The sequence below is a fragment of the Callorhinus ursinus genome, unplaced genomic scaffold (genome assembly GCF_003265705.2).
Source record: "Callorhinus ursinus isolate GAN/ISIS: 27379988/994484 unplaced genomic scaffold, GSC_fseal_2.0 scaffold17, whole genome shotgun sequence".
Lineage (NCBI taxonomy): Eukaryota > Metazoa > Chordata > Mammalia > Carnivora > Otariidae > Callorhinus > Callorhinus ursinus.
This window is the reverse complement of record NW_027397079.1, coordinates 27,834,350-27,896,858: the sequence shown is the minus strand read 5'-3', so window position 1 is coordinate 27,896,858 and position 62,509 is coordinate 27,834,350. Positions and strand designations below refer to the sequence as shown.

Genomic DNA, 62,509 nt, shown 5'->3' with positions numbered 1-62,509 from the left:
TTCAAAGGGGTGAACTATTTGAACCCTTTTTATAACCTTGCCTGGGACAAAAACAGTTGGTTATAATGACAATTATTTATAATTTTATAATTTCATTTGAAATGGCTTCATATGCAACATTAAAAGTAAATTGGCATAATTGCCTCAAGAAATTGCAAGTAGTACATATTTGCAACAATGCAAAGTTTAATTTTCTGAAAAAGGTGCACACATATCTTACTTATAAAAAACAATTAACTGTGATCACTTTTTAAGACTGCTTTTGTTGTGGTAAAATATAACGTAAAGGTTACTATTTTCACCATTTTTAAGTGTACACTTCAGTGGTATTAAGAACATTCACATAGTGGTGGAATCATCACCACCATCCACCTCCAGAATGTTTCCATCATTCTAAATGAAAACCCTGTACTCACTAGATAGCAACTCCCTATTTCCCAACCCCCCAGTTCCTTGTAACCACTGTTCTATCTTTTGTCTCTGTGGTACTTCATATAATATTTGCCATTTGTGTCTGGCTTATTTTGCTGAGCATAATGTCATCAAGGTTCATCCATGCTGTAGCATGCATTAGAAGTTCGTCCTTCTTTAAAGTTGAACACTTGGGTTGTTTCCACCTTTAGGCTACTGTGAACGGTGATACCATGAACGTTGGTGTAAAAAAAAAGTATCTGTTTTGAGTTCCTCCTTTCAGTTCTTTTGGTCATATACCTAGCAGTGAATTTCTGGATCACATGGTAATTCTACATTTAATGTTTTGAGGAACTACCATACCATTTTCCACAGTGGCTGTACCATTTCACATTCCCACCAACAGTGCACAAGCATTTCAATTTCTTCACATCCTTGTCAACACTTGTTTTTTTCTGGTGTTGTTTAAATATAATAGTCATTCTGGGGGGTGCCTGGCTGGCTCAGTGGGTAGAGCATGCAAATCTTAATCTCAGGGTCATGAGTTCAAGCCCCACGTTGGGCATGGAGCCTACTTAAAAAAAAAAGGATATATATATGTCATTCTACCAGGTGTGAGGTGGTATTTCATTGTGTTTTTTTCTAAAGAGTTTATTTTTAAGTAATCTCTACACTCAACGTGGGGCTCAAACCCACAACCCGGAGACAAGAGCTGCATGCTCCATCGACTGAGCCAGCCAGGTGCCCCTCCTTGTGGTTTTGATTTGCATTCCCTTCTGATTATTGATGTTGAGCATCTTTCAATATGCTTACGGAATTTTTATCTTCTTTGGGAAAAAGTCTGTTTAAGTCTTTTGCCCATTTTCAAATTGGGCTGTTTATAGTTCTTAAATCATTTATTTTAATCTTTATCCTGAGAGAAAAAAATAATGAAAGGTATGGTGAATACTAGGGGCTTTAGTCTCATATTGGGTGATTTGACAAAGATCTCTTCAACCAATCTTACCCTGGAATTATTAATATGCCAGGAAAATGAAAGATCTTTTTAAGACATTTAGGTAAAATTAGCAAGTCACTCTAAACCACCATGATTCATTCCCTGTAACTGCCCACATAGCCCCCCAAACAAAATGTGTTTTTGTGGCAATAATTAAGAGAAGTAGCCATGGGGTAAACAAACAACAGTGTCTGCCTCCTGTAGTTTGTCTTCATTGTTTGTTTTTTGTTTTTTTGTGAGAGAGAGAGAGAGAGAGAGAGAGCACAGGCATGAGCAGGGGGAGAGAAAGAGACAGAGGGAGAAGCAGGGTCCCTGCTGAGCAAGGAGCCCGATGCGGGACTTGATCCCACAACTCTGGGATCATGACCTGAGCTGAAGGCAGACACTTAAACTGACTGAGCCACCCAGGAGTCCCAAGGTTGTCTTCAGTGTTAAAAAAAAATTTTTTTTTAAGCTAAATTTAAATCTTGAGCATAACGACAGAATGACAAATATCTGGGGCTTATTTATCTGAACATCAGCTTCCATTCCACAGACTCTGGCAACTGCCTTAGTTCTCTTGAGGGAGGAAGAAGCAGTTTCTCTTCAGACCCTTGGAGGGAGGAAATGCCGAAGTGCTCCAATGATTCTCTTCAAAGGGTTACCTTCTCTACTCCTCCATCCTCCACATTTTACTTCTACAGGTAGGAAGTGGGTGCGTGCTCAATAGATATGACTTAGCACCACATTTAAGGACAAAGAGAAATTGGCACCTCTGTATTATTCTTGGTTTGGGGGACCTCAACTGAGATTGAAAGAGTCCTATTTATCATTAGTATAGTAAGGTCTCATTTTAATAAAAAAGCATTTTTAAAATTACTTAGACATATCTAGTTAATATTTTGATATGTCGGTATTATAGACAGAATTATGTTCCATCAAAAATCAGATGTTAAGCTTCTAACTCCCAGTACCTCAGAATGTAACTGTATTTGGAGAGGGGGCCCTTACAGAAGTAATTAAGGTTAAATGAAGTCATAGGATAGGTCCTAGCCCAATACGACTGGTGTCTGTATAAGAAGAGGTGGTTGGGACGCAGACAACACAGACTGAGGGATAACACAGTGAGGAAGAAGGTAGCCTTCTGCAGGTCAAAGAGAGGCCTCAGAAGAAACCAACCCTGCTGACACTGTGGTCTTGGACCAGCCTCCAGAACAATGAGAAAATAAATTTCTCTTGTTTTATTTTTTTTAAGTAAGCTCTATGCCCAATGGGGCTTGAACTCATGCATCCAAGTTCAAGAGCTGCATGCTCTGCCAACCGAGCCAGCCAGGTGCCCTGAAGTTTCTGTTGGTTAAGCCTCCCAGTTTGTGGTACTTTGTTATGGCAGCCTAAGCAGACTACTACCAAAATCTCCCAACTTTCTCTACATATACATTCCTATGTATTATATATGTGTACTTACATATTTTCAAAAATTAGATTATACTCATTTTTTTCTAGCCTGCTTATTAAACTTAACATTATAAAGTGTTCTTACGTCTGCATTTTTACAATGTGATTTTTAATAACTGCCTAAAACATTCATGACTTATTTAATCAAACTTCTGCTATGTGACTTTAACATTGTACATTGTTTTAATTTTTCACTGCTATAATTAATAAGGTGATGACTATCTTCTGATTAATTCCCTAGGATTACTATTCAGGTAGTTGATAGGTTAAATAGTATGCATACGTAGAGGCTTTTAATATTTATCACCAAATTACATTTAATAAATTTTTTTGTTTTTTTTTTAATGTAAGCTCTATGCCCAACATGGGGCTTGTTCTCATGACACCGAGATCAAGAGTCACACGCTCCACTGACTGAGCCAGCCAGGTGCCCCACATTTGAGGATGTTTATACCAATTTACACTCCTACCTAAAATCTGTGAGAGTGATCGTTTCATGTGCCCTACTTGAATATTATAATTTCAAAAAAGTCTCTGCCACATTTGTAAGTGGTATAAAGTGTCATATTGATGTTTACATTTCATTGGCGTGATTACTAACAAGAATAACGTCCCCTCCATACATTCCTTATTGACCATCTATTTATAAATTTTTATTCAGAAATTGTGTGCTCATATGTTTTGCTATTTCTTTTAAAATTTTTTCACTAATCTATTTGTAAGACTTCCCTGTAAGACATTCTTCTATCTTTAAAAGTAATTATCGAAAAGAGTTAAAGTATAGGGCGCCTGGGTGGCTCAGTTGGTTAAGGATCTGCCTTTGGCTCAGTTCATGATCCCAAGGTCCTGGGATCGAGTCCTGCATCAGGCTCCTTGCTAGGCCAGCAGCCTGCTTCTCCCTCTCCCTCTACTGCTCCCCCTGCTTGAGCACTCTCTCTCTGTCAAATAAATAAAATCTTAAAAAAAAAAAAGTAAAGTAAAATATATGTCTGTGTATGTACCATGAAGTTAAAAAATAAAACATTGAGAATACAACTGACGTCCTTTTTGAATCCTTCCTTGATTACTTATCCCCACTTTATCACCTCAGAAGAGACTGTATTTTATGTTTTAATGTCATAGTTCATTTATCCCAAAACAATATATAGTATTTTGGGCGTGTTTTAAAACTTTATATAAATGGTATTATTGTCTAATATCCTTTTGTGACTTGAATTTTCACTCACAATTCCTTGTTAGGTTCATCTATGCTGGTGCATATAGGCCCTAGTCCCTTCGTTTTCACTGCTGTATAGTGTTCCACTGTGTGAATGTACCACATTTTATTTATCCAGTCTCCTTTCCCCCCGAAAGTATTTGTTATTAAAATAATCAGTGACGGACACTCTTAAACATGTTTCCTTGAGTGCATGTACGATGGTTTCCACAGGATATGCTCCTACTCATGGAGTCACTTGGTTATAATGCTTACATATCTCCAATTTTGCTAAATGCTGTCAAATATTCCTATATACTCTCCAAAGTGGTTGTACCAATGGACACTTACACTAACAGTATTTGAGGGTTTAATTTGCTATATGTCCTTTCCAGTTATTATCAACACTTACAATTTTGCTGATCTGATGGGTGCTAACGGTACTTAAAAAAACTTTTTATTTTGAAATAGTTTTAGACTTACAGAAAGTTGCAAAAAATAGTACAGAGAATTCATTTATCTTTTACCCAACTTCCCTTAAAGTTATCAACTTACATAACCATAGCACAATTACAAAACCAAGAAATTATCAGTACAATATTATTAACTACTAAACTACTGACCTTACGCAAATTTCACCAATTCTCTCCCAGTGTCATTGTTCTGCTCCAGATCCGATGCAGGATCCCATTTCCATTTAATTGTTGTGTCTCCTTCCCATCTGTGACAGTTCCTCAGTTTTTTCTTGTCTTTCACGACCTCGATGACTCTTGTCTTTCACGACTTTTGATGAGTACCAGTTGTTTTGTAGCAATGTCTCTCAAAGTGGGTTTATCTGATGTTTTCTCATGATTCAATGGAGACTAAGATAAAAAAAACTTCCTTCTAGATGAAAATGACTGAAAGGATAACATGCTTCATTATGAAGAACCCTGTCTTCTGTGGGCAGAGACAAATTACTGAAGATCATGCTGTTTTGGAGCAGGGGGCCTGGACTCATGTAAGGGGACCTCATGAGTCCTCTCACAAGGGATTCGAGAATCCCTCCCTTCTAGGGGAAGTAAATGCTACCTGCAACCTGGCACAAGTCAGAGCTATGGACAGACTTGGGGCAGCCTTCAAGCAAGTACACAACCAATAGACTATAGAAGCCAGTGAGTACAATGATCAGTTTTTGGTGGGGGGTGGATTGAGGGTTGTGTAGTAATTCCTATCTCTTTTCCTCAGGCCTTTGGTAAAAGATTTGTTTGAAGTTATAGCCTGATTTTAGATGTGCTTTGCAGGGATCAAGAGAGAGGGTCTTATCCATGGTTGGGGTGCAGGATACAGGGAGAAAGGAAAAAGCAATTAGAAAGTGGTGAAAAGGTGGCTGCAGAGAATGGAAGCCAGTCCAGTGCGAGTCCGGCTGAGGGACAAGCAACAACCATGACCGGTTTGTGAAACATATGCAATCCTGGGATTCCCAGAAATACTTTGGAAGAGAAACATCAACATAAGAACATTAACTGTCACACAGGTTGGGAGCTTGAATGGTTCCTTATTACCATCCTAGACCAAGATCAACCACCATTTTTTTTTTTTAAGTAATCTCCAACATGGGGTTCAAATGCATGACCCTGAGATCAAGAGTCGCACGCTCAACTGAGTCAGCCAGGCACCCCAACAACCTTTTTCTTTGTGAAGCATCTCTCTATCCTCCCTTCGCTGTTGTTGCTACTTCCTCTACAGTCACACAGCTACTTGGTAGATATAATGTAGTAGGGATGTCTGAGATACTTTTGTTCTCATCTTACTTTCCATTTTATTTATTTCCATTTCCATAGCCCCGGTGTCTTATTCCAAAAATGTCTGTGGAATGAATAAATGCTTACAGTGGGCTATGCAATGTTTCAGGTGGGAATCCAAAACATCATTTAAGATGTGTAATAGCAGGTATAGCTTTTCCCTTCCTTCCCATCCAAGCAGATACTGGGTTCCATGTTCATGCTCACAGGACAGGATGTTATAGGGAGAATAAGGTTTATCCGTAGTAAGATTATACTATGTGTCTTTGAATTAAATCCATTATGATATGATAAAGAAGCTCTGAGGAAAAAGCAAAATAGTGGTCCTGGGTAATCTAATTGGATTTGGGTGCAAAATATGTAAAATGTTCTGTAACTTCATTAGCCTGATTTTGTACACAGTTTGGTCTTTTGGACGGCTTCAATTCTCAAAACTGTAAACATGGAGCTTCTTTTTGTTCTGTTTACTGTTTCTTCAGTGCTAAATTCTGTGAATTTATCTTCTTCCAATGGGCACTCCTGAACTGTTTGGTTATCCCTATCTGGGAACTCACTTTTGCTACTGAGAACCTTTGGCTAGACCATCTGTTGCTCCTGCTTGCACAGGCTGAGGAAAGGGAGGGCCGGTGTTTTCAGTGAGTTAGGGAGGAGAAAGATGTGCCACTGAGCAGGGTAACCCTGGTGGCTAGCCTTCTGGACTTGGGTGTTCCCATTTTTGCTCCTTCGGGAAACATGTTCTCCAACCTAAACTGGAAAGTGTGAGATGGGCATGCATAAAGATCTGATGGTTTTGCTGCTCCCAACGCAGCACCCTAAATAATCCCTCAGCAAATTGCCTCGGTATGTTGCCTCTCTGAGCCTCCTCCCGCCTCTGGATGCCACCACTTGTGGTGATAAAGGACCTCCTTGGCATGGCTCCCATATTTTATGGTTGTATCCTCCCATGTGCTTGCCACCAGCATTCTAGGCTACAATTTTGTTCTTTAATTTGATTATGTCGGTTTTCATTTTCTCAGGGATTTCTTAGTTTCTGATCTACCAAGACTTCCCCTTCTTGTTTTAAGTTTGGCAATATATTTCCCTATTCTTAAAAAAAAAAAAAGCGTATCATTTTTCAGGTTTGGTGCAGGAGTGGGGGGAGAGAGGATCCTGTAGACTTAACCCATCGGAACACCCTGGCAGTGTTTATTAGATAATCAATAGGTCTTCCTGATTACCTTGAAGTACTGCAATGAATGACTGAAGACCAGGGAGGTAGAGCACTTCCAAGAGATACTATGAGGCTGACGGGGTGACTCCTGTCAGCAATATAGTAAGACTGGATTGCTAGAATGTTTTATTTATTTTTTTTAGTTTGTCTACTTCCATGAGAAGAGGGAACTGCTTAGCAGTAGAGAGAACTGGTAAAAAAACAGTAATGATAGCTAACATTTAACCATCTCAATCACTGTGAGCCCTCTGCAAGTCATATTTAGACATCGCAGCCACCTTATGAAGCAGGTACTATTAGTATCCTCATTTTACAGATGTGGAATTGAGACACACAGAGGTTCAATAACTCACATAAGACTACACATCTAGTATAAGGAAGAGCTAGTGGTACAGGCAGGCTGACTCTAGAGTTCACTGTGTAACCACTATGCCAAGATGTGTGCCATAATGTCAACCCTCAGGAGTTTATAAAGTAGTTACAAGGTTGAAATGTCCATAGTATTGTTTTGTAGGGTAAAGGTTTGAAACAAGGCAAATGATGTCACTTCCATGTAACAGGTAGATATGATGAACCAGTAGTTTGGACATACGGTCTAGACCTTATTGTTTTCAAACTCTCCCTCACTACTACTTCTTCATCCCCCACCCCCTGACATGACAATCAAAAACTTGGTAGTCACCCTTGACTCTTCTCTTTTTCCCACACAGTCCTTCAGCAAATCTGCTTGCTCATTCCTTTAAAACACAACATAAGTCTCATCCACCTCTCACATCTCCACTGTATCTGGGATCCAGAGTAAGGGGGTCACAATCAAGAAGTGCCCACCACCATTTCTGCTGCCCCAACTTCCCCTTGAGTCCCAGGAAGCCTAAGAGCCAACACCACATACAATGCTGCTCCAGAGAAAGGCTCATGCTGCCAAGACCCTGCCTGGCAGCAAGAGACAGGCCAAAGCAGAACAGGAAATTACCCTCCACCTCCCTTGTGCTTCCCAAATCTTTTCCTCCTGCAAATCCCCACACTTCCTTTTGGCATGTATAGGAATCAGCTTCCTTTGATACCTTCTTGAATCTCTAGTTCAGAGAGGGACTGTGTTCCTATTTTTTTCCTATTCCCCATTAGTACCTAGAATGTTGTCATGTAGAATATAACTGCCATTGGGAACAAAGAACTTATCTAGATAAAAAGTTTGAACCAAACGTAGTGTTTCAGAGTAAGTATCTCAGTGACATAGTCAAGGTGAAATATAAACCATTTCTACCTAATTAGTTCATTACTTCTCAGTGTCTGGAAGGTGTTTTTTTAAGTATATATATATGTGTGTGTGTGTGTGTGTGTGTGTGTGTATATGTATGTATGTATTTTGTTTAAAGTAGGCTCTATGCCCAATATGGGACTCAAACTTGTGACCGTGAAATCAAGAGTCACATGCTCTACCAACTGAGCCAGCCAGGTGCTCTTGTAATAATATATTTTTTGAGGACACCTTTAAGCACTACATTAATTAAGCCATTTATGCTTGTAAATGACAAATGTCCCTTCTAGTATAGAGTATGGCTCAAAACCATTTTTTTTTTTTTAATCCTTGGGAGACTAATACCCTCTTCTCCACTGCTATATACTCATTACCTAGGTATTAGAGCTGATTCTATATTTTGGAAGTTGATGATTTAGACATGACAAAAAATGAATTAAAATCCATACATCTTAACTTAATCCTAGAAAGTTGTTCAATTGTGAACACTTTTAGAGACAGTCCCCAAATATTCTATGACGTATACCTAGCTTTCAGGAAAACATCTGTTCTGTTTTGGAGGTTCACATATATACACAAGTTCACTCACTTTTATGTCATAACTATATTTACATGTTACATAATACATTGATCAGCCAAAAGAGAAAAAGATACTTCTGATATTAAATGGCAACACAGTATAAGTCAAGATAACTAAATTATTAAACAGTAATGCTCTTATAAAGAGATATGAAAATACTCAATTTCATTCTATATTATTCTTTTTGATGGTTTCTATGGCCGTAAGCTGCCACAAAGTTTCTCTCTCACAGTATTAGCCAATCTACTGGCTTCTGAAACAACAGTTCCTGATTTCCCCCTATGAGTACTGCCTCTAAATACAAACAAGAAAACAACTGTAATTGAAAAAGGAATGTTCCATGGTCATAATTTCTCACTTGTGAAAACATTTTTGAGTTTGACTGTTTTATTCCCTCTGACAGGAATTTACAAGCTTAACAATTAATATCTGAATTGTTGTGACTACAGTGTATGGTCCTAAACCCAAAGATGGATTCAAATAATCTTCAAGAGACTGGAAGCAAAATATTCAGTACAGAGTGTCCAGTAAAAATGAACTGTAAAACTGTCTTCATATCTAGACTTTCTGCAACTGAAGACGAACAGTGAAGAGAGAGAGAAGCTCTCAGAAATCAGCTAGAGGCCTATGGGTATCTAAGCTCAGGGTAAGTCCTCAAGTTTAGCAAGAGGACCTTGGAGGCACCTCCTGCTGCAGTCACACCTCCCTGTCTGTGCTCCCTCTCACAACCCCTACTGGCTGAGCTACAGTTTTTTAAAAAGGCCTTTGCTGCAGGAAGAAGATTCATCACAAAGCATTTCATTTGTACAAGAGGTGGGAGCACCTGGTTAGGCCCACTGAGGTAACTGTGTATAGAAATGTTACATAATTGATTCAGTCCTCTTGGTTATCTCATTTTTTCCCCTGACAACTTTCTATTCCTCCTAATGTACTATAGTCTATTTATTTATTTTTTAAAAAGGTTTATCCACCCATTTAAGAGACAGCGAGCAAGCGAGAGAGAGCACATGCACACGCCCATGCACACCAGTGGGGGGAAGGACAAAAGGAGATGGAAAGGGAGAGAGAACCTCCAGCAGACTTCCCACTGAGTATGGAGCCGAAACCAAGAGCTGGACACCTAACCAACTGAGCCACCCAGACATCCCCTAATGTACTATAGTTTAGAAAATTGGAAACAAAAGAAGTTAAGGCATGCTAGGAACAAATTCAGTTGTAAGAAAAGCCAGCAAAAACACAATTCCAGAAAAATACAGGTCTGGGGCCATTTAAAAAGGGGGAAATAATTTATGATAATCCTAAATTACCAAGGAAAACGCAAAATGTCTTAATATATTTTAAGAAAGTACAAAAGTTTATCACTCATTTAATACTTCACCAAAATAAATAAAACAAATGTCAGTTCTCTTTGAGATAAACTTCAGTTATCTGGGATATTTATTTTATAGGATATGTTCTCTTCTCTGGGAACGCCAGAAAATTAGGAGACCTGTAATAAAATAAGAGCTCCCTAATCTTCACCCAGAGAAAGGATAACAGAGGCGTAATGGAAGAAACATGATTTAGAATTTCCCGCCAGTTTTACAAACCATAAAGCATCCCGAGATGTAAAACGTACACATCACTCGACAGTACTGTTGTTGCATGGCTGCTTGTTAAATCCGATGTGCTGATTTAAAGTTACCTGAAACTTAGGAATGAATCTTGTCACATTCAGTATACATATTCCAGGGTTTACTCTAGAAATCTGGATTATTTTGACAAAACCCCCCAAAAATTGTATTAGAGCAAACACTAAGAAACTATGATCTAAACTTTTTAAAGTATATAATGAGGTTATATAATTAGGACAATTTGGGACAAGATTCATGTTTGATAAAAGAGAACAGTATTTTTCTCCGTTCACACTGTACCACACAGATTTTTTACCATTAACTATTTGAAATGTTTGCAAAAAGCAAAATGCTCTAATAATGAATGGTGATAAATACACAATAAAACATACAGTCATAAAAAAGATCTGAAAATTTAAGAACAGGTACAACCTTGACTTTAGATTATCAACGATCTTTTTTATCAACAAAATCATCTATGGCTTTTTTATAAAGGGTTAGGTAAAAATTCTACTTCCCCAGGTTACCAATCCTTTCACCATAGCACAAAATCATAGGACTTCACTGTTAACATTTATTACTATGGTTTCAATTCTGTTTTGGGAGTGAAACTCCAGCAAGTCCAACATTAATGACTAATGCCATACTTGTTTTATATCACATTATTAAAACGAGTAATGCACTTCAGTTCCTGAGGTGCACAGTATATTTTCATTTCAAAAACACCCACAACTAAAATAGATATTTAAAATCTTTATTGTTTCATCATCAAAAGTTTTCTTTCCATAGAAGAATGGCAATGCAGGATCAGTGCATATTCTATGGAAAATTCATACCTCAAATAACTAGCCTAGAAATCAGAGACAGCACTAATGTCAAGCTAGTGTGCAAGACGAAAGACACAATGCTGCCAATGCAATCAGTATACAGAAAGAATATACAGCTGTTAGAAAAAGAGTCTATGGCCAAGTGAATAAAACAGTAGCAGTGCACTGCACTGATATTCTAGAACAGAAAATGGGGAGGGCCAGAGGATGTACTGCCTGCAAAAAAGAAAAAAAAAAATCAAGTAGATCACAGGCACTGAGTTGGCCTGTATGGCCAACTGTATGGCCAGCTACTTCATGCGTACCTGTACCCTCCTCTTTAGGTCTCTGTCATTGTAACACCGCAAGTCGTGTCCAGCCTACTGTCTAAGTGGGACGGCCACATGCAGATCTTTCGTTCTGCTGCCCATCTCACAGCTAAAGTCACAACATGGGTTCAGCAATAAAACTACCTGTGGCCTTTACGCATCTTCAGTAAAAAGCTGAACAAACCCAAAATCTGTTCCCATTTTCTTGAGAAATAAACTCTATAAAATAACAAAAGGTAGTTGTCATGATCACTCAGTTTTGTCTGAAGGCAAAATAATTTTCCTGTAACTATACTGACTAAACACACAAATATCCTCAACAACATACTGTCAGACCAACTCAAACACTTTCCTAACTGGCTCTAGAAAAAGGTATTGATAATTGTTGAGATGCAAATGATCACTACCATTTGATCATGCCTGGTTACCGGGAATTTTTTGGTCAGGTCTGTGTTTGAAGCTGCTATACAGCTGGATTTGGCTACTTTGCATTAATTCACACAATAAATGCCATTTAAAAGGAAACAGCGTATCTATCATGATGAAATAAAAATCAAGAAAGTTGAGAGGTATACAGGAAACTTGTCTTAAATATTTTTAAATTACATATGATATAACCTTAGAGAATAAGAACTACAATTACCATGGTCTAAATCTTAAATTGTTAATGCATCACTTCTCTGCAGACTAACAAGTCACTTGTTAATCATGTCAAGGCCTTGCGGGGCAGGGGGCGCTCGGCTTGTATGGCATAGCGATTACTTTCCAGGTGAGATAAACACCTCTAATTTAAAGTGTTATTAGACTATATTTGAAAAGTTATTCTACTTAATATATACAATGTATAAAATAAGTTAAAAGGAGGAAGGAGGGAAAGGTTTTCTGGTCTAGATGACGCAAACATACAACTTTCCCTTATCAGTAGTATAGTTCCACGTATGTCTGTTTCACCCATGGTAAAATATGGAAGGCTGATAGAAGATCAAACATTTCACTTAGAGATAGAAAGAGGATTCAAAAAGTGGAATTTCAACGTTGTTTCTTCCCACAATGCAACTCACTCTAACTATAATAAACATAAATAAAAACCATCTCAAAAATCTGGTTTTACACGCTTACCTTTAACAATAAATTCTTCTAACAACTGAGAAGAAAAGCACTCCTTTGCAGCAATCCCATAAAATAATTTTCAACTCACAAAACACCTGCTTCCTGGCAAAACCAGCAACTCTTAGGAGGGCACGGGCATTAATACTTGGCCCCTCTGAGGTATAAAGGCAGCTATATTTGCGCTGAGTATACAGTCTATAAGGTATGCCAACAGTCTGTATGTTTGCATAAAATTGGGAGTGATGTCATCCTGACTGATTGAAAACTTCTCTGAACTTTTGCAATGGAGGTTAAATAATTTTAAGACAAAAGATGTCCTTTAGCCCAGTAATAGCCAGCAGAAATCTAATTTCTAACCAATGCAAATGGTTATTACATTTTTAAAATGCTTAACATTGCATACTGATTTAAAAAAGTAACTAAACAGGGACACATAAATATTTAAATTCAGCAGGACACCACAAAAAGCATACTAGAGATAAGTGTGAAATCAGTCAAGCTTTTCCAAAAGAGAAAATCCTTTTAATCCTTCAGCAAGTCTCTGTGAAAATAGTATGCTTACAATAAAAGTGAGAAGGGAGCACCTAGAATACCCCCAAGAGGCTTGCTGTGACACTCAGCATCCCTGCCCCAGCTCCTGTGCGCGTGGATGGCCAACAAATGACAAGAAGTCCACTTGACAATAGTGCAGTAATTCCTCTCACCACTGCTGCCAGCTGAAGTCATCATTGCTTCCAAAGACCAAGAAAAAGCCCAGTATAGTTGCAAAGATGACTGTGTTTCCTGTGAGAACAAGTGCACAAGCTCCCCACTCAATCTAGGGAAATAAAATAAACACTTAGTTAATAGACACATGAAAAACAAAAGGAGAATGAAAAGCAAATCACATTCTAGTTGTAAGCCAATCACAATCTAAAACAAATACAATTTGTAATAATAACTTTCGCTCTACTGAACACTTAATGGTCTTTCTATATTGCTGTTTTTAATTTGCTTCCTTTAAAAAGACAGAAAGTCACAAAGATGGTAATTATTCAACAGCTAGACTTCTGGACTCTGAGGAGGCAGCACAGACTTCTACAACTTTCTGTTTATAAAGAAATTCGCTCCAACTCTTCTTCAGTGAATCTAAAATTGTGTCTAAAATCTAAAATCTAAAATTCAATCTAAAATTGAGAGCAGATTTAAGTACCAAAGATGAGAATACACTCATGTGCATTCTTTTAAAGGGGTAGAAGGAATAAGTGCCTTCCCCATATGGGAGGGTGGCTGGCCCCTGGCTTCTCCACCTCCTCAGAGACAGAGGAGTGAATCTGACTGGCGAGTCTGAGAGGAAGACAAGTATATGGAGCCCGGCGCCCCTTCTCCTCTTCCATCCTTTCCCACCTGCCAAGAACACAAGGTCTCCTCAGGCCTGTGGCCTGTGGTTGGTAAGCCCCGGGTAAGTTGATGTGCCCAGTTCTGAGAGTGAAGTACAGACCCCAGCCATGCTCCCCAATATCATTTTTATCAGTTAACAACAACAAAAGTAAGATTATCTCTTTTCTCTAGGATCTTATGTCCCTCATCTCTTTCATGTCATTTCACAAAATATTTTTCCTAAGACAATTTTAACACAGTCTAATGTGAAATCGTTAATAGAAGAACATTCACTTACCAGATGTGCTCTGGCAAACACAATAGGGAGCCCAAAAGCTGAGACAACAATGCCTGTTGTAAGAAATATGGCAAGTTCCTTACAAGCATTACTCATAGCATCTGTATCATCCACTAATCTTCTCGCTATGCAGTATGGAATAGGTGAAAGGATGTAAAAAAACAGAACAAAGAGAGGCCAGTATTGGCTAGAAAAAAAAAATAAGTTAATGTAGTTTTTGCTATCTATGTCATTTTCCTACACAACAATATATGCTTTTTAAAAATAAGGACCAAAGAAATATTGCAAGGTACAAAACATGATACAGTTTAAAAATAAACAATAACCTCAATGCTAAAAAGAGAAACATTTAGAGTCACAGTATTTCTATAGTCAATTATGACACAGTGATTAAATATTTCTTATACTAAAAAAAAATGCTTTATAAATTAAAGCAGTTGGAATCAAGGCCCAAAATTAAAATATTTTTTTTATTTTAGCTTATAAATAAAGAGGCATATGGAAAATAGAAATATTAACACAGTCATTTTTAAAATTCAAGACTCATGCCCTTGACTCCTAATGAATGACAGCCTTCTTAGGGTAAAGCTGGAATATCCCCAAACTCTTGTTAGGTCACTGTGAACTCCCCAAATACCAAAGTCAAAATGTAGAAAACAAACTGAAAGTAATACTGAAGACTTTCAGTCAGAATATAGAAAATAGATGGCTTTTAATGTACAGTCTAGCTATTGTATTGTGCCAATGTCATTTCCTGGTTGGATAATACAGCTACAGTTATGTAAGACAGGGCCACTGGGGGAAGCCTGTGTGAAGGGTACAGGGGACCTCTCTGTACTATCTTTGCAGCTTCTTGATAGTACGTAATCATTTCAACTTAAAAAAACACAAAAGCCACAAAAAGTGAAAACTCCAAGCTGCCCATATTTCTCCTGCTTTCTCCTTCCGCTCTCCTAATGACCTTCTTGTGGATCCTTCCATATTTCCATACAGATAAATTGTAACAACATGAATCATTGTACTTTTCCATTTAACAATGTATCTTGAACACCTTGACATGTTAGCACTTACAGATCCTCCTCATTCTTTTTAAGACTGACTACTACTTCCACTGATGGATAAACCAGAGTTTAACCATTTCTCCTTTGTCAGGCCTTCAGGATGCCTCCAGGTTTTTTGTTTTTTGGGTTTTTTTTTTTTCTGGTTGTTATTATAAACAAGGCTGCCATAAATATCCATACTCTCCCCTCACTACACATATCTTGGCAAACACCTGCCCGTAGATTTATATGAGAAATTCTAAGTGGAAGGACTAGTTCAAGGAATATATACATTTCGAGAGCTACAAGCAAACTGGCCTCCAAGACGACTGCCCGTAGCTATTCCTCCACCCCACTGCACAGGACAGTGCCTGTCTGCCCACAGCTTTTATCTCTGCCAAAGGATCTTATTTAATTTTGAGAGAGGCTGAGTATAATTTCATGTGCTTATTAGTAATTTGCAGTCTTTTTTCATATTTGTTGTGCAAATTTTTCTACTTAGTTGTCTGTATTTTTCTTACTAATCTATCCTCTTAATTTTTAAAAGTTCTTTCTATCCTACGGAAAGTAATTGTTTACATGACTTTTTGTCATAGTTAACTGTCTCTTGATTCTGCTTCTGGTATTTTTTGCTGAAAAGACATTTTATACTTTCTTGTGTTTAATTTTATCAATAGGCACTCAAAACTGAGCAGTAGTGCAATAACCAAAAGTGTTTTTCTCACTTTAAAAAAGGTTTGTCCTTGGTAAATGAACATTGAAGCTTTCATTCAAAAAATTTATAAAGCTTTAAAAGTAGAAAAATTTTACCCCTAAACACTCAAAAAGACAAAAATTTTACATACTTGTATATTGGAAGGGCACATCCAAGCATCAAAAACATCAGCCCAATTGCTCCTCCAAAGGACAAACTAATCAAAGCTGCAAAGTAAATAGAGTCAAATACAAATATTAATTAAACTAAGTATTATTTTTATTAATATTAGTATTAGCAGTCTGAATATTACCTGTGACCCCAGAAGCAAAAAGCAAAACACAACACAAAAAACGAATGCATTAAAAGTGAGTTATCTTCAAGAGTGTAAGTTATCTATAGTCTCAAAATAAGTTTTTTGTGTCATCTTCAAGGCAAAATAAAGCAACACTGATTTTCAAAGCCCTGACCCATCATGAGCACACCACCACATTCCCTCGTTACTGGCTCCATTTCTAATGAGTATCCTAGCCCTCCAGATCAATGCTCTTCCAGTCATTAGTGTTGTATTTACTCCACAGATCATTACAGTTTGAAAAGCAGGATGTGGAGAAACTGCATTCTCAGCTTTACTGGACTTTAGAACCTTATCCTATGGGAAAGTCTCTCATGATCAGCTCCTGCTTATTGCACATACACCCTCAATGTGCTCAAAACTGATAAGAGTGTCCAACAACATCTGGAGTTAATAATTTTAATCAACTAATTTTGATATAGATCTTTGAATAGTTTACAAAACTACAGTTGGGTTTCTTCTACACATTGGAAAATGTGCAGGATAATAGGTACAAATCCTTCTTTGGTATCACTATTTTATGATATTATCACAAGCAACAGATGCATTCTACAGGTGAAACATAGTTTCTAAAGTTATACACACACATATACAAAGCATTATACTTTATAAAGTGTTTTCACTTTATAGTGAGTAGTGAGTAGAAATAACTTTCTTCAATAGGCATAGTTAATCAATGGCCTAGAATTAAGCAAAGATATAATCGATCCATTTATTTATTTTGAGTTCTATATAACCTGTATTTCCGCAACTACATTGGCTAAGAGAATAACTTAGGTGTTTTTTGTCTTAAAGGATGTAGTCCATTAACCTTAAGAGAAATATTAAAATTCAAGAGTTGTAGAAGGTCTAAAAGTTATCGGGAGAAAAACTAACACATACAAACCAAAATTAACAGTAAACGGGTTAAATGCTGCCCAGTACTACTGATAGACTTCTCTGGGTTAAAATGGTGATAATCAAGGACACCCATTCACATGGTAGGCTGGCAAGTTTGGTTTTCACTTAGATCACGGATGTAGGTCATGTCAACCCTGAACACATTTATTTAATCCCTAATGCCATTACATTTTCAGTTACAGAAAAAAGAAAGAAAAAGAATTGTACTTTTTTTTTAATTTTATAGCAGATAACTTCAAGTTTACAATGGAATGCAATGTCAACTATGAGGAAAATACTGAGTTTACTATTTGTTTTGTTCATAGGCCCTCAAAATCTGGCCCTGCTTACTCTCCTGACACACTCACACCAGCCTATTAACCCTTGCTCTCTGCACTTCAGTTACACTGGCCTTTCCTCTCCTGGAAATCAGCAGGCTCCCTCACCCACATGGCCCTTGTACATGTTGTCCCTTCTACCTCAGTTTTTCATTCATTCATTTCATTCAAGAAATATTCAAGAAATACTTACTGAGAACCAAATACATAACAGGTGCTGGAGATATGTTAATAAACCAGACAAGGCCCTTCTACACGCATGACGCTTGCATTCTTGTTCCATTCCCTTCCTCTTTCTTCCAAGTGAACTCCTCCATGTCCTTCAGATCTCAGCTCAATCGTTTTTTCCTCACTGAAGTTTTTTCAAACCTCCTGCTAGACCAACTCCCTCAATTCATTCATTCAACAAATATCTATTGATCACCTAATACACGTCACACATTGTTCTTGATACTGGAGATAAAGCAATGAAAAAAAATCAAAGCTCTTGCTCTCATGAAGCGTATATTCTAGCAGGAGAACAAAATGATTAAAAAAAAAAGAAAACTAAGTTAGCAAATGAATGTTAAGTGTTATGAAAAAAATTAGGTAGAGTAAGAGGATGGGAGTGCTAGTCTAGACAGAGTGGCCTGGGAAGGCATCTCTGATGAGGTAACATCTGAACAGAGATTTATATGAAAAGCGGGAGTGAATCATATGGATATCTGAGGGGAGCATTCCAGCAGAGGGCCATGCATGTGCAGAGGACCCCCACCCCCCATACTGTATACATCCCCTTTGCTCAGTTATCACAGCTGTAATTTTATAATGATTTTTAACTGTTTTTCCTCTTTTAAATAAAGACTTTATTTATTTATTTTAGAGAGAGAGAGAGAGAGAAAGAGTACGCATGAAGGTGGGGTAAGGAGCAGAGGGAGAGGGACACGCAGACTCTGTGCTGAGCACAGAGCCCAACATGGGGCTCAATTCCATGACCCTGAGATCATGATCTGAAGCAAAATCAAGAGTCAGATGCTTAGCCAACTGAGCCACCCAGGCGCCCCTGTATCTGTTTTTCCTGATGAGCTGTCTGGTCCACTACAGCAGGGAAAAAGTTTTTCTGTTGTTGATACTCACGCCCCAGCTCTTAACACTGAATAATAAATATCTGTAGAATGAGTAAAAAGAACCCAAGGGAAAAAAGAAAGCTACAGAACTGAAGAGGAGGGGAAGATCATGCCAAAGCAGCCAAGTAAAAACAGCACATAAACGAAAAGTCAGGAGACAATGGGTCCCTAGCCCCTACTAGCCACTTAACTAGCTGTCTACATAATCATATCAGAGTGTCAGTTCTTTCTTCTATAAAATGAGACTTGGATTAGAACTAAAACGCAAATAATTCTCTGAACACTAAAGGTACTTGTTATAAGACATGCTGAAGAAATAAAAATCCATCTCCACTTAAAATTTTTTTTTATGTAACTGTGTAATTAACATACAGTGTTAAATTAGCTTCGGGGAACCATCTCCACTTTTTGAATGTAGTTGCAAACAGCTAAATTCACCACTATAAATACTATATAGTAACACCTTATTTATTCAGAAGCCATTTATCCAGAATATAGTTTAGAATCCTGGAGGAAACAAGGATCACTAAAGAGTAAAACAGATGTCACAGAGCCCATACATTAAAGCTACCATTCTTTATAAACAGACCCTTAGGCTCTTATTCAGTCGTTATTTATTCATTTTTTTTGATACAATTGTTGTATGTGAATTTCAGCAGAATAAAAAAAAGTCACCTATATTCATTTATACATTTTTTTCAATAGCAATTCATGTAGCCAGAATAAAATTAAGCGAGAAGTAACTTTCCCTACCCAGAAATGATCACTATTACCTGTAACTTGTAACATAAAATTTTGTAAGTCTGAAGATCTTGTTTCCCACATTGAAACAAATGAGAAATAGGAGGTAGAACTGCACATAAGCAAGATCTGCCCTCTGACAAGAGAGGCTGGAAAAAAAAAAAAACCTTAAATCAGACAGAAAAATTTCAAAAAGCATACCCGTTGTGGTAATCTTCGCCAAAAGGCAAGTAGCTTTAGGGCTTGATGGCCTCTGCAGTAAGTCTTTCACGACAGAGAACAGTTACTTATGTTCTTATCAAAAAAGAAAGTCTAAATTCTTTGAGTACACTCTTAGAAAGTTAATAAAAGAAGATCTATTTTTTGAAAATTTAAAAATGAAAACAAGGTAAGATTTAAGTATCAAAAAATAACTTTATGTGACATCTCACCTCTAATCACACTGGATTAACCCCAGTGGTGTTAAATACATTGCTCAAAAGTGCTCTCAAAACTTGTAAAGTTTCTCCAGGTTTATGAAATCAGCAACTAGGCTGATTTATACACAAATTTCATCATTTGTGTATAAATGGTTGTCCCAGATGACACATCAACAAGGCAAGAATTTATACCGTAATTGAGTGATGAAACATTTGGAGGGCAAAACTTAGATGAGTCTGCTTTGTAGTTCCAAAGCCTCTAGGCTAGGGATGGAACAGCCCAACTACCTAAACTCTCTAGAGACAGGGTGCTGATTCTGTGACTACAAAGAAATTAGCATAGCAGGGACCAGTTCCCTAACCTGGGAGTTACCAGAAAAATCTAATATATAGCCAAATAATAGGCAAATGGCTTAAGAATTAAGTAATGGTCTCCAATTACAGCAACACTCCTGCCTAATACAAAGATAGGCCAAAGAAAGAAAATGTCCTGATAAACAGTCATAACAATCAGAAAATCTTATTAAAACTAAAAGTGTAAGTACAATTCCATCTGAGATAATTTCACCTCGTTAATATTTTCCTAAATTTGGAGAAGGAAGTTACAAAGATATTTTTTTTAAGAGGGAGACTTCCATTGATGACACTTTAGAAACAAGAAAGGACTGGGAAACTGGCAACATCCTTAAAAACCACAGCATTCTACCCTGCCTTTCCACACAAGGATTTAAGAAGATCTATCACAGTTCAAAAAAATATTGAAAATGAACTTTGTTGCTTATCTACTGACAAAGTTTTACATCAGTAATGAAATGTTTTCAGACATTAAGCCAGAAACAGTAAAAATGTGACTCTGGGAAAGCAGCTCAATAAAAGTTGTCCTAAAGTAAATAAATTACACAGAAAAAAACAGTGCTATCAAAGTTCTTCACCTCCTGCTTGCCTGTCCCTTCTACAAAGCCGCAGGTCAGGAAATCAATGCAATTCGTGGTCAAAAAGTTGAAAACGCTGTCAAGGGTGTTTCCTTCTAATCACATTAACAAAACTACCAATCAATTTGAAAGAATGCAACCTTCCTTATTTCTAAAGAAAACAAATAAACGAGTAATTTTTCATTAAGTTTTAACACTATTTTATTTAACAAACCCAACTAAAAGCCTCACCGTGCAACTGTGGAGAACAGGGGCACTTCGGGGTCGCTTAGAGGGTCTAATCCTATCTGACAAACACCACAAATCAAAACGCATCAGTTTTTGAAGCCTGTAAAGCTTCGAGGACAGGTCCTGGGAGTGGATGTGATGGCCAAGGTTTCAGAAAGAACCGTCCCTAAGTCCTCCCAGGGCGTTCCGGAGGGACTCGGTTTGGCTCAGCACCCGAAGATCGCACTTGTGCCTTTAAGAGGGAAATGACACTGATTTCCCGTAACTGGCATCTCTAGGGGCCTCAAGCCCCTCAAAACATCCGCTCGCCTCTCTTCGGATGCAAACTCCTGCAAAACGTGTGTGATGGCCCGAGGTGCTGCGGGACTCTCGCAGACCAAAGACCACTTCATTCTTTGTACAGGGGCCGATGGGTGGGAGAGAGGCTGCCGAGATCAGCTGTAGGGGCTGACGGAGAAGCCGCCGACCCTGCTGGCCCTTCCCGGAGGGCGCCGGGCCCAGCTCGGCTCCAGGCTGCGAGGGCGGAGGCGGGGGTCGAGGGGCGGGAGGCGGCCGCCAGCGCAGGGACCTCCGCGGCGCGCGCCCGGGACGGGGAGGCGGCGTGCGGGGGCCGCGAGGCACCCCCTCCCGCTCTCTCGGGCGGCCACCCAGCCCTCCGGCGCCCTGCGCCCCAGGCCCACCTTTGATGCCGGCCATGGCGGTGACGTCGCTCCTGGCTCCGGGACCCGAGGCGGCAGCGGCGGCAGCGGCGGCCAGGAGACCGGAGACGCGCGGCGGCGGCAACCAGACAACACCCGGAAGTGCGCGACGCAGCACTTCCGCCGGCGACTCGCGCTCGCGCGGGGGCGCGGGGGGCGCGCCGGGTTGGGGGTGGCGGGGCCGACCCCTTTCTTCCCTGACGTGGTGCTGTGCGGATTACCGTCCTCGCAGGCTTGGCGTTCTCGCCTCGGTTCCATTCCTATTTTCCCCTCAGACTCGGGGAAGCTCCACTCCCCATCCCCCATCGCGGATCCTGCAACCTCCCACATTCTTGGAGGGTGTAAGGGAGCGCGTGTAGCCGCCGTCCTTTGGGAGGAATGCTGTGATGTCTTCGGAGGATGGTATTCTGGTCTTTAAAGCGCACCCTTTGCTCTCTCCTCCCCAGCCTTGTAATAGAAGTCAGTCCAGTTAGGTCGTTGGCACTTGGCTCCTTGGTTTCCGACCCAAATAGGGTTCTGGTGAGCCCCACCTCCACCCATAAGGAGCGCGGGACCAGTAAATACAAATACACATTTTAATGCAAATCCGATCTCTTGGGAGTCTGTGAGAATCGCTGTTTATTTGTTGTTTTTTTGTTTTTAGTAGTAGCAGGGCTAGGGGAATGAAAAGGAGAAAGCAGAGGGACAAATATATTTACTTAAGTCATCTTTCAAATGCATTCAACATTTACTATGTTTGGGGAACTGGGCTAGGTACTGGGGTGAGCAAAACTAGGTGCGGTTTCTGCCCTGAAGGAGCTTGCAGTTTGGTGACACACAGGCACACACACACAAAAATGTAAAATTGTAACAGTGATAATTGCTAGGAAGACGGGTAGATAGTCCTTGACAGTCTGTGATTTAGATCACAGAAATTTCCCCGAGGGAGGGACAACAGAAGGATGAACGGGTGTGTAACTAGAAGACAAAAGGGAAAAACCGTTATGGGGAAGAGAGATGGTGTTGGGAGCGGAGATGGGAGAAGAGGTTGGATGGTGAGCTTGGGAGGCAAACTGGGCCCCAGGAGCTTGGTCTGTTGGAGAGAGGAGAGAAGGCGAGTGGGATTGCTCCCGGCTAGGGTAGGACAGCAGAGTCCTATATTAGATTTCTTCCCCCTCCTGAGCAACGAGAATCTTTCCAAGGATTTTAAAAAGATACGGGTGGAGGTGCTTGACATAAGATTTGAACTTTTCAATCTTTTCAGTCACCAGACTAAGGTAAACGGGCATGTAAAACGTTGTTGAGTGAATGGTTAGAAGAGATGTTTCCAAAATGCTTTAAAATGGGAGGTACTGAGAGCTAAAGGTATTGTCTTACCCTGCTTCTCTCCACTACTTTTAGGGTTGAATTATAATTTTTTAAAAAACAGGTCACTTGAGGCTTAATGTCCCCAATAAATCTATAGATATGTTGTGGAGGAGTAGAATTTTTTTCTATTCAAGTTAGTGCAAAAAATGCTGGCATCTTCTGAATCATGAAGAATTTCCATTTAAGGACTATAGTAGTGAAAACACAAGGCAAACTCGAACATATGCTATAGAAATGTTGCTGTTTTAAGACAAGTCTATGAACCACCAGCTCCTTTCTCTAAACTGAAGCAAGTGTATGCGTCCTACTCTCCAACCACCTTGAAAGGAGTAGGTGAAATTCTTGGAGACATAAATGATTCTGTGACTCCAAATAGTCACCACTAACACCTTTCTTGTTTTGTTCTGCAGTATTCATCCTTGAAAGCAGGATGGTTGAGGGAACATAATAGAGATAGCTGATCAGTGGTGGTGGTATTGGTGGTGGTGAAAGTGATAGGTTCTTATCTCATAGACTCATAGCTTGGCTCCTGGGGGAAAGATCACATTTTAGGAAGCCTTTTGGGGCTTCCACAAGTCCCTGTAGCTGAGGTAAGTGCTAGTCCCCTAATTTCCTCTTGTGAATACAAATGGGTTGGGCATTGCAGATATTCATCCTTGATAACATTAACAGACAACTGGGATTGTTCTTCAGGTTAGAAGGATCTATGTTCCTTTGCTTCCATGGTCACAGAATCCAATGAGATTATGCTCCTTTGACTTTTTCATGAGATCCACAGTGTTACTAGCAAGAAAACACTCACCATCCTAAGTACTAATTTTCGCCTACAGATGTCTGGAGACATTTGAGACCTTAAAAACAGTGTTTCCAAACGTGTTTCAACTACCTACAATAGAATTCTTTAGGATGCTTCCTAAAAATACAACTTCCTGGGTCCCACTCCGGACCCAGAAGTTCTGAATCAGAACTTTTGAGGGCAGAGCCCAGGAATCTGAAATTTTACCAAGCACCCTGAAGACTTCCTATGCAAACGAAAGCTTGAAAATAATTGTCTGAAAAAGGTAGAATGTCAAGAATTTCCTTCGTTAGTTTGCCAAGTAAATCCTGATCATTAGTTAATGTTGTATCCTTTAAACGTTCTCTAAGTATTCTTACAAAATAGTTAATCAGTGTTACCCTACATAGTTTCAAAACTTATTCAGATGGCTTCTTATCCTCCAAAGTTAACTCACAAAGATGGGGATGGGGGTGAGAGGAAGAGAGCTATTGTTTATTGAGCAGCTGATATGTGTCTGGTGCTTTAAACATCTGATTTCATCCATTCCACAATTTGGTAAATTTGGAATTACTAACTCTTACAGATCAAGTCTGACAAACTTCAGGGAAGCTTTTAGTTTTAGTTTAAAAAAATGTTATTATGGAAAAATTAAATATATAAAAAGGAGTCAGGATAGTTTAATGAATTCCCATGTGCCATCAACTACCTTCAAAACTTAACACATGTTCAATGTTGTTTTGTCTATACTTCCCATCCTCTTTCCCCTACCTCCCATATTATTTTTCCCCAAATTATTTTGAAGAAAATTCCGGACATAATTTCCTCTCTAATATTTTAGTATATTTCTAAAAGAACCATTAGAAATAACATAAGCATAGTACATTTATGAAACCTAAAAAACAATTCTTTAACATCATATATCTAGTCAGTGTTCAAATTTCTAATTGTCTCATCAATGTCATTTATTTTCTAGTTTGTTTGAATCAGGACCCAAATCAGGTCCACACATTCCTATTGATGTGTCTCAGGGATGATTTAAGAAGCTGCCTCTTACTATTTAGATCTCAGCTCAAATGGTAGCTTCTCAGAACCCTTCCTGGACATCTCATGTATTACAGAACTTCACTTTATATTATGCTGTTTTCTTCTTCCTTTTTAAAAATTGAAGTATAAGGGGCACCTGGGTGGCTCAGTCAGTTAAGTGACCGACTCTTGGTTTTGGCTCAGGTTTTGGCTCATCTTGGGGTCATGGGACAGAGCCACTTTCATGGGCTCTCCCTCTGCTTCTCCCCACCCCCCACCACCATCCCGCCCTCTCTCTCATAAATAAATGAAATCTTTAAAAATTGAAACATAATTAACATACACTGTTGTATTAGTTTCAGACATACAACATATTGATTCAACAATTCTATACATTAGTCAGTGCCAGTGCTCACCATGATAAATGTAGTGACTCTCTGCCACCAAACAACTTTATTACAATATTGACTATATTCCCTATGCTGTACTTTTCATCTCTGTGGCTTATTTATTTTATAAATGGGAACCTCTTAATCCCCTTTATTTCACCCATCCCCCTAGTCTCCTCCCCTCTGGCAGCCATCAGTTTGTTCTCTGTATTTAAGAATCTGGTGTTGTGTGTGTGTGTATTACTCTGTTTTGTTCTTGAATGTGCTTATTATTTATCTGAACTATATTATCTGTTGGCTGTCTCTCCCACCAGAATGTAAGTTAGTATAACCTTTAGTGTTGTATTCACCACTATCCAGAACTATCCATGACAAATGATGTGATCTCAAATAACAGCAATTCTCTTGTTAAGGTAATTAATGCCCTCTACGTTGCAAAATCCAAAGGTGGCTTTTGGATTCAACCTTTCAACAACAGTGGACACTGTGGATCATTCTCTTTCTCTCAACTACCATATTGCTTCCTTCCTGGCTTTCCTCAAACCTCGTCAGAGGTTACTTTTCAGACTCTTTCTAGGATCCTCTTCTGCCCAGAATTCAAATAATAATTTTCTCTTAGCTTAGTCCTGGGCCTCCTTCTTTGCCATATCTAAGTTCTCTTCCAATGCATTGTACCTTTTTCTGTGGCATTAAATACCATCTTCATTTTCATAACATCAACTACCAAGTTTACCTTAGCTTTGAAATACAGACTTGCATATCCAAGTGTCCTTTTGACATGTCTATCTGGGATGCTTAATAGTCACTGTGAACTTAACATGTTGAGAACAGAATTTTCTACTATCTTTCTTACAGTCTCGATTGGTCCCACTCCAAGCCCCCACTGCTCAGCTTCTTCTTGTTCCACTCTTCCCCTAAATTACTTTGCTTCAGTTATATTGGACTTGTTTGCCTCTTCCACCCCCTGAATTTTGTTTTATTCACTACTGTATCCCCAGTGCCTAGAACAGTGCCTGGCAGGTACTGATAGGTACTGGTGGATGCTCGATATATAAAGTTATCGGCTGAATCGATGAATGATTGTTCCTCAAAACACATGGCAAGGGCTTGTGCACCCACTGTTCCCCAAGCTGTGGAGGATCTTCCCCTGACTTTTGTATGGCTGGTTCTTTCTCATTCAGGTCTCAAACTTCAAAATCACTTCCTCAGCAAGGAAATGCCTCCCTGAAGTTGCCTCCCAGTCTCTATTTGTAACACCGTGTTTTATTTTCATCAATGCATTTATCACTGCCTATTATCTTTGCTTACTAATTATTTAATGTTGTTTTTCCTATCCGGCTTTAGTGTAAGGTCCACGAGTACCGAGAATTTGTATCTTCCATGCCTAAAGCAGCGCCTGACATGTATTAGGCATTCAACCTGCATTTGTTGAATAAATGAATGAATGAGAGAAACCTAGGGCCATCAGGCCTCAAAGATAACGCTCCTCCCCTCTTAGAACTGTTTTCTCTGACTGGTTCTTTATGTAGTAGTTTCTTCTCCCGATATTTTGTAAGTTCTTACTGCCTCCACGTACAAGGAAATATATACAGGCTCTGAACTTCTGAAACCAGGCAACATATTCCCTTGGTCCCTTTCATCCGAATCTTAGCAAACAATAGTGTAACACGAATCATATGCCAGGCTCTATGTTAGGCGCTGAAGACAGAAAGTTTTATAATGCACAGTCACTTTCCTCAGAAAGGTTATGGAGGTTTCGGAAATACATAACCCAACTACATTTCTTAGATTTTACGTTGGTTTCCAATCTCTCTAACCATTGTCCCTACGCTTTCTGAACCGCAGACCAAACACAACAGGGTTGCGTCATTTCGGTCCCAGCCCCAGCACCCTGCGCCCCGCTCATGGATCCGCCCCCAGCGGAAGCGTCCTGCCCTTGGCCACGCCCCTAGCCCCCTCTAAGCCCCAGGGGCGGGGCCTGCAGTGTCCACTCGTGTGGTGCAGTGTTCTCCTGCGCGACGCAGTGGTAGTGACGTAACACTCGCGCACGGACCTTCGCTGCGCCGCTGCGGACAGACTTCCCTGCGCCGCCGCCGGAGCTCCTGGCGTTGCGGTGCCGCCGCGCGCGGACAGACTTCCGCAACAGAATTCCGGCCTGGCAGCGGCCTGGCAGCCGCCTGGCAAGCGCCCGCTCACCCAGAGCCATGGCCGTAGCCGGTGGGCCGGAAGCTGCTGGACGCTGCCCCCTTCTCAGCCTCCTTTTGCTTCTGCTGATCGCGGGCCCTGCCCTCGGCTGGAAAGACCCTGGTGAGTCCTGTCGTCACCCGTCCCTTTCTGTCGCGTACAGCTAGCGCTCAGAGGCCCAGCGGGCGACATTTCCGTTCGCCTCCGCTTGGGCCTTTCAGCCCTGATTTCTCATTTCCATCTTCTTCCCTATTCACCTGCGTCCTGCCTGTTCCTTTTGCTCTTCCCAGACGTTCTACGGGACAAGTGGGGACTGTTGGGGAAGTCGGCGGGGCGGGACAACTCTGTATTCTTACGGTCCCCTTTCTCCCTTCCCTGGACTCCCAGAATTTGTCTACCTTCTCCTTTCTCGGACTACAATCCTCATCCCTAAGAGTAACTGGAAAGCTCGACTCTCACCTGCTCCTCTTGCTTTGTTGTCATGACTGTCTGAAGTCATCTTCCCTGCCTGTTGTCATGGCTGCCTGTTGCTATAGCTGACAGTTGCACAGCACCGGCAGTCTGTGAGTCACACTTAGTGGGCAGCGATGTAAACCTTGCAGGTAGGTTAGCAGAGCCGTAGACTGTACTACTTACATGAGCAGAACCCATGCTTCTTATTCTGACCATTACAGTGAAGTTCATCTCGTTACGTCAGCTTTTCTTGTTGTTTTCACCGCACACTAGAATTTAGAAAACAATTTATTGTTATTTTTTGTGTGCGATGATACATGATAAGTGATTTCTGGAGAGGAGATTTTTTTTTTATTACTATGTTATTAGAATATTGTAAAGAATTTTTATGGGATAAATAATATTCTGTGTAATTAATATGTGTATATATACACAAACATATAGGTTTCCATTTAATGATGCATGTTGTTAAATTGGAGTGATGTAAGAAATGACTTTTAAATAGTTAATACATTTTTTGTTTGGAGAGTGAAGATGTTAAGGCATGAAAGGTATCAACGTTGCATTTGTGACTTGGGTGATAGGAAATGCCCATGTTTCTTAAGCAAGAGATTTACTTCTGTAATATCCTATTTTATTCCTAAATGCTGAAATGAGAGAGAAGGTGCTGTTTGCAAATACTTGACTTTGAGTAACTGATTTGATGTGGATGTTTTATTAGTAATAAAAGACAAGTTGGCTTTAAATGTCCATTTGTTTATGTATTCCTAGAAAGTTGTATATAAAGAGGACATTTTGATCAGAATTACAATTTAAAAACTGGACTGAGGGCGCCTGGGTGGCTCATTTGGTTAAGCAACTGCCTTCGGCTCAGTTCATGATCCCGGAGTCCCAGGATCGAGTCCCGCATCGGGCTCCCTTCTTAGCAAGGAGTCTGCTTCTCCCTCTGACCCTACCCCCTCTTGTGCTCTCTCTCTTTCATTCTCTCTCTCAAATAAATAAAATCTTTAAAAAAATTAAAAAAACCAGGACTGAAACAGTTGAACCATCAATTCTTTTTTTTTTTGAAGACTTATTTATTTTGAGAGAGAGAGTGTGCGTGTGTGCTCGGGTGAATGCATGTGCAGGGGGAGGAGCGGAAGGAGAGAATCTCAAGCTGACTCTGGCTGAGCTGGGAGCCCAGCCTGAGGCTTTATCCCACTACCATGAGGTCATGACCTGAGCTGCAATCAAGAATCCTACGCTTAACCAACTGAGCTACCCAGGCGCCCCGAACCCTCAATTCTTAATAAAAAAAAAAAAAAAAGGAAGTTTACAGATGAAGAGTCAGGGGAATTAAAAAAAAGGAACCAAATTTAAATGAATGGTGAACCACTTCTTGGTAGCTCTTAGTCTGTCTACTGTATAAACTATTGTTCTGGAACAAAAAGCACCAAAATATTTTGCAGAGTAAACACAATTGATTTTTATAAATTCTCCTTTACCTTAAATTTACTTTGAGGAACTCTTATATAAAAGTTTTATTGGGTCAAGTTTTATCAAGCCTTGTAATAAAACAATAATCACTCCCTAATTTTTTTTTTTTTTAACTTTGGATGCACTTACTTTGTCTTTAGCTAACATAGAGTGATACTTTGGAAAAAAATTGTACCAGTTTTAAAGAGATTACTGGACTTTTTAAAATTCTTTATGGAATTATTTTATATTTAAGTCACTTTTCTGGGTGTTGGGAATATAGCAGTGAACAAAAGTGAGCATTTTGCCCCCAGAGAGTTTACATCTATTGAGGAGAAATAAACAATACACAAATTGGTAAGTAGCACGTCATATCGTGAAAAGTGGTATGGGCAATGATAACACAGGGAAAGGAAGACAGGGTGTGCAGGTAGAAGTGGACCTTTCAAAATATACATTGGTCAGGGAAGAAGTCACTGTTAAGGTGACATTTGATCAGAAACCTGAGGGGACAGGAGGGGTAACTGTGACTTGCATTTTAAAGGCTCATTCTGCCCTCTCTTTGGAGAACAGACTGTAGGAGGTCTGGGGAAGCAGGGAGACCAGTGAAGAGGCTGCTGTACAGTGAGTTCCAAGAGTAGGGATGGTGTGGCCAGCGGAGAAGCAGTGGAGTTGGTGAGAGTGACTGGATTCTCACCTGTTTAGAAGGTGGAGCTGACATGCTATTCTGATGGATTAGATGTAGGGGTGAGAGGAAAGGACAAAGGTGATCCAAGGTTTTTGGCCTGAGTGACTAGAAGTGTGGAGTGACCATTACCAGAGAGATGTGGAAGATTGTGGGAGAAGCATGTTTGGTTTTGTTCATCTTAAGTTTGAGACCTGTAAGTGGATTTCCATTTGTGAGTCTGGACTTGCGGGAACTCCCTGTGATCCTTGACTGATAGAACTAGTGGTGGATGAGTATGAACACTTCGTTCTTAGACCTTGTCTCACTTTGGGCTGCAATAACAAAATACCATGATTTTTTTTTTTAAAGATTTTATTTATTTGAGAGAGAGAGAATGAGAGAGAGAGCCTGAGAGCGGGGAGGGTCAGAGGGAGAAGCAGACTCCCTGCTGAGCAGGGAGCCTGATGCAGGACTCAATCCTGGGACTCCAGGATCATGACCTGAGCCTAAGGCAGTCGCCTAACCAACTGAGTCACCCAGGTGCCCACAAAATACCATGATTGGTTGGCTTAAACAACAAGCATTTATTTCTCATATTCTGGAGGCTGGAAGTCCAAGATCAGGGTGCTAGCATGTTTGGTGCATCTTCCTCGTTTGCAGGTGAGGATCCTTTTCTTGGTTTGCAGATGATTGTCTTGTTATGTCCTCACATGACAGAGAAAGAGAAGGCTCTCGTCTCTTCCTCTTCTTATAAAGGTCTAATGCTATCATAGGGGCTTCATCCTCAAGCCCTCATCTAAAACTAATCACTTCCCAAAGTCCTTGCCTCCAGATATACTGACATTGGGATTAGGGCTTCAACATAGGAATTTTTAAGGCCACAAAACAGCAACCTTTAGGAGATCTAGGGAAAAAAAGTACTGTAGGGTTATGGTAATGAAACCCAGTGTGTATATAGCTCCTTCAACATTCTCAGTAATATATATTGTACTTGATCATTTATTATGTGTCAAGTACTCTGCAGGACAGTTCTAGTAAATCATATCTAAGCTTCACAACCTATTTTAAGGTTGATAAATCAAAGCTTCATGACCAGTTTTAAAGTTGATATTATCTTCTTAATTTTACAAGTGAGGAAACTTCTCTGCAGATAAATTAAGTGACTTGGCCAAAGTCATATAGCAAGTTGGTGATGGGAATTTAGTTCAGTGTTCTTTGCATTATCTCAACCCTGCTACAATAATTTCAAGTTATTATTATTCCTGTTACTTAGTTTAATAATACCTTATGACTTTAACCTTTGAATATTTTCATTGTTACAGTTTTTTATGTATGAGGTGGTAGTTTGGGCTTAATATACCATATTTTAGTTCTTGGAAATTTTAGGTCTTCAGCCCATGTGGAATTAAGTTTTTATATTGCTGTGGATTTTCTTCTAGCTGCATAGTCAATTATGTTGGTGTCATGTATTAAAGAAGGCACTCTTTTTTTTTCTAAATTAAAAAGTCCACTTTATCTTTTCTTTTTTAAGTTGTTTATTTTTATTTTTTAAAAATATTTTTATTTATTTATTTGACAGAGAGACACAGCGAGAGAGGGAACACAAGCAGGGGGAGTGGGAGAGGGAGAAGCAGGCTTCCCGCTGAGCAGGGAGCCTGATGCAGGGCTCGATCCCAGGACCCCGGGATCATGACCTAAGCCAAAGGCAGACACTTAATGACTGAGCCACCCAGGCGCCCCTTACATGTTTTTTTTTGTTTGTTTGTTTGTTTTTTTACTTATTTGAGAGACAGTGCGGTGTGCACACAAGCACGAGCAGGGGAAGGGGCAGAGGAAGAGGGAGAGAGAGAGAATCTTAAGCTGACTCCAGCTGAGCATGGAGCTCCACTCGGGAGCCCAGTGAGGGGCTTGATCCCACCACCCAGAGATCATGACCTGAGCTAAAATTAAGAGTCCGATACTCATCTGATTGAGTCACCCAGGTGCCCCAAAAAGTGCACTTTATCTTCTATTGGATTCCTACATATATCTGGATTTATTCTGGGCTTTCTCTTGTTTCATAGTTCCCTTGCCTATTTTTTTTTAATTAAAAAAGATTAAATTCAAGTTAGTTAACATATAGTATATTATTAGTTTCAGGGGTAGAATTTAGTGGTTCAGGAGTTGCATATAACCTCCAGTGCTCATTACATCAAATGACCTCCTTAATGCCCATCACCCAATTACTCCATCCCCCCCTTCCTTTGCCTATTTCTGTTCTAATTCCATACTATATTGATTATAGTTATTTTATGATAAGTTTTATTGTCTGGTAAAGCAATTATTTTTTCAAAAAATTTTTGGCTATTTATAGACATTAGTTTTTCTACAGGACCTTTAACATAATTTCTTCCTGGTCCCAAAAATCCCAATTTGGTTCCTGGTGGGAAGTGCATTTCATTTATTTAGATCTTATTATATATTATTTTTAAAATATAGATCACATATTGATCCTAAGTTTATTTCCAGATATTTTATGTATGTTTTTATGTTTTATGTAGTTTGGAACTAATTTGAGATAGGCTTCCTATTTTCATTTTTAATTGGATACAGTTATAGAAAAAACTGTTGACCTTTGGTAACTGATAAAATATCTAGCTGTTTTATCAAATTCTCTTATTATGCCATGGTTGTCTTTTGGGAAGTTCTCTTGGATTTTTAAATAAAATGTTATTTCTTCTGTTTGTACCACATGTGACAGATACTACTGGAGGATTACTCAGAAGCCATTGTCTACCTTCTCCTTGTCTACCTCCGTGTAGATACTGGGAAAGCCAAATACTCATTTTACTAGAATTACTGGATCCTAAGTCATTCTAGTCAGTCTACCAGAGGAATTCTGGGAAAGATATTTTAAATTTTGGTGGAAAGTTATCAATCTTTATATATTCCTGTTTTCTTTCAACTCTGTATTTAGGGTTGAAATATGTCAATGTAATTTTAGGCATTATGACAGGCCATCATTAAATCCTTCAATATGCCCCCCTTCCTTTTTTAAAAAGGAACTTTTCCCCATAGGGTAAAAATAACATTACCCCTGACAAAATTAATCTTAATTTCTTAATATCAACTAATTATCCATTCCATATTCAGATATCACAATTATGCCTGAAATGTCTAAACTAGTTGGTTCAAAACCCGACCCAATCCATGTCTGTGCATCCCATCTGATTGTATTCTCCCTTAAATCTTCTTAAATGTAGAACAAAGAGTCCTTTATGCTACTGCTTTGCTGAAGGGTTTGGGCCTGTTGTCCTTTAGAGTATCCTACCTTCTAGATTCTGTTTTCTCATGGTGTTTTAGCTTGCTTTTTTCCTTCCCTGTTTTTCCTCATAGACTGGATGTTAAGTCCAAAGGTTTGATAAAATTCATGTTAAATACTTTTGGGGATTACATCATAGTAGATGGTATAGTATCAATTTGTTCTACCATTATTGATGTTAAGATTAACTAGTAGATTAAAAGTGGCTTTATAATCCTTGTGAAGTTACATTTTTCCAGAAAGCACTCTGTGTAATGTTACTTGGCACCCTACCAATATCTGGTCTCTTAATGATTTTAAAACCAATAAATTCTTGTCTGAATCAGTTTCTTTGGGCATTATGAAATGATGATTTTTTTTTCTAATTCTGTCATTTCTTCTGCATTTATTAGCTGTCATTCTTCAGTAAAGTTGAGATTCCCATTATCACCTGAGGCTATTTCAGATTACAGTTCCTGGTGGAAAGTCAGAATATAAACTTAATTTTTAATCTTTAATTACCAATTTTTGGAGTAAGGTAGGTAGTAACTTTTAGTGACAAATGAGTTTTTGGCATTCTCTTTGAGTATCATTATAGACTCTGATTCATAGATTGAACATAATTTGATCAATTACAGTCTTTATCTTGCTGGTCAGTCTTTTTCTTTGGTGTCTTAAGAATTCTCCATACCAGGATTGTAAACATTCTTTTGTGCTTTCTTCCAGTATTTTTTATTTGTTGTATGTTTTATGATAAGTTTTTAGCCATCATGGATTAATTTTTGTACATGGTGTATGATGATCAATTTTTCTAATCCTCTGCCAATATTACACTGTTTATGCTACTATAGGTTTAATAATATATTTTGATATATGTAGTCCACATTTACTTTCTATGTTGTTACTGGTTTTCAGCTGTCTTTTCATTATTGATTTTATATATTATTATATGTTTGATGTTATATTTCTAGTTTTATTGCATTCTGGTGAGTGTGGCTGATAAATCTCAGCTTAGTCACATTTATTAAGTTCTTTTTTTGGTAAATAAGTATAAATATGATCTGTATCTGCTGATATGAGGGAATGTCTACTATGTATAATTAAGTGGAAGAACCATGTGAAGAATAATGTGGACTGTATATTTCAGTTTTTATAACCATAGATTAACAAAACCCAAAACAACTCCTGTATATGTGTCTGGGTAAGCAAGAAAAAGGTACTTACCAGGTCATTAATTTGGGTTATTACAGAAATGTGAAATTGGAGGAAGAGTGGGTTTCACTATTTTAAAAAATCATGAAATATATCATAAACATAAATGAATAGTTTAAAGAAGAATAAAACAGTGGGGTGACATGAGTGTCCTCAGCTGATCCCAGGTAGCAGGACGTGGGGGGAAGAGGAGGAACTTCCATCAGCTCAAGGTCAAGAGAGACCAAATACAGATAAAAACCAAAGCCAGGTTCACCTGGACATTCTTTCCTTAGGTTTAAAAAAGAAGGTAAGGTAACAGCAGGGAATTTTGCTGGTAGCCCTTTTGAGCAGTACGCTTGCAGTGTGGACTTGTTACCCTCTGCCTGACCCATGGTTATCATCCTGCTGTCTTCACTTATCATTCTCCTTGGGATTGACTTTGGCCCTCTCTATGCCACTACTCTTTCTTTAGACCTGGTTTTTATGTCTTTCTGTTTGCTTTGTTTTGTTTTTTTTTCTCTTGGTGGTGAATATCCTTCATTATCTTACTGAGAATTGATACTTGGGAGGTAAATATTTTGAAACCTTTCAGATGTCTGAAAAATCTACTCTCTTGCTTGAGTGACAATCTAGAATTCTACATCCACTTACTTTTGAAAGTATTTTCTGTGACAAGAGTTTTATTAGGATGACTCTATGTTTAACAATATATTTACTACCTGTTCATCTGTGTTCTTGTTTTAGACAGAATATTGTTGCGGGATGTAAAAGCTCTTACCCTCTACCATGACCGCTATACCACCTCTCGTAGGCTGGATCCGATCCCACAATTGAAATGTGTTGGAGGCACAGCTGGATGTGATTCTTACACCCCAAAAGTCATACAGTGTCAGAACAAAGGTTGGGATGGTTATGATGTACAGGTAATATTCATTATGTTGATGACAGTCTAACTGGAATTTTTATTCAATAAAGTGTTTATTGGGATATTATTCAGTATTTTTGGGAAAGACATATAGAAAATCTCAAGTTAAATATATAAACATAAATCAGTTATTCATTCTCTGGAAGAACATCCTCCAAAAGAAATGAACTGATTTTAAAGCCTGGAAATGGGGGTGCCTGGGTGGCTCAGTTGGTTAAGCATCTGCCTTCAGCTCAGGTCATGATCCCAGGGTCCTGGGATTGAGCCCCACGTCGGGCTCCCTGCTCAGCAGGGGGCCTGCTTCTCCCTCTCCCTCTGCCTTTCCCCCTGCCTGTGCTCTCCTGCTCTCTCTCTCTGTCAAATGAATAAATAAATAAAATCTTTAAAAGAAATAAAAATAAGGCCTGGAAATATTCATTGTTATTGTCTTCTAACACATTAGTAAATTTTTAAAACTTTATATACTTGAGGGTAGGGGTAGAGGTTCTCTTCTTGTTGTCATTTTACTGTCATTCCTCAAAGAATACCAACCTATCCTTGAGAAATAATGTTAATATGATCAAGGAATCGTAGGCTGTTAGGAAATGTAAAATGGTGCAGCTGCTTTGGAAAACTGCCTGGCTGTTCCTCAAAAGGTTAAACATAGAGTTACTATATGCCCCAGTCATTCCACTACTAGGTCTATACCCTGGAGAATTAAAAATATATGTCCACACAAAAATTTGTACATAAATGATTGTAGCAGCATTATTCATAATAGCCAAAAAGTAGAAACATCCTAAATGTCTATTATTGATGAATGAATAAACAAAATGTGGTATATCCATATGATGGAATATTATTTCGCCATAAAAAAGAATGAAGAACAGATACATGCTACAACATGTGTGAAAACATTATGCTAAGTCAAAGAAGTCAGTCACATGTTGTATGAAATGTCCAGGATAGGGAAATCCATAAAGGCAGATTGGTAGTTGCCCAGGGCTGGGAGATTTGGGAGGAAGTGAATGCCTGGCTGGCTCAGTCAGTGGAACATGTGATTCTTGATCCTGGGGTTGTGAGTTCAGGCCCCATGCTGAGTGTAGAGATTACTTTAAAAAATTTTTTAAGAGAATTACTTAGAGGATTGGACCCTGGAAAGTTAGTCCATAGTATTATAAAATTTGTGCAGAAAGTTTTTCTCAGAAGGTTATATACTATCTCTGATGCTATATGTAGTTACCAGATACTCCTATATGATGCTGATGTTTGAGCCTTAACTTAAAAAAAAAAAAACCTCTCTATTTTTATTATTTATTTTTAAAAGATTTATTTATTTTAGAGAAAGAGTGAGCACATGCTGTCATGGGGGATGGGTGGTAGGGCAGAGAGAGCGGGAGAGAGAGTCTTAGGCGGACTCTGGGCTGAGTGTGGAGCCTGTGGTGGGGCTCCATCTCACCACCCCGACATCACGACCCGAGCTGAAACCAAGAGTCGGTCGCTTAACTGACTCTGCCACCTCGGTGCCCCCCAAAACCTCTTATTTTTAAAACATCTTGAGCAACAGAGGCAAAAAGTTGACCTTTAAAAATTTTGCTTAACATTTACAATTGTGGAATATTTAATATGTACAAAAGAATTGCTTACATGTGTATGAAAGGAATAAGGAATAGTAATAAAACAAACACTCAGGTACCTAGTACCTAGCTTTGAAGTCCCTGGGTTACCTTCCCCCAACACAGAAGTACTCATTGTTGTGACTTTTATCATTCCCTGACTTCATTTTGCAGTTTTATGACTGCCCAAATAGTACATATTAGATGAAAAACAATTTTTGATTCTAATAGCCTATTTCTGTTTTTCTTCACAGTGGGAATGTAAGACTGATTTAGATATTGCATATAAATTTGGAAAAACTGTGGTAAGCTGTGAAGGCTATGAATCCTCTGAAGACCAGTATATACTAAGAGGTTCCTGTGGCTTGGAGTATAACTTAGATTATACAGAACTTGGCCTGAAGAAATTGAGAGAGTCTGGAAAAAACCATGGCTTTAACTCTTTCTCTGATTATTATAACAAGCTGTACTCCCCAGATTCTAGTGGCATCAGTGGATTGATTACCATTGTAGTACTACTTGCTATTGCTTTTGGAGTTTATAAATTGTTCCTTAGTGATGGTCAAGATTCTCCTCCACCGTATTCTGAGTATCCTCCAAATTCCCATCGTTATCAGAGATTCACCAACTCAGCAGGACCCCCTCCTGCAGGCTTTAAGTCTGACTTCACAGGTATGTTTCCCTAATGGCAATAAGTAAGGTAGATGCCAGGTAGTGAATCTTGTGCTGGTTTCTGAAATAGAATGTGATCAGATTGGGAAACCAAAGCAGATTTGTCTTCTCATCTTATATTTTACTTTTTCAACTTCTTTACCTCTTATTCTATGTAAGGGTAACTGATTATTATTTGAAGGTGGCATGATTACATTATAAATCATCTTAATCAGAAAAACTTGATCAGATTTGGTAATAAGCATTTACCTTGAACTCTCATACCATACACAAAAATTTATTCATGAAATATTATCGATCTCAGCATAAAAGGTAAAACAGATTTCCAGAAAACATAGGAAGATATTTGTCATGATCATGCGGTAGGTAAAAATTTCTTAGAATATAAAAAGTTCCAGCCATAAAGAACGGATGGATAAATTTGACTTTATTTAAATTAAGAATGGTTAGCTGTCGGGTGCCTGGGTGGCTCAGTTGGTTGAGCGACTGCCTTTGGCCCAGGTCATGATCCTGGAGTCCCTGGATCGAGTCCCGCATCAGGCTCCCTGCTCGACAGGGAGTCTGCTTCTCCCTTGACCCTCCCCCCTCTCATGTGCGCTCTCTTTCTCTCTCTCAAATAAATAAATAAAATCTTAAAAAAAAAAGTTTCCTTTAAAAAAAAAAAAAAAGAATTGTTAGCCGTCAAAAGACCACATTAACAGAGTGGAAAGGCAAGCCACAGACTGGGAGAAAATATTTGTAAAATGTTATTTCCAACACAAGGTGTGTATCTAGAATATATACATGTGCTGCCCAAGCGAGCCCTAAAATATATAAAGAACTCTCCCACAAATCTGAAGGAAGACACACAACCTGGTTTTTAAAATGGACAAAGACTTGAAAAGCCATTTTATAAGAGAAGATATCCAGATGTCCAGTAACAATATGAAAAGGTGCCTAGCATCATTAGTTTTTAGGAAAATGCAAATTAAAACCACACTGAGTTCATTATTAACCACTATATAACCACCATAATGGCTAACATTAAAAAGGGAGAGTACCAGGTAACTGTAAGGAGTAGTCAACTGCAACTTGATGGTAGGAGTTAAAATAGAAAACACTTTGAAAACTGTCGCTGCCTCCCCTATGACCCAGCAGTTCCATTCCTCAGTACATACCTAAGAGAAATGCATGCATTTCTACACAAAAAGACATGCACAGCGTATTTTCACAGTTTTATTCATAACAGTAAGAAACTGGAAATAGAATGTACATAAACATAAGAATGGGACAAATTGTGATTTTTTTTTCACACAGTGGAATACTATAGATTAGTTAAAAAAAAAACCCAAAAACTGATACAATGCAGTACTGGGGGTTGACTCTCATAGACACAATGATGTGCTGGACACGGAAGAGTACCTAGTGTGTGATTACGTTTATATAAAGTTCAGGAATGGGTAAAACTAAAGTACAGTGAGAGGAGTCAGAGTAATGCTTATCTCTGCTGTGGGTGGGTGTCTATTGGGAATTGTCATGAGGGAGCCTTCTGGGGTGCTAGAAATGTTTTATTGATGTGCGTAGTGGTTACATGCACGAGTACATATGTACAAATTTATTACGTTGTTTCATGTGAGATTAGCACACTTTCCTTTATGTGTGCTATACATCAATTAAAAAAAACAACAGCTTCCTCTGAGCTGAAGATACTTCTTTGGGCTCTTTAAGATCTGACTTCCCAGTTGATACAAATATTTGGCTGCTGCCTCCGCTTGGATTCCCCATTAGACACTCAAGTACAGTTATCACCTGAAGCTCTTACAGATGTTCATAATACAAAACAAGGAACTCCCAGGGGGTCATCTTCCAGTAGCTGATCCTGAGCAGGGCAGATGTGACTTTACGGGAGGGAACTAACCCCCCTTCTAAAATCTCTCTTTTTTTTTTCATGTCTGTGGGAAAGCTGCTCCTTAGTTATGAATCAGTATTTTATGAATACACTTTTTTAAAAAAGATTTATTTATTTCAGAGAGAGAGAGAGTGTGTGGTGGGGGTGGAGGAACAGAGGGAGAGGGAGAGAGAGCTTGAAGCAGACTCCCTGCTGAGCGGGGAGCCTGACGTGGGGCTCGATGCCACAGCCCTGAGATCACGACCTGGGCCGACATCAAGAGTAGGATGCTCAGCTGACTGAGCCGCCCAGGCCCCCCCACCCCCCCGCTTTTTTTAGTATACACTTTTTGAATACAACTTGTTTATGAGTCGAGGGCTGAGTATTAGTAATAAATAGGACCAACGAAGTAATTGAAATGCCATGTTATCTTTGGTTTTGTGGGCTATGTTTTAAGTGAGGACACGTAATAAAGCATTCTTATTTCTAGGACCACATGGTGCAGCCTCTGGTTTCGGCAGTGCTTTCGCAGGACAACAAGGATATGACAATTCGGGACCAGGGTTCTGGACTGGCTTGGGAACTGGGGGAATATTAGGATATTTGTTTGGCAGTAACAGGTAGGCTTTGCACTGATCTCCCTTGCCCTTTAATTCCACTTTTCTTTAGAGGCTTCTTTGTTTGCTTTGCAGTTTTGCTGGATGTGGTGTTGTTGGGAAAATAACTTATGGTGACATTACCCTATTAAATGAAGATTCTCTGCTATATGGGCTTTCATCAGTATTGTATATGTTGTTTTTTTTTCATTGTGTTTCTTCGTCCAGTGTCATCCTTATAGAGATCATGAGATAGGAAAAAGACTCTTTACTTAACATCTGAGAAAATGAGAAGACAGGAAAGAACACGGCATTTGAGGAACAGTTAGCACTCTGGTTTCGTAGGAGAATGATAGAGAAGCATGGCTGAAAAGGGCTTAGAGCCAGATTTTGGGATGTCTTCTTATTATTGGTGGTTTAATTTTAGATTTTATCTGAGTATGAATTCTGGAAGAAAGAGACTCTTCTTCCTGTCACTCTGCCCCCCATGGCAGTGACTATACAATATCAGAAATACAAAACAGTATTTATTTCATGTTATACCAGATCACTGAGGAAAAACACTTGATAAAGGTATTTTTTTCTGAGAGCATAGGAATAGGAGGATATTTAAAAGTCATAAGAAAAATATGATTTTTTTTTTAAAAGCCTGATATGCTTTTATGTCTTTAATAGAGCAGCAACACCCTTTTCAGACTCGTGGTACTACCCGTCTCCTTCATACTCTAGCACATGGAATAGTCGTGCTTACTCACCCCTTCGTGGAGCCTCAGGGAGCTCTTCGGCCTATTCAAGCTCAGAGACAAGAACCAGAACAGCATCAGGTAAGAATGAAAGCATAGAAGTTCCTATTATGTAGCAGTGAAGTACAGAAATAGTTTTGGAACTTAAGAAGATAGTTATTAACTATATATTAGCAATCATAATTTTATTTGGCATACCCATCAGAAATATTAATAGCATAATTAACTGAGATTAAAATATAGTTCAGACTCATTCTTTTCTCAGCATTCTTTAAAAATCAAACAGGGATGGTTGAAAGACCTAAACGTGAGACAGGAGTCCATCAAAATCCTAAAGGAGAACACAGGCAGCAACCTCTTCGACCTCAGCCGCAGCAACTTCTTCCTAGAAACATCGCCCAAGGCAAGGGAAGCCAAGGCAAAAATGAACTATTGGGATTTCATCAAGATAAAAAGCTTTTGCACAGCAAAAGAAACAGTCCACGAAACCAAAAGACAACCGACAAAATGGGAGAAAATATTTGCAAATGACATATCAGATAAAGGGCTAGTATCCAAAATCTATAAAGAACTTATCAAACTCAACACCCAAAGAACAAATAATCCAATCAAGAAATGGGCAGAAGCCATGAACAGACATTTTTCCAAAGAAGACATCCAAATGGCCAACAGGCACATGAAAAAGTGCTCAACATCGCTCGGCATCAGGGAAATCCAAATCAAAACCTCAATGAGATACCACCTCACACCCGTCAGAATGGCTAAAATTAACAAGTCAGGAAACGACAGATGTTGGCGGGGATGTGGAGAAAGGGGAACCCTCCTACACTGTTGGTGGGAATGCAAGCTCGTGCAACCATTCTGGAAAACAGTATGGAGGTTCCTCAAACAGTTGAAATTAGAGCTACCATTCGATCCAGCAATTGCACTACTGGGTATTTACCACAAAGATACAAATGTAGGGACCCGAAGGGGTACGTGCGCCCCAATGTTTATAGCAGCAATGTCCACAATAGCCAAACTGTGGAAAGAGCCAAGATGTCCTTCGACAGATGAATGGATAAAAAAGATGTGGTATATATACACAATGGAATATTATGCAGCCATCAAAAGGAATGAGATCTTGCCATTTGCAACGACGTGGATGGAACTGGAGGGTGTTTTGCTTAATGAAATAAGTCAATCAGAGAAAGACATGTATCATATGACCTCACTGATATGAGGAATTCTTAATCTCAGGAACAAACTGAGGGTTGCTGGAGTGGTCGGGGGTGGGAGGGATGGGGTGGCTGGGTGATAGACATTGGGGAGGGTATGTGCTACGGTGAGCGCTGTGAATCGTGTAAGACTGTTGAATCACAGATCTGTACTTCTGAAACAAATAACGCAACATATTTTAATAAAAAAGAAAAAGAAGAAGATAGCAGGAGGGGAAGAATGAAGGGGAATGAGTCAGAGGGGGAGACGAACCAGGAGAGATGATGGACTCTGAAAAACAAACTGAGGTTTCTAGAGGGGAGGAGGGTAGGGGGATGGGTTAGCCTGGTGACGGGTATTAAAGAGGGCACATTCTGCATGGAGCACTGGGTGTTAGGAACAAACAATGAATCATGGAACACTACACCAAAACAAATGATGTAATATATGGTGATTAACATAACAATAAAAAATTAAAAAAAAATCAAACAGGGATTTGGTTTGGACTCACTTCTACCACTAACCAGGGTTATACCTTAAACCTTCCTAAACACTGGTTTCACCATGTGTTTAATTCTGTGACCTCTAGGCTTCTTTTAAGCTTATCTAAGATGGAATTTTCTAGGTAGAAGTTTGAGATTTTAAAATTCAGTAAAGCTCCGTAAATAACTCAGTAAATCCGTACTTTAAATAATTGTCAAAAATATGGTGGTTATGTTTATTGCTATTGTTATGAGGAAATTTTGTAAAAAGCAAAGATATAATATAAAAAATTAAAAACCTATTTGTTTTAAAACATCCAGCTAATTAGCAGAGGATGGGAGGACATGGGTAATGAAGTAGTAATAGATTGCTGTGGATTGGATTCGTCTTCTTCAGCAGGGGGAAGTTATGGAACAGAGGTTAATTCTTGATATTGACAGAAGACTTGTTTAAATATGTTTTTAAGTGTAAGAGTGGATTTCTCATAGTACTATTGTGAATATAAATTGACATGATCACTTTGAAAGATTGGCATTACTGACTAAAATTAAGCATAAACATCCTCAAGAGCCAGCAATTTCACTCTCAAGATATATAGGAACAGAAATGCATATAGTTGTACATTGAAAGATAAGTATGAGAACGTTCATGGCATCTTTATTCCTAATAGCCTCCAACTGGAAAAAAACCCATGTATCCAGCAGTAGTAAACGAGATGAATAAATTGAGTTATGGCCATACAATGGAATGCTGTGCAACAGAGAGAGAGAATAAACAGCTGTATGCAATAATGTGGGTAGATCTACCAAGTATAAAAAGAAAAGAAAGAAGCCAAACACAAAGGAATATATATAAATACGATTACAACATTCGTATTTTATAAATATGCATATTTAAAAACAAGCAAAGCTAACCTATGGTGTTAGATGTAAGGTGGTGGTTACTTTTCGGGAGGAAAAGGGGAGGTAGTGATTGGGAGGATATGTAAAAATATAGCTACGTAGGACATAACACAACAGGAAAACTCATTCTCAGTGGAAACAGAAATTGTAAAAAAACCATAAATATCAACTAGAAATCTTTGGGATTTAAATGAAGAAAATCATTAAACATTACCGAATAACCCAAAGGAAAACCTGATGGAAACACTTGTCATCTTGTAAACTGTTAGTGCATTTTCATGTGTGTGTGTGTGGAGGGGGAGGTTGACTGAGTAACATTTACCATTGAAAGCCTGAAACTCGCTCCTACAGTAGTTTTGTGGCCTCTGGAGTTGTGACAGGTAGCAGGGCATGACTGGCTCCATTGGCCTCTCTGCTTTTTGGCTTAGACTTTGAGTATTGCCCGTACCACGTTGGCCCCACCATAGAACACATGTTCTTTGGTTTCCTGACTACAAGTGATTCCTAAGCAGCATGTCTGAGTCTAGTCAACTTGATGCCTGGGTGACGGGGAGGGCTGTTGTGGGTGGCGAAGCACTGTCTTCCTCCCTCCTTCCCTCGTGTCTCTTTATTCATTTGTTAACAATAAATGTGTTCCTGTTGTAGTTTTATAAGCAATGCCAGTGCATCTTTAAAAGCCAATATAAATTTTACTCTTCTCATTTTAGGATATGGTGGTACCAGAAGACGATAAGAGACTAAAAAGTTGAAGTCAAACACTGGATGCAAAATTTCTGATTTTAAAGTACTGGCGTGAATAAAAAAAAAAAAAAGTGCTACCTGCTAACAACTGGGGAATATGTAAAAGCTGTGTGGTTTTTTTTGGTCCTGTATTGCTTTTTGTGCTCTATTACTTGAGACTAACAGTTGATATGTGAGAAAATGCTTCTGTAGAGGATTGTATGTTAGTGTAATGTGCATTTGTTTTTTACAGTTGTGATGATTACTGTGGAAAGCTGAAAATGTGTTAATTTCTAAAACCTATGACATCATTAAGAATGAAGGCTTTATGACCATTAGACACTGGGTACGGAAAATGTCAATCTTACGTGGTTTTAGTTGATGAGTCATTACCCTATAAAAACAATAATAATCTATTTGTCATTTACTGTGATGTGTTTACTGTTCTTCAAACATTTAAACCAAGCTTTGGACTACCAATTATACTTATCTGTATGTTCTGATCACTTTTGAGCTCATGAGCTTTGAATCCTTCAGTGGCGGTGAGGTTCAATTAAGTGAGAATGACCTTTTTTTGGAAAAGGTAGAAAATATCTAGAAAGTTGTTGCGAATGATTTGTGTGCTGACAAAGATGGCTTGAAACCTCCATATTCATTTCTTAAGTAAGGTTTAAATACTTTGGCAAAGGTGTTTTACTAGCAAAAGCATGCAGTTCTCTGTGGGATCTCCAGTGTTGTTGTAGCAATCTGTTTCAATCTTACATTAAAATGACAGGAAAAATAAAAACAAACAAGGGGTTTCATTCTTATTCTTTCTACCAGCTTTGACACAAATTGGTGTTACTTTTTTGACCCTTTTTCCCCAGAGGAAAAGGGGTGCATGCAGAAGCTCTGTCTTCCTAATTTCTCATGGTAGTTGTCTTAGCTACCAGTCTCTTAGTAATTGTTTTCAAAAAAGTAATTCAGAAATGGTGTGGAAGGAAGCCTCTGCTAAAAAATGGCTTAAAAAAAAATATGAAATCTCCAAGCCTCCCAACTCTCAAAGATTGCACCATCTGTCTTAGTTAAGCTCTGCAACCTGAGAGTCTCATTTTTACCTTTTAGGAATCATTTAAAAACAAACCTTTGTTTATTCTTTAAAGTGTGATTTAGGGACTAGTTGAAGGAATATTGTGAATACAGCTCCCCTTTTCTCTCATCAGTAAAACTTGGTAGAAAATTTATATCACAGAGGAAAGAGTTTTTCTTTAATATGTTGCACTAAATCCTTACCCTATTTCTCCTTAGTAAAAGGAGATGGAATAGAAGAAAATCCAGTTTATTGCCTTTTCCCCCATTTGCTTAGTGTTTTGGGTTTTAATTTACTTTTTGATATAGGAGTTGATAATCTTTTTTTTTTTAAAGATTTTATTTATTTATTTGACAGAGAGAGACACAGCGAGAGAGGGAACACAAACAGGGGGAGTGGGAGAGGGAGAAGCAGGCTTCCCGCGGAGCGGGGAGCCCGATGCGGGGCTCGATCCCAGGACCCTGGGACCATGACCTGAGCCGAAGGCAGACGCTTAGCGACTGAGCCACCCAGGCGCCCCAGGAGTTGATAATCTTGAACTGAGTATGTTTTACTTGGAGAGCAAAGTAAAAAAAAATAGTTAATTTAAAACTGCTGTAGATCGTGCCAGTGATAGTGATCTGCATATAAAATTCACCGTTCTTTTTTTAATGAAGTGATTTTTTTAAATCAGATATTTGGGGGATTACTGGACACTGTCTCTGAGTTGACACTAATTCGAGGAGGTCCAAAATGCTACTGTGGTCACCCACCAGAGCAGGTGATTAATGGAGTTTTAGCTTAGATCTCTCAGTGAGTCCAGTGGGTCCCCAAGTGTATCCTGTGACCATTTCCCCAACTCTGGAATGCATAGATGGAACAGACATACACAGTAGCTACCAGAATCTCCACATCGATTCCCTGACCTGGAGAGTGAGGAATGTTATGGTGAGAAAGACCCACATGGAAGTTAATAGAACAGCCTCTACCTACAAAATGGAATGGATTAAAGGGCCCGAGGGGGGTGGTGGGACCCTAGTGGGAAGGAAAAACATCTAAGTGAGAAATGATAGTGGCTAGGAATAGAGCGGGAATGGGGAGATGAAATGGAGGGACACGGAAAGCTCCTAGAAAAATGCATTTAACGTGTTATGAGCGGAATTGTGTTTCCCCAAATTTCCTATGTTGAAACCCTAACCCCCAGTACCTCAGAACGTGACCTTAATTGAAAATAGTGTTGCAGATGTAGTTAGTTAAATTAAAATGAGTTTCTATTGGATTCCGTGAGCCCCTAATCTAATATGACCCGTGTCATCATAAAAAGATATGTGGACACAGAGTCGTGCACCCAGGGAGACTCCAGTGAAGACTGGAGTCGTGCTGCCATAAGCCAAGGAACACCAGAAATTGCCACCAAAACACCAGAAGCGAGGAGGGAAGCCAAAGAATGACTCTTCCCCGTGCTTGGGGAGGCGGCTCGGCCCTGCCAACCCCTTGATCTCAGGCCTGTAGCTTTGAGAACTGTGAAACAAATTCCTATTGTTCAAGAAAAACAAAAAACAAAGAACCAAAGAAATACGGCACTTCTGGAGGGACTGCAGAGACGAGTGCCACCAACAAGGACTCGAAGGATGGGGTCTGGTGATTCCTACCACATTCCCATTCAATGTGCATATTTGGCCTGTGCAGAAAACAGATGGCTCTTGGAGAATAATAGTGAATTTTCATACTTATCATTAGGTGGTGACGCCGGTTGCCACTGCTGTTCCAGATGTGGTTTCATTACTTGAGCACATTAGTACATTTCCTGGTACCTGATATGCAGCACTTGATCCTGCAAATACTTTTCCTTGATACCTCGACAGTGACCACCGGAAGCAGTTTGCAAAGCCAGTGATACACTTGTGCCGTCCTACCTCAGAGGTATATCAGTGCTCCAGCCCCATGTCATAATTTAGTCTGCAGGATCCCTGATCAGTTTTCCCTTCTGTAAGATATCACATTAGTCCATGACAATGATGATATTACGCTGATTGGACCTGGTATGTAAGAAGTAGAGACTTTTCTAGATGTTTTAGTAAGAGGTGTGTGTCAAGGGTGGGAAATAAATCTGACAGTGAAGGTTCTGGGGGTCCACTGGTGTGGAAAGCTTCTGGTTGGTCTCCTTCATTTGATTGTTGGCTCTATGAGGGCAGGACTTTTTTTGGAGGGTTTTTAAAAAAATTTTTTTATTATGTTAATCACCATACATCACATCATTAGTTTTTGATGTAGTGTTCCATGATTCATTGTTTGTGCATAACACCCAGTGCTCCACGCAGAACGTGCCCTCCTTAATACCCATCACCGGGCTAACCCATCCCCCCACCCACCTCCCCTCTAGAACCCTGTTTGTTTTTCAGAGGCAATCGTCTCTCATGGTTCGTCTCCCCCTCCGATTTCCCCCCCTTCATTCTTCCTGGAGGTTTTTTTTTTTTTTTCCCTATTTTGTTACGGCTGTATCTCCAGCAACAGAGGATTCTGCTCACCAAAATTCATCTGGCTACAGTCACTGCTGAAAAAATGGCTTGATGAAGGCTACTTCTTTTAATATTTTTTCATATGTAGAGATCAAAGGTTGCTTAAGAGGAAGTAATTTTCTTGGAGACCAAGGTGACTATTGGAAAAGAATGTAGCCATATTTTTCACCCCTCTCTTTTGGAGTTCCTCATGGATCATACCTCCTGGATGATTAGAGAGCGCTCTTACTGAGGTAGAGAAGAAAGAGTTTAGACTAGGGATTCTGGCTTATTATGAAATTCTAGGTGGTCTTGGGGGGAAGTTGGGTTCTGAATTAACTTGTGGCTATGCCTGGAACTAGAATTGCCCCAGATCTTACTTACACCAGGGTACAATGAGTGTGCTTTGGAAAGAACGGCTGAGGATGTAGGTCTAAACGAGAGCTGTAACCTGGGAAATCTAGGGGTAGGGCACCACTGTGGCCTCCACAGGAATAGGGACTGAAAAGAACAGTGGAAAAGAATACATTAGACTGGGTGGTTTTCAGAATGTGGCACTAATGATGGTAAAATCTGGTCGGCTGGTGGATGGATCAGATTCTCCAGATTGCTCTCCAGAAGGCATTTGAGAAATATGTTCAGCCACTCTGGGCAATGTCCTTGGGATTCTTGAATAAGCAGTGGGGGAGGAAGTGAGGTCCCTCAAAAGGTATTATGCCTCCTGCTAATCTAAAATATCGGAGGGGCTCCTGGCTGGCTCGGTAGAGCATGTGAGTCTTGATCTTGGAGTCGTGAGTTTGAGCCCCACATTGGGTTTAGAGATTACTTTAAAAATAATCTAAACTACTGGGGTTCCAGTCCAGTTTAGTTAGGAAAAATAAGAGATGCAACCATATTTGTTCTTCAAGTGGGTTAAATAAATCATGCTGGTTATACCAGTACAAAATTAAGTGGATATGCTACCTCTTTAATGTGAATGAACATTTTGTTTTTGCAGCCTTTTTGGTAGCTACAGCCCTCTACTATTTCCTATTCATCTTATGAGGAGGATAAGAAAAAAATGTCACTCTGTTTCACATGAACTGCCCGCAAGAAGTGTGTCACTATTTTACACTTAGGAGATTGACTAAAAAAACAAAAACCAAAAAAACTAAATTCAGGAATTTCCAGCCATACTCATTAAACCTCATAATCTTTCTTTATGGAAGACGAGAAAAGATTTGTATGGTTGTTAATCACTATGAATACTACTACTTTGTATCCCCACAGTAGTCCTGTACTTTAATGGGTTTCAGGATTCTTGCTTTCTTGAAAATTGTGGATAACTTTGCAAAGCAATGCCAGATTTTATCTTCCCCAATATAGAATTGCTCATGGTATTTCCTAACTAAAAGTTGTTATAAAGTAGCCTGTCATGGCACAAAGAGGGCCCATAATTTCAACTCAACAGCATTGGTTGTCACTGTCTGGCTTTTTCTTAAGTTCATTTTCTTGTTTCATCACTAGAGGGCAATAATGCTCCACTAATCAAAGTATAGTGGGTGGTGAAATCTCTCTTTTTTTAACTTTTAATATTTAGCGGGTTGTTTGTGCTGTTGCAGACCTGCTAGAGAGATTATTTATTTCCTCCCAGACTGTTACCAGAATATAAGGGTTGCTTACATTTAGAGTGGGTTTTTCACACACGATGTCTCTGACATACTATTAGAACCCATGTGGTCCGCTGTCACTGGTCTCGCATTTTCAGTCACAGAAGACTTCACTCTTTTCTCTGTATAAAAACATAACCAGATTCTGATGACTTCTCATCTTTTCCACTATTGCGACTCAGGTTCAAGCTACCAAGGACTGTTACCTCAGTGAGGTCTATGCTAACTCCTTGCATCTGTTAGGCTAGCATGTTCTGCAGTAACAAACAATCCCCACGTCTCATTTGCTTAATCAACACATAGCTCACCCTGAGCGTCTTACACAGGTTGGCAGGGCTTCTGCTCATCACAGTTCCTCAGGCATTCTGGCTGATGGGAGCTTCCATTTGTCATGTTCTTCTGCAGTTGCTGCAGCAGAGGGAAAGGCATGTGGGGGAATCATGCACTATTCTTTAAAGCTTCTGTCTAGGAATGACACACGCCATTTCGGCTCTTCATTGGCCAAAGCGAGTCACGTGGCTCTACCTAATGTGTAAATAGTAGGGAAGTACAATCCTAGCATGGGTCTGGAAATGGAAAACTAAATATATTTGGTGATCAATAATGAAGCCAAACTACTCTATTTAAAAAAAATTTTTTTTAAAGATTTTATTATTTATTTGACAGAGAGACAGCGAGAGAGGGAACACAAGTAGGGGGAGTGGGAGAGGGAGAAGCATATTTCCCGTGGAGCAGGGAGCCCGAGGTGGGGCTCGTTCCCAGGATCCCGGGATCATGATTTGAGCGGAAGGCAGACGCTTAACGACTGAGCCACCCAGGCGCCCCTCCATTTAAAATTTTTAAGTCCCTATTTTTGCCCTAGGACTTTGCATCTTCCTTACTCTGTTGCATTTTTGTTCCCCCAGAGCATGTATTATTTTTTAACTTATTAATTTACCTTATCATTTTTTCTATTATACATTTTCTATTTTTGTCTATATTGTTCTATACTGTATCCACATTACTTAGAAAAGTGGCATTCAGATTTTTCTTCTTAGCAAACTAGAAGTTATGCATTCAATATCTCTTAACATTTAACTTGCGCCTTGATTTCAGAAAATCTGAAGTTGGGGCCCCTGGCTGGCTCAGTCAGAAGAGCATATGACTCTTGATCTCAGGGTTGTGAATTTGAGCTGCATGCTGGGGGTAGAGTTACTTAAATAAATAAAACAAAAAAAAAAAAAGAAAGTTGGAAATTAATCAATAAAATCAACCTCCTCCAGAACTATGTATGTAAAAAACCTTTAATCTTAAAATTACTCCCAATAATATATTGTACTTAGTATTCTAGTTCTACGTTTCATTCCCCTGCAAATTTATCACTTTTTATTTTATTTTATTTTTATCACTGTTTATTTATATGGTAGATTACTTAGTCCAATTTCTCCAGAGAAACAGAACCAGTAGGAGATATATATGTAAATATATATAGGATATATATAAGTGTAAATATATAATATATATACACACATAAATATATGTATGTATGTGTGCCTGTATCTATCTATATCTATATATCTTTCACTATTACATATGTTTTGAGGACACAGATTTCTCAGTTTCCAGTTTTCGGGGCTTAAGCATTTTTTTTCCTGCTTGAAAAATTGAGTAATTGAGGAATTGGCTCCTTATGAAGAACTGGCTCACACAATTATGAGGAATTGGCCCACACAGTTATGGACGCTGAGAAGTCCCAAGATCTGTCTGCAAGCTGGAGACCCAGAGAAGCCATTTGTGTAATTCAGTCTGGATCTGAAGGCCTGAGAGCCAAGGGAGCAGATGGTTTAAATCTCAGTCTGAGGGCTGGAAAAGGTATTCTATTTTTCTCGGTGTTTAAAATATTTTCTTTGTTTTGGTGTTTTTCAGTTTACTATAACGTGAGGAGGTATTAAGATTTATTTCCGAAAAAAAAAAAGATTTATTTCCGGGGCGCCTGGGTGGCTCAGTCGTTAAGCATCTGCCTTTGGCTCAGGTCATGATCCCAGGGTCTTGGGATCAGGATCAAGCCCCACATCGGGCTCCCTGCTCGGCAGGAAGCCTGCTTCTCCCTCTCCCACTCCCCCTGCTTGTGTTCCCTCTCTTACTCTGTCAAATATATAAATAAAAAATCTTAAAAAAAAAGATTCATTTCTGTATTAATTGCTTGGTACTTTTTTGTGATTCCTGAGTCTGAGGATTCATGTGTTTCATTAATTTTAGAAAATTCTCAGCCATATGTCTCTGAATATTGTCTCTCACATCTCTCTATTTTTTTCTGGAATTCCTGTTAGACATATGTTTATCTTCTCATTTTATCCTCTGTGTCTCTTAAACTCTAATATTTTCCTTCTTCTATCTCTGTTACATTTTGAGTAATTTTCTTAGTTCTGTTTCCTTCTTCATCTGTGTCTAATATGCTGCTTAATTTGACTAATGGGTTTTTAGTTTCAACGATTACATTTTCATTTCTAGAAGTTTTTTTCCATAGTCTTATCTTCTCATGTTTTAATTCCTTTCTGAAATGTTATTAGTCATTTTATAGTCTTCATTTGATCAATTATTTAAGTATCTGAAGTTCTGAGGGCCTGATTTCCTTCCACCTGAACTCTGTTACATACTTGTTACATACATATATACATACATACATATTACATACTTCTCCGTCCTGGGATTTATTTATGCGTTAATTTTGGCTTGAGAATTCCCGGACTCTCATGTAGCATTGATCCATAATTGGACAAATGGAAACCCCATTTGTCCTCCCTACTTAGAATCTAGGCTAAAAGAGATAAGCTTCCACATCATCCCCTTATGCTGGTAGAAAGAGATTTTCTAGTCCACTCTTAAGGGAGGGAGAGTAGGCAGGACCCCAGTTTCAACTCCCTATTTGAGAGTCTCAAGACCTTTTGATTTGTAACCAAGTGCACATTAAGACCCAATTCTCTAGATTAGTCAAAGCGGAAATAAAGCCCACCAATCCAGATTAGCTGCCACACCAGCTCAATCATATACTGCTCTGGTTTTTAGTAACCTCTTCCTTTCTGGCCTTTGGGAATTTCTATTACTTTCCAGTGAGCTTAGCTATGCATTTAAAAGGATGTTTCACCTGGTATTCCCCTGTGTTAATGGTGGGAGATATTTTCAGAATATTAAGTCTGTCCTACTAATAAGACTAGAAATTTTCAGTGTTCTATTTCATCTGTCAAAGGACTTTATACCATTCATCGCAGACTAATTTACATCAACAGCACACACTCACACAGATGCATGGTGCATGACACATGTACTTATGCATGTGCTCTCTCTTTCTCTCTGTCTTTTATTTTCTGGTCTCTTAACCAAATGGAAAGCTCAGCAGATTCTTAATTATAAGCAATACTGCATAACTGAGCTTATCAAATCTACAAATCCGAGTTTAAGAAGTCTGTTACAAGCGATAGACTCACCATTAGCATCTATGTGTCACTATCCTTTAGAGGGTCTAAGTGAAAAAGGAGATGTTTGAATGGCTAGCAAAGTATATGGAACCAGTGGGAGCTTCTTACTTTATTTCCCCATTTATCAATAGAAGCTTTGCAGGAAGACTGTGCGGTGGTTAATACCCGTGCAGTCAGAAAGCCTGTGTTTGGATCTAGCTTTTGCCAGTCTCTGACACTGAGCAACTTACTTGATCTCTTTATGCTTCAGTCTTCACATCTGTGAAATGAGAGTGTTCAAATGTTGTGAGCACTGAATGAGTATATATATCAGCATAGTGCTTGGCATATAGAATGGTCTCAAGAATATGTTAGTTATTACAATTATTATTATCATTATTTATCTTTATGCTTGAAAAAACTCAACCGCCTCCAAAAAGCCTCTGAGGGCCTCTGCATTAGGCTGAACTATATGAAATTGCCATGATTTTAGGTCAAAAATCATCAAAGATTGGCAACTTCATATGGTTCGTTTTAGAGTATGAATACTAATTTGCAGTTGTTAGAGGAAGAAACGTCAGAAGGAAGGCATTTTAGAGACAGAAATACAGATGAGGGCTCATTCTCTGGGGACATTCCTAAAAGTCCCCAGGTGTTGAATTGTGCCCATCTGAATTCCCCATTGACTGGGCATTTCTTCCTTTTTTTTTTTGTTTTTAAATTTAGTCACTCAATTTTAACTTTGCCTAATTTAGTTAAAGTTTTACCAGAAAGTTGCAGGAAAGTTATACATTTCAGTGTATTGAACTGGCCGTATGTATCCGAAATAAAAAAAAAATGCCATTTTGGAAGTGATCATTAAGAACAGCAGCCAGCCGGCTTGTTAGTTGGCCGGGCACCTCGTTAGAGAGCTCCTAAGGTGTCCCGCTGAGTGATCAGGAGAAAGAATTGAGAGTGAATTTACATACTTCTAGATCTGATCTTCTTGTTAACTGTGGATAGCTGATTAGTAACTGTGGAGAAAATAAAGGTCCTGTTGGGTGGCCCACAGGGAGTAATGCATAATTAGAAGCAGCATCCCTTGCCAAACAGAGAGCTGATGCTGTAGGGTTGATGAATAACCTCCTGACACTGGGAGTTGGAATTTAGCCTAATCTCTGTCACTTTCTCCTGTAATTTGACTATGTGATTCACTGACAAGAAAAGCGGCTCTGCGGAGGTAAACCCTCCCACACCACAGCCTCTCAAATGCTGTCTGCCTCCTTTTAAATTCACTCCTCTCTCAGAGATCAGTGATTAGGTAACCTCTCCGACTCAGTTTTTATGATTAAGGTAAGTTAGAAAATTAGTGACAATTAAATCGGCTATGGGAGAGGCTTGAAATATATGGCCTGTCAAGACATAGTTATTACATTCTGTAGCACTTAATATGATCTCAAGACTGGCTCATCGAGCTTCTTGGCTGGTGGGATTTACTTTCTGTTCCTACACTGAATGGTGGCTGAAAGCTGACTCCAAGCACAAAGGGGGCATTACCACATCTCCAAGCCTGTCAGAACTTTTAGATGACAATTTCTCTGAAATTCTTCTTAAAAATATTATATAAGTCATCTCTGAAACGGATGTAATAAAGATAAACAACAACAACTACAAAAAAAAAAAAATGAAACCAGATCACCCAGGATCACTCAGAACTAGCCGTATTAACATCCGGGTATAGAGTAAGGCTCTGAGGGGAGAGAAGATTCAGTCCAGAGCAGATATGGAGAAATAAGCATTTCATCAAGGGAAAGGCACTTCCTTTGTGTAATAGAAGGAAAAAGAAGATAGTAGTTGCAAATGGAGGATTGGTGGTTGAAACACAAGACTTGGCATGGTGGGTTCTTATTCTTCGTGAAGTATGAGGAATGATCACCCGCTGAGGGCAGAAGGCAAGGAGGAAGTCAGAGTTTTAGTGGAGTGGAAAGGTATGAAATAGCAATGGAAAATGGGAGAGGGCTTTAGTAGAGAAAATTAGGAAGATTTTTGGCATGGTGGAGCAAATCTGAAGTTGGTCACTATGAATTTGACTTATTACCATTCCACCTAGTTGGGTGCTTTTCTCCAGCAGTAACTAATGTTTCAGGTTGCGGTACAGAGAAGGTAAGTGATATTAGATCCGTGCACAGTTAGGGTTTTAATTTGGAAGGAGAAAGTCAAGGAATTAAAGGTATTTGCAAGAGAGAAATGCAGTGTTAGACACTGGAATTGAAGTTGGATGAGGAGGCATGCGCTGGATACAATGACAGAGTGTTAATGTATTGGGGACATTGAAGACAACTGGGATGGGAGGAACTTGAGAAAGTGATGTGAATGTGAAAGGAAGGGTTATGATAGGAGACTGGGATTTTTGAATTAGTTGCCTTTTCCTTCTTCCCTCCCTTCTTTCCCTGAGAAGCTCAGTGGAAGAGGTCGTATCTTAAGCTGGGGTGATTGGAAAGGCTCACCTGAGGTGGGACTTGAGTTGGCCATTGGAAAGATTTGTATGGGCAAAGAGGCTGAAAGTTATGTGGAGCTGTAATTTTGGTGAATTGCACAAAATGGAAATTCACAACACTTCTGAATAGTTTTCCTCAGTCATTGCTGATGCTGTTTAATTAAAGATGAACTAGTATGTTATGTCAGGGAGGCTCTTGTGTGTGTGTGTGTGTGTGTGTGGGTGTGGGTGTGTACAGGCTCTCAACATTTTAATTCCATGACTTAATTTTGTCATTTTTATCAGGTTTTATGCCTTTAGGGGACTGAGTCATTCTAGGCAAATATAAAAGAATGAAAAATTACAAATTCCTACTAGTTAAGTTTCAAGACAAGAAAGTTCCTGTGGGTTGATGAGCACATTCTTCCCACTGGGAGTCTGTTTACCTGCCTTCTCTCTCACTGCCTCTACCTACATAGGTATCTGATATCTGAGCATTTATTTATGTTTTGTACTATTTCTTGAGTGCTTACTATGTTCGAGGGCCCTGACATGTTCTTTACTTTCATTAGCTCATTAAAGGCTCCTAACAGCTCTATGAGACAGGCATTATTATTATTATCCCATTTTTTACATAGGAAACTGAGACTTAGAGAAGTTAAGTTTTTTCCCTTATTCACCTAGCTGGTGGAGCTAGGCTTCATATCTGGTCTATGGACTGACCATAGCTTCAATAGCTTAATACTATGGTACACACACACACTCTTTAAAAATTGAGGTAAAATTCATACAACATAAATTCACCATTTTAACCATTTTCAAGCATACAGTTCAGTGGCTTTGAGTACATCTACAAGGTGGGGCAACCATTACCATGATCTAATTCTGAACATTTTCATTACTCCAGAAAAGCCCTCTATACCCATTAAGGAGTCACTTCCCACTTTCCCTTCCCACCAGTCTCTGGTAACCACTAATTGGCTTTCTGTCTCTGTGGATTTCCCTATTCTGGACATTTCATATAAATGGAATCATGTAATATGTGGTCTTTTACATCTGGCTTCTCTCATTAGTTTTCAAGGCTTATGTTGTAGCATGCATCAGTACTTCATACCTTCATATGGCTAAATAATATTCCATTGTATGGATATACCACATTTTGTTTATCCATTCATTAATTAATGACATTTGAATTGTTTCCACCTTTTGGCTATTATGAATAATGCTGCTATGAACACTTGTGTACAATTTTTATTTCAACATACATTTTTAATTCTCTTAGGTATAATTTCCTCCTAGGGGAGGAATTGTTGGGTTGTATGGTAATTGTGAAGAACTGTCAAACTTATACACAGTGGCTGTACCATTTTACATTTCTTTTTAAAAAAATATTTATTTTAGAGAGAGAGCATGAGCAGGGGGAGGGGCAGAGGGAGAGGGAGAGAGAGAATCTCAAGCACACTCCGTGCTGAGTGTGGAGCCCAATGTGGGACTCGATCTCATGACCTTGAGATCATGACCATGAGCTGAAGCCAAGATTTAGCTACATTTAACCGACTGAGCCACCCAGGCACCCCCATTTTACATTTCTACCAGCAATGTATGAGGGTCCCACTTCCTCTACATTCTTTTTTTTTTTTTAAGATTTTATTTATTTATTTGACAGAGAGACACAGCGAGGGAGGAAACACAAGCAGGGGGAGTGGGAGAGGGAGAAGCAGACTTCCTGCCAAGCAGGGAGCCCGATGTGGGGCTCAATCCCAGGACCCCAGGATCATGACCTGAGCCGAAGGCAGATGCCTAACGACTGAGCCACCCAGGGGGCCCTCTTACTTCTTTTCATGCCTTGTAATTTTTTGTTGAAAGCTGAACGTGTTGAATATTCAAACATGGCAGTTCCACTCAGCAGATTCTCCCCTATGGTATTTTGTTGCTCTTTGTTGTAGTAGTTGTTATTTGTTTAGTGACTTTCCTGAACTAATTTTGTGAGTCTGTATTCTTTGTCATGCATGGCTACTGAAATCTCTATTCTGTTAGTTTAGTGATTCTACAGAGATGTCTTTAAACGCCTAGAACCCGAATAAAAATCTCCCATTCTTTGGAGATGGGCTCTGCATGTGTTGGGCATGACTTCAACACTCAGCCAGACAGTTTATAACTCTGCTTTAGCCTTCGTTTCCTGCTTGTGCAGAGCCTGAAAATCAGCCAGAGGTGAGAGCTTGGAGCCTTCTCCGGTCTTTTGTGAGCATGTGTTCAGCCCTACACATGTGTGTGACCTTCTAGATTCCAAGGAATATGTGGGACCTTTTCTCCCCTTCTCTCTTCTCTTTCTTTTTCTTTTTCTTTTTCAGTAAAAAAAAAAGAATTCTTTCTTTTTTTCTTTTCTTTTTCTTTCTTTCTTTCTTTTCTTTCTTTCTTTCTTTCTTTTCTTTCTTTCTTTCTTTCCTTCCTTCCTTCCTTTCTTTTTTTCTTTCTTTCTTTCTTCTTTCAAGATTTATTAATTTATTTGAGAGAGAGTATGAGCAGGGGCAGGGGCAGAACAAGAGGGAGAGGGAGAGAAAGAATCTCAAGCAGACTCCCTGCTGAGGGTGGAGCCCAACATGGAGCTCAATCTCACAGCCCTGAGATTATGACCTGAGCCGAAATCAAGAGGGACACTTAACCGATTGAGCCACCCAGGCGCCCCCTATGGGACCTTTTCAAAGTCCTCATTCTCCAATGCATTTTATATCCTAGACTTTGCTTCCAAGATTTTCAGTTTGTCTCTTGTTCATTCCAAATTTTATCCTTTACTCTAGGTGGCATCAGCTAATATGCTTTCCTTTAAATATTTTTTAACATACACGCCCCCCCCCCTTCCAAACCTCCTCCCTCTAGGTAGCTATCTTAGTTCTGGGAAAGTTCTGACTTCTGTGAAATAGTGGCAAGCCCTTTAAGCTAGTCCTTCAGGGCACCACCAGACTGGTCAAAATAAACAACCATCTTTAAGATCTGCTCCGCTCCCTCCAGTACTACATGACTACACTGGGAATGTGGGCTGTTGTCTTCAAGACCACTGCCAAGCTGGGGTGGAGGATGGGGCCAGGGTAAGTTACAAATGCCACAACGTGCTCTTCCCAAGACTCAGCTGTTTCTTTCCTCGATTAAACACCCCCTATTTGCCGTGTGCTGATTAAATTCCAGCATTCTGAAAAAGTTGATTCTGACAAATTTTGCCAGTTTATTCATTGCTTGTATGGACAGAAGGACTTTTAGATTTCCCTTCTTCGCCATTTTCACTGATGTCACTCAGTAATTGAATCTTATGGTATATTGCCTCTTTCATGAAACTAAATTAATACCAGATGGTTACTTGATCTGTAGAGTCAGAATCAGGATTCGAAAAACTTGGGGGATTCTGTCACTGAACTGTGAGAACTTGGTCATTCCTTTATTATACAGACCCCAGTTCCGGAAAGAACCACTATTCCTTGAAGATAGGACGGACACATTCTTAATGTTTCAGCCCCTTTTCTAAAGGTTCTGCAGACCGCAACCAACCAGTGATAAATGTGTATCATTTGTATGTGATGAATACTTCAGTTATCTTTGTATGATGCCCTTTTATGGGCCAGGGAAAAAATGTTTTTGCAATCTAAAAGCTTGGGGTATTTCAGTTGATAACTACTATCATCCATTTTTTGGTGAATGTTTGCTAGCTTAATTTTCAGAACACAATGTTCTCTGATTCTGTTTTAAATTTTGTGTGCTGGTAGTTTCAACTCAGCTTCATTCTTCTTTCTCTCTTTCAGCATTTTATTTTGGAAGAATTCCAATATATTATAAAGCAATATGTTTTAAAATCCTATAACCCCTCAACTTAAGTAGTTATATCTACCTTGGACAATGCTGCTTCATCTGTTACCACCTCAAGATTATGTAGGCATCATATTATTTCATCTGGAAATATTTTAGTGGATGTCAGTAAAAGACAAAGACTCATTTTTAGGAAACAAAACCCCCAACATGGGGCGGAAGTCTTTCAGAGTGCAAATGCACTCAGGAAGGATAAGAGTCAATTCCTGAACTCAGGAATGAGAAAGAAGAGAGTATCTGATATGACCTTTAAAAGACAACAGCTGAGGTGTAGCTATACACCTCCCTGGCTCTGTGAGCTGGAATCCTCGAATCCTCCAGTAAACATCTTTGAGCCTCAGCTCCCTCATTTGTTACAAGGGAATAATGATGCTTCTCTTGGAATGGGGGTGTGTGTGAAGAGAGAAATGTAATGTAAAGCACTAGCACAGGGCCTGGCACATGGTAAGTCCTTCGTAGGTGGTAACTATAATAATATGAATTGTTTTTAGCTGACTTCGAGTGAGAAAAACTGTAATAGCATAAAATCTAGAGCCATGAGAAGTAGCAAACTAAATTAAGAGAAGGGAAAAGGTGAGAAGGCTTCTGAGAAGAAATTTGAGTTACTCAGGCACTTGGGTAGGTGCCATCTGAATTGAGTAAGGATGTTCCCAGGATCTTCCCTTTGCTGTTTATCATAGGAACAGCATCTCTTTTCTTGCCTGCATTCTCCTAGGGCAGTGACTCATTAATGTCTAGGTAGTTCTGCTTGGCTATAATCCTTCCACGGTCTTGTGAAAACTTTGTTCAGAGACCACTGCCTCCAAAGATCAAGATGGATTTGGACTTAAATCACTCAGGCCTGGGGAGGGGGGTAATATGTGCTTTACACAGGTAAATTTGTAATTTCTTATCTGCATGGATTTCTACCTCAAGCAGGAAAATTGAGCTTTTAAAGCTGGGATCTTAGTATTCAGCCAGGTAAGCTCTTCCTTCCTGCATGCCTGGGAAGCTGATGAGAACTTCAGTCCCCTCTGTCTCACACTGCTTGTTAAAGTTGGCAAAACAGGAACAAAGAATAAATGATTCACCTCAGTCATTCATGAGGAGAGTTGGGATGAAATCTTTCAGCCTCTGAATTCACCAAATTGGCACCAAGATTCATTTCTGCCTCTGTGCTTCCTTTGGCAGTGGGATACGTCAAGCTCTGCCAGCTGGGATGTTTCCCATCTTCCTCCTCCATCTCCCCCCTTGGCATTTGGACAAAAATCTTTGTACATATACAACCATTTAGCTCTGGTAGTGAATTTATTGGCTGCTCGTTTATCCTGGAATTTAGTTTGTAAAGCAGATACCGATGGTATGCATATGATTATCCAGATTGATTGATGGATTGATCCATTCATTTAACAAACTATCTGTGTGCCAGGTGGGTATTAAGCTAGGTGCTCTTGTGAGAACCAAGTATGAAAACATCACCTTAATTTGAATTGTAATTGAGGTGGAAGGCAGTCGATTTTGCTGGTTTTTTTGCTTAAATTGTCTGGGAGATTGTGTGGATTCAATAGGACAGACCTGTCTGAACTTGGACTATCTAGATGAGTGTATCTATATCCTTCATAGGCCCAATCGCTGCTACCAGTTGGCTGCTTTTCAACATAGGGATATCAAGATGCCTTCCTGGAATGGACCACACTAAATAAACAAGACACTGTTACTATTGATCAAGAGTTCTTGAGAATCGGTTTTACATGTAGGTTACTGGACACTCAGATGCAACAGATGGCAGGGTGTCATCACAGACTGGGTTTATAGGATGGGCAAAGGATGAATCCCTCTGATCTCATCCCTGGAATTTACTTTTTACCTTTCGTAAACTTAACTCTACAAAAATTTCCTTTTCATCAACTATGGGTTCAGTTTCAATAAAAAGTTCTTGCAACCCTTCAATAACCACAAGTCTCAGCATTGTGAGAAGGTCTTGTTGTTAGGCTTTCTTTGCTGATGCATGCAAGAAAGGCTTCAACATCGATGTTCTTTGAAAAGTCAGGTAGAGATTTCTAGTACTGAGTGATCTCCAGTTTTCTTCCTCCTCTGACATGTGGGAGGGATACTTCTCCTTGCCCTTGCCTGTGACTAGTTCTGGTCAATGGGATATGAGTAAAAGCAGTATGTGTCATTTCTGAGTTGAAGCACTTACCTGTTGATGTGAGACTCTCCATTGCTAACATATATGTCTAGAGGCAGACTTGGTGGGTTGTGTTGTTATGTACATCTTCAACTATATTATATAATGTCAGCTTTGCTTGATAATTGACACTTTGACCAAGGTGATAAGAAAGAACCCATTTCTCCACATCATTACCCAATTTGTAAATAATTAAAAGATTTTTGTAATCTAATGGTTATACAGTGGTCTATTTTTGGTGTAAAATTGGATTTCCACAATGACTAGTGAAATTGACAATCCTTTCATATATTTACTGGCCAATTGGGCTTCATTTTCTGTGGAATGTTTGTTCCTTTCTGTAGGGATCATGCTTCATTTATAATTTCTCTACGCAATCTCTCTATATCTTGGTAACCGTGCACATTCAGAATCCTGCTTTCACAAGAATGATGTCAGAAAACTTGCAACCCCAGGCTCTTTTGCAGCTAGGGTATAGCACATAACTTAGATTCTTCCAATCAGAGGGGCTGATGTAAGACTTACTTTAGAAGTGAGCAATGTGAGTGGTATCTTTAGGGCAACAGAGCTGCTATAACAGATAAATCTTATTCTCAGCACCGAAACAAAATACATTTACTTCTCACTCATATCAGTGTCTGATGTGGGAGTTCTTGGTGGAGCAGCCTTCCATGTGGTCTCTCAGGGACTTGGGCAATGGAAGAGGCAAGAGAGGACCATTTGTAGGAGGTTTTTACAGGCTTTTCCTGGAAGCAGTACACTTCTTGTCTGCCTACATTCTATTGGCCAGAACGCAGGCACATGCCACACCTAACAGTATCAGAAATATAATCTAGTCGTGAGTTTTTGATAAATGCATAGTAGCTCTGCTACATGGTATGATGATCTTTTGGCTAGTGTGGTGACAGTTGGCTGGTTCCTTAGGGAAAGTGATAGTGGAGTTTTTAAATCTCAGAGCAGTGTGGCAATGGTACTTCGTTGAAGCCTCCACAACATAGTTGTGTGTTGTTCCTGCTCATGTAGCCTCAGTGCTTGGCCTTCCAGCCCTCTCAGTAATTCCGCTGGCTGTCTAATATCCTTCAGCAAGTTCCTTTACTGCTTAGATGAGCCTGAGTGGAT

The 62,509-nt window shown here is 39.3% G+C and overlaps 2 protein-coding genes across 3 annotated transcripts; one reads left to right on the top strand and one right to left on the bottom strand.

Moving 5' to 3' along the window:
* Window positions 1–13,227: 13,227 nt before the first annotated feature.
* On the bottom strand, window positions 13,228–22,158 carry LEPROTL1 (leptin receptor overlapping transcript like 1). Of its 2 annotated transcripts, none has more exons than XM_025885913.2 (4): window positions 21,797–21,942; window positions 16,270–16,345; window positions 14,385–14,571; window positions 13,228–13,544 (listed from the first exon to the last, which is right to left on the bottom strand). In XM_025885913.2, exons 1-4 carry the CDS (start codon window positions 21,810–21,812, stop codon window positions 13,428–13,430), a joined length of 396 nt encoding a protein of 131 aa, XP_025741698.1. In that variant the 5' UTR covers window positions 21,813–21,942; the 3' UTR covers window positions 13,228–13,427. The 2 variants fall into 2 exon arrangements, 1 of the variants encoding a protein (XP_025741698.1); XR_012381145.1 differs by having other exon boundaries at window positions 13,458–13,544; window positions 14,385–14,437; window positions 21,797–22,158.
* Window positions 22,159–27,366: 5,208 nt separating this feature from the next.
* On the top strand, window positions 27,367–44,711 carry SARAF (store-operated calcium entry associated regulatory factor). The gene is made up of 6 exons (XM_025886043.2): window positions 27,367–27,658; window positions 35,329–35,507; window positions 37,359–37,776; window positions 40,134–40,263; window positions 40,915–41,063; window positions 44,272–44,711. The coding sequence occupies exons 1-6, from the start codon at window positions 27,556–27,558 to the stop codon at window positions 44,295–44,297; spliced, it is 1,005 nt and encodes a 334-aa protein (XP_025741828.2). The 5' UTR covers window positions 27,367–27,555; the 3' UTR covers window positions 44,298–44,711.
* The last annotated feature ends 17,798 nt before the right edge of the window (window positions 44,712–62,509 follow it).

What these genes read in the sequence shown, in the direction of transcription:
- LEPROTL1 (XM_025885913.2), bottom strand. An exon ending in TGTGCCCTTCCAATATACAA is followed by an intron (nt 14,572 to 16,269) that starts GTATGTAAAATT and finishes TTTTTTTTCTAG; the next exon opens with CCAATACTGGCCTCTCTTTG. An exon ending in TGTTTGCCAGAGCACATCTG is followed by an intron (nt 13,545 to 14,384) that starts GTAAGTGAATGT and finishes TTATTTCCCTAG; the next exon opens with ATTGAGTGGGGAGCTTGTGC.
- SARAF (XM_025886043.2), top strand. Translation starts at nt 27,556, where the DNA reads ATGGCCGTAGCCGGTGGGCCGGAAGCTGCTGGACGCTGCCCCCTTCTC. An exon ending in GGGATGGTTATGATGTACAG is followed by an intron (nt 35,508 to 37,358) that starts GTAATATTCATT and finishes TTTTCTTCACAG; the next exon opens with TGGGAATGTAAGACTGATTT. An exon ending in CTTTAAGTCTGACTTCACAG is followed by an intron (nt 37,777 to 40,133) that starts GTATGTTTCCCT and finishes TCTTATTTCTAG; the next exon opens with GACCACATGGTGCAGCCTCT.